Raw genomic sequence first — 72,089 nt, 5'->3', positions numbered from 1 at the left:
CGCTCGGCTGCAGGCACGAGGATTGTGTTCCACTGCATGCTTGCTTCGCGTCGCTCGTTGAACCAAGTCATCAGCTGGCGACGGATGCATTCCATCATCTGAACTATAGGAAGGCCAGAGGCATCCAGTATCCAGGAATTCAGCGACTCCGCGATGTTTGCTGTTAGATGACCGTACCTTGTCCCCTCAAAGTAAGCCGTGGCCCAAAGACGTGAAGGTAGGTGCCTTATCCAAACAACAGCTTCTGGTGAAGCGTCCTCTATCTCTAGCAGCTTAGTTTCAAACTCAATCACAGTCAGCGCATGAGCAGCTTCCCAGAGAAGGTTGGCAAGCACAGGATTGTTGAACTCCTTTTTGAAGGCTTCACTAACATGGCGCATGCAGTACCCGTGGAATGCAGTTGGGAAGTTGAATTCAACTCCATCAGTAATGCCCTTCCGTCTATCGGACAAGATGGTCAGCCTTGGCATGTTCTCTGTGTTCTTCTCCAGCAACTCATGCAGCTCAGACAAGAACCATACCCAGTTCTCGTCAGTTTCCTCATCAACCACGCCAAATGCCAGAGGAAAGAGAGCACCATCCCCATCAAAACCAGTGGCAAGAAACAAGGTGCCAAGATACTTGTTTTTCAGAAGGGTCCTATCAAGCCCAATAAGTGGACGGCATGCATTGACAAAGCCAAATATTGATGCACTGAATGATATGAAGAGTCGCCGAAAGCAATTGTCATCTGGGTTTCCATACACTCGAGCTATACTTCCTGGATTTGTTCTTTCCACCTGCCTACAGTACTCAGGCAGGAGACGGTATCCTTCCTCAAAAGACCCTCGAACCGCAGCCATGATCCGCTCCTTACCTCTCCAAGCTTGCTTGTAGGATAGGGTGATGCCATGGGCCTTGTGGATTTCTTCCAAAATTTCCTTAGGCTTGTATTCTGGGTTCTCACGTAGCCTCTCTTCGACAGTGTTCGCAACCCACTGAACAGATGCCTGCTGATGGCCAAGATGGTTGATCCCGACACAGCTGTGGTTGTCATGTATGGTTCTAATGGAGAAGGTGGGCACACCGGGGAGCTTTGCTGCATGTATGCGCCACGGGCAGCTCTCGGCAGCACACTTAGCGGTGAAGCGGGACTTGTCAGACTTCACCGTCTGTATCTCAAAGTGGCAGGCGATGGCAGTGTTGCGGATGGCCCTGCGGCAGCTGACAACATCGGGAAACTGCTGTCCCACTGCGAGCTGAAACTCAGGGCTCACAACCATGGTCCGTGACTGGACAACAGGAGCGACTGCAAGAGGAGCCTGGGAGAGATCATGCGGCTGCAGCGCGAGCTCATGAGCCTGCTCCAGCGAGAGCTGATCGAAATTCTGATCAACGCCCAGGTGGTGTGTCTCGGCAAGCGTCAGCTCGTGGCTCTCCGACAAGTCAAGCTCGTCATGGTGGTGGCCCTGCACTTCCAGAGTCTCAGAGTCCCCATCGTGGCCCTGCCTCAGAACTAGCTCACCGGCGTGGTGAACATGGTGGTGGTGGTGGTCGTCGTGCCCGAGAACCAGCTGGTGATCGTCATCGTGGTGGTGCCCGAGGACGAGCTGGTGGTCGTGCTCGTGCGACTGGCCCAGCACGAGCTCGTGGTCGTGTGCGTGGCCGCCGAGGCCGAGGTCGTGGCTGTGTCCGAGACCCAGCCCGTGGTCTTGGCCGAAGTCGTGGTGGTTCGGCCCCAGCGCCAGCTCCGCATCCTGCCCGTGTCCAAGGACTAGCTCGTGGTTCGCCATCGCCGCCCTATCACAAGAAACAGAGTGCCTGACAGAGGATCAACCAAATGAATCAAATCGAAAGGAATCAGCGATGAAACCCATGGGCAAGCAGTCAATCACACGGACAAGACCAAGGAACAAAGGCAGGAGCATCGCAAAAGCTCACCGGATAGGAAATCGCCGCGGCGCCGGCGGCTATCAGTCCCGACAGACACGCCGCTCCGGGCTTCGGGAAGCTCGCCAGATCCAATTCTGTCGCCGACAGACCCAATCCAACCTTCACGCAGCCGGCGCACCGGGACAAGCTACAGCCATCACCAAGCAAGCAATTGGAAACTCGGAATCGGCACGAGAGCACCACCTGCCGGGACTGACGGGCCAATCAGTCCCGCACGAGATCCAAGAAGCTGGACCCACCCGGCGCCCGGCGCTCCGGAGCTGCGCGCCAAGGAGAGGGCGGGGAAACAGCGGGATGATTTGAAGGCCGCGCAGGGGCAGGGGGCTCGAGGGCAAAGAGAGGAAGAGGCGTGGAAAGAAATTGGGGGAAGTCGAGGCGAGGGGCAATGGTGGAAGACGGGGGCGGCGGGGAAGGAGGAGAGGAGAGAGATGGGACGGAACGGGGGAGGGGCATTTAGGTCAAAGCCAGGGCCTCCGGAAAGCGGATCGCTGGGTCATTTCCCGATTTGCCATCGACGGAGTTGGGCTTTTTGGGTATCCAACCAGTGTTAGCCTGTTAGAGCAACTCCAGTAGTTCTCTAAAATACTTCCTAAATCAATAATTTAGCTAGTTAACATAAAAATTATTCTCCAACAGTTCTTTAAATAATCTTTCTAAATTTAACAACTTGTCATCTAACCTCATTTTCTCTCTACATTTGGCAAACATTTAACAACTCCCTAAACAAAAATGTTGACTGCATTATATAGTTTTTGTGACTTATTTTTTATGTGGATAAATACAAAACAAAATTACAACCTATATTTAGAGAACTATTAGAGAATTCACAATTTTTTTACTTCAAAAGTCATTTAGCAACTTCTTAAATCTATGATTTAGAGAGCTAAAATTTACATAACTATTGGAGTTGCTCTTAGGTAACTCGCTAACTCCGTGCAGGTACCAAATTCTGGTTATCGCCTCAAAAGAAATATTTGGTTGGTTTTTACTTTAAAAAACAGAATCATCAAATTCTCTTTCTCGGATCAAAAGTCATAATTAATATTTGATTGATTTTGCTCTTTAAAAAATGAACCATTCCAAAATATATATATATGACATTGACTAAAACTATTATTTTTATGACATGTGTGAAGATCATACACTACTCTAGAGTGGTTTGGTGGTTTGGACTTTATGGATATTTTCTAAATTTAAATTTCAAAGCCCAGGTGGAATTTTGACTAGAACTATAGGCGGCATATGGTGTCATTACGAAGCTTGCGTTAAGACGAAACAAAGTCATGGACTCTAGAGTCCATGGACGTTAGATGCACTATCTTAGTTTGGACCATTTTTCCATTGGGGTTAAGTGGTTTAATCTAAATATCTAAGGGCAAATTATAGATATGCAATAGGCTCTATAAAAAAAGAATGGTTGGCCTTAACCAATAACCTCTCTAAGATTTGAGTTTTCCTCAATTAGGCCCAGTTTCGATCCTTGTAATTGAATTTCATTCTAATAATCGTAATTTAGATATAGATTAATTAAGCTAAATATAGTTTTACATAAAATATATTTGTATACTATTATTGGTCATATGAGGAAGATATTTATGTTCTACATTTCTACTATAAAAAAGCAAGTGGTGGAATGTCAAATTCCAAGCCAACTAACTTACTATATTAAGTAAATTCCTTCAAGATTAAGATAGTGTTTGGTTCCAGGGCCTATTTGGACGGAATGGTTCCATTCCATATTCTGAGTATGGAATGGCTCTATTCTGTGTTTGGCAATCAGAACAGAGCCACTCTGTTTCTCTATTTGGTTCTAGAGTGAAGTAGAACAAATCGAATCTATTCTACGTTTAGCATATTCATACAGCCATTATATATATATATATATATATCAAATATAATTATATTAAATACAACCATATATATTATGTTTGGCACCGTGCGTCCTTGTCAAATATTAATTATATATATATTGGCATCGTGTGTCCTTGTCATATATATATATATATATATATATATATATATATATATATATATATATATATATATATATATATATTGATAGTAATGGGAGCTCTGGTCTTTCGATAGGTGCGGGGGAGCCCCATCCAGGTTGTGTAAACGAGCCGGATCGGAATGGACCGAGCCGGACGCCCTGAATAGTGGGGTGCTTTTATGCATGTATAAATTTTGAATAAATATTGCGTAACAGAGTGTGGGCCATCATTCTGAACGTGGGCCGGTGATGTGTCACCCGCGTATTATGGAAGTGGATCGAAACCGTGTTTACGATAGCATACGACCTACGTCGAACTTGCATAAATTGTTGTTACGCCCACGATCCTATAATGTAGCAGATACACACGCGAACTCGCTGTGAATATCGCGCCCACGATGATGGATATGTGCATGGGAAAAGGAAAGAATCCCACGTTTCCAGAAAAGTTAGACAGCAAGAATCGTGTGTTAGGGTGCGACTGGCAGAAGGAAGTAACCGGAGCTGGAAGATGGCGGCGCCATAGGGTAAAGAGCCGATCAAAGAGTACACAACGCCGACATCAGTTCATTGTCAAATCCATGCTTGGAGATCGTATCAATGGTGCAGGAAGATCAACCAGGAGGAAACCAGTTTGGTGAAAGGGAATTAGGCTTACACCTAGTTCCTAATTGATTTTGGTGGTTGAATTGCCCAACACAAATAATTGGACTAACTAGTTTTGCTCTAGTGTATAAGTTATACAGGTGCCAAAGGTTCACACTTAGCCAATAAAAAGACCAAGAATTGGGTTCAACAAAGAAAGCAAGGGATAACCGAAGGCAGCCCTGGTCTGGCACACCGGACTGTCCGGTGTGCCACCGGACAGTGTCCGGTGCACCAGGAGACTTCAAGTCAAACTCTTCACCTTTGGGAAAACTCAGAGTCGCTCCGCTATAATTCACCGGACTATCCGGTGTACACCGGACAGTGTTCGGTGCTCTAGGAATGAAGCAACTCTGAACTCGCCAGCTTCGGGAATCCGCTCCGCTATAATTCACCGGACATATCCGGTGTATACCGGACTGTCCGGTGAGCCAGCAGAGCAACGACTACTTCGCGCCAACGGTCACCTGCAGAAGCATTTATGCGCGCCAGAGCGCGCAGAAGTCAGGCACGCGCGAAGTGGCGCACCGGACACTCTACAGTACATGTCCGGTGTGCCACCGGACATCCAGGTGGGCCCAGCAGTTAGAGCTCCAACGGTCGGAACCCAACGGCCTGGTGACGTGGCTGGCGCACCGGACACTGTCCGGTGTGCACCGGACTGTCCGGTGCACCATGCGACAGAAAGCCTCCACCAAACGGCTAGTTTGGTGGTTGGGGTTATAAATACCCCCATCCACCCCACATTCAAGTGATCCAAGTTTTCCAACTTCCAACCACTTACAAGAGCTAGGCATTCAATACAAGACACACCCAAGTGATCAAATCCTCTCCCAACTCCACAAAAGCTTTAGTGTTAAGTGAGAGTGATTTGTCGTGTTCTTTTGAGCTCTTGCGCTTGGATCGCTTTCTTCTTTCTCATTCTTTCTTGTGATCAATACTCAATTGTAACCAAGGCAAGAGACACCAATTGTGTGGTGGTCCTTGCGGGGAAGTTTTGTTCCCGGTTGATTTGAGAAGAGAAAGCTCACTCGGTCCGAGGGACCGTTTGAGAGAGGGAAGGGGTTGAAAAAGACCCGGCCTTTGTGGCCTCCTCAACGGGGAGTAGGTTTGCGAGAACCGAACCTCGGTAAAACAAATCCGCGTGTCACACTCTTTATTCGCTTGCGATTTGTTTTGCACCCTCTCTCGCGGACTCGATTATATTTCTAACGCTAACTCGGCTTGTAGTTGTGATTAACTTTGTAAATTTCAGTTTCGCCCTATTCACCCCCCCCCCTCTCTAGGCGACTTTCAATTGGTATCAAAGCCCGGTGCTTCATTAGAGCCTAACCGCTCGAAGTGATGTCGGGAGATCACGCCAAGAAGGAAATGGAGACCGGCGAAAAGCCCACTACAAGCCACGGGAAGGCTTCATCGGAAGAGTCCCGCAAAAAGGGAAAGGGGAAGGAGAAGAAAGCTTCTTCCCACAAGTCGCATCGGAGTGGCGACAAGATAAAGAAGATGAGGAAGGTGGTCTACTACGAGACCGACACTTCATCACCTTCCACCTCCGGCTCCGACGCGCCCTCCGTAACTTCTAAGCGCCATGAGCGCAAGAAGTTTAGCAAGATTCCCTTACACTATCCTCGCACTCCTAGACATACACCTTTACTTTCCGTCCCATTAGGCAAACCACCAACATTTGATGGTGAAGATTATGCTAGGTGGAGTGATTTAATGCGATTTCATCTAACCTCACTCCACAAAAGTATATGGGATGTCGTTGAGTTTGGTGTACAGGTACCATCCGTAGGGGATGAGGATTATGATGAGGACGAGGCGGCTCAAATCGAGCACTTCAACTCACAAGCGACAACTATACTCCTCGCCTCTCTAAGTCGAGAGGAGTATAACAAGGTGCAAGGACTTAAGAGCGCCAAGGAAGTTTGGGACGTCCTCAAGACCGCGCACGAGGGAGATGAGCTAACCAAGATCACCAAGCAGGAGACGATCGAGGGGGAGCTCGGTCGCTTCCGACTTCGCAAAGGAGAAGAGCCACAAGATATGTACAACCGGCTCAAAACCTTGGTGAACCAAGTGCGCAACCTCGGGAGCAAAAAGTGGGATGACCACGAGATGGTTAAGGTTATTCTTAGATCACTCATTTTCCTTAACCCTACTCAAGTTCAATTAATTCGTGGTAATCCTAGATATACACTAATGACTCCCGAGGAAGTAATCGGGAATTTTGTGAGCTTTGAGTACATGATCAAGGGCTCAAAGAAAATCAACGAGCTAGATGATCCCTCCACGTCCGAAACACAACCGGTCGCATTCATGGCGACGGAGGAGAAGAAGGAGGAGTCTACACCGAGTAGACAACCAATTGACGCCTCAAAGCTCGACAACGAGGAAATGACGCTCGTCATCAAGAGCTTCCGCCAAATCCTCAAGCAAAGGAGGGGGAAAGATTACAAGCCCCGCTCCAAGAAGGTTTGCTACAAGTGTGGTAAGCCCGGTCACTTTATAGCAAAATGTCCTATCTCTAGTGACAGTGACAGGGGCGATGACAAGAAGGGGAGAAGAAGGGAAAAGAAGAAATACTACAAGAAGAAGGGTGGTGACGCCCATGTATGCCGCGAGTGGGACTCGGACGAGAGCTCCTCCAACTCCTCCTCCGACGAGGACGCCGCCAACATCGCCATCAACAAAGGCCTTCTCTTCCCCAACATCGGCCACAAGTGCCTCATGGCAAAGGATGGCAAAAAGAAGAAGGTGAAATCCAAATCCTCCACTAGATATGAGTCTTCTAGCGATGATAATGCTAGTGATGAGGAAGATAATTTGCGTACTCTTTTTGCTAACCTCAACATGCAACAAAAGGAGAAATTAAATGAATTGATTAGTGCTATCCATGAAAAGGATGATCTCTTGGACTCTCAAGAGGACTTTCTTATTAAAGAAAACAAGAAGCATGTTAAGGTTAAAAATGCTTATGCTCTAGAAGTTGAAAAGTGCGAAAAATTATCTAGTGAGCTAAGCACTTGCCATGAGACCATTGACAACCTTAGAAATGAAAATGTTAATTTGTTAGCTAAGGTTGATTCAAATATTTGTAATGTTTCAATTCCAAATGATAATGTTGAGTTGCTTGCTAAAATAGAAGAATTGAACATTTCTCTTGCTAGCCTTAGGATTGAAAATGAGAAATTGATTGCTAAGGCTAAAGATTTTGATGTTTGCAATGCTACTATTTCTGACCTTAGAAGTAGAAATGATATATTACATGCTAAGGTTGTAGAATTAAAATCTTGCAAACCCTCTACATCTACCGTTGAGCACACGTCTATTTGTACTAGATGTAGAGATGTTGATATTGATGCTATTCATGATCATATGGTATTAATTAAGCAACAAAATGATCATATAGCAAAATTAGATGCTAAAATTGCTGAGCATGAACTTGAAAATGAAAATTTTAAATTTGCTCGTAGTATGCTTTATAGTGGGAGACGCTCTGGCATTAAGGATGGCATTGGCTTCCAAAAGGGGGGACAATGTCAAACTTAATGCCCCTCCTAAGAAATTGCCCAACTTTGTTAAGGGCAAGGCTCCCATGCCTCAGGATAACGAGGGTTACATTTTGTACCCTGCCGGTTATCCTGAGAGCAAAATTAGGAGAATTCACTCTAAGAAGTCTCACTCTGGCCCTAACCATGCTTTTATGTATAAGGGTGAGACATCTAGTTCTAGGCAACCAACCCGTGCTAAGTTGCCTAAAAAGAAAACTCCTAGTGCATCAAATGATCATGACATTTCTTTTAAAACTTTTGATGCATCTTATGTGTTAACTAACAAATCCGGCAAGGTAGTTGCCAAATATGTTGGGGGCAAGCACAAGGGGTCAAAGACTTGTGTTTGGGTACCCAAAGTTCTTGTGTCTAATGCCAAAGGACCCAAAACCATTTGGGTACCTAAAGTCAAGAACTAAAATTGTTTTGTAGGTTTATGCATCCGGGGGCTTGTCACACCTGGTTTTAGAAGGCAAACCGAATGCGAACCATGTACGTCCCAGGATCAGTTATTCACGTACACAGCAGTTACATAACATGGACATCATCACACAGTGCTCAAAATGGTATTAAAAAGGGAAATAATAGTCGATTACATCATACGTCTAAGACGTCCATATAGTCCTTACAATAAATCAAAGTGCGAAAACGAAACGTAGATAATCGCGGCCTTCACAGGCAGCCGACTGGGGGTTGCCGCTAACCCACGCCTAGAACTCGTCGTAGTCTTGGAACTCCTGGAAGTCTCCTTCCATAGCTTCATCTTCGCCTGAGCAGTGGTTGCAATGCTGACAACCTGGGGATGGGGGGGTTTGGTGTGTAGAGCAAGGGTGAGTACACATCAACATACTCAGCAAGTATCCTGTTTGGCTGTAGTGGACTAGCTTTATGTGGGGATAAGTCAAGCAGTTGCTTTTAGTTGGTCAGATTATTATTTACTAATAGAAAGCCAGGTTTTAGCATTAACCCAAGTTATTAGCCCGATGTACCCTTTCCAAACGGAAAGAATACCACTTACCAGCACCATAGTCATAACCCGAACCATCAATCTCATTGCCACCTGTAAACCAAAATGTCTCTGATCAAGTACCACTAATCACTGGAGCTCCCTTGGCCGCTCATAACCGCGAGCACGGCTGATATATCAGTTTTCAAACACTCTGCAGAGGTTGTACACTTTACCCACAAGCCGTGATTCCCTTTCTGCCCGAAGATCATGACTCTCCATTGATCACTACCAAGGTGACCCAGCAGGGCATCACTACGTAGCCTTTACAAAGATTCACCGGGGCTGTAGCCACCCGTTAGGTTTCCTAAACGTACCGCACTCCTCCCCAAGGGGCGAACCCAAACTTGGCAGAGCGAGCCGCATACACCGAGCCCCATTGACGGCACAACGGCTAAGCGAACTACACCTCGGATCCTCTAATTATTCAGCTAAGGGCACCCCATTCCACCCTCATGGTTGCACTGTTTTCCCGGGCGATCATCCATAGAACAGGTCCTTACGGAGAGGCACTCGAGAAACCGCTCGAGCCCCCTTAAAGGCCACAAGTACAACATCATAATAAGAGAAGGGAAAACAGCGTATCATAGATAATCTCATCATGTTCATTGATTAGAGTTTGAGCAATAGCATAAAGCTAAACGATAATAATCCAACCCAAATAGGTAAACAAGGATATGGATAACAAAGCTAGTCAATCCTTAAGTATACATGTATAATGCGGGAGGTGAATTAAAGAATGTATAGGACAGAGATAGGTCAAGAGACACTTGCCTCCACCAACCGACTGCTGCTCAGGGGCTTCTCCTGCGAGTTCTTTGGGTTCTCCGACCGGATCGTTCTCTATGCGAGCGCAAACACACATACATCCACATATTTAATACAAAAGAACAGTACACCATACAATAGAATGCAGTAAGTAAACAGACGTTCCACACGGGCTCGCAATTACGGTTAAGAGAGAAAGAGAACAAGACAGTCGAGAAACGGTCACGTTACATGATTATAAATTAACCACTCGCTTAATAGAAGGAAATTAATGTAGACACTATGTTTAGCGTAAAGTAAAGTCATGTTTCATGTCTAATCATTATAAGCGGATGAAGATAAATAAAAAGAATTGTCGCGCGGCGAGACGCGCGACATTGCACTCTAAAACGAATTAAGAAATTAACGACTCGTCCCGTGACCGAACACGCAACGAGACACTTCGCATTAATTATAAAGAGACGTTAAGCGTCGCGCGACGAAACGCATGACGGCATACGTCGACTAAATTGAGTCTAAAGTGGAACGTCGCGTGAATACACGCGCGACGTTACACCTTAAACAACCTGAAATTAAAATGGATCGTCGCGCGACGAAGCGCACGACGCAACACATAAATAGAATCTGAAATTAGACAAATCCGTCGCGCGGCGAAGCGCGCGACGCAACACGCTAACTAATGGAGTTTGACATTAACTACCAACCAAAAATAATCACCGCGAGCGCGGGTTGCGCACGCGGGAACGCGCTAGCGGTAAACGGGGAAGCGCGAGGCCACGCCAAGGGCCAGAACGACGCGCGCAGGGGCCGAGGCCGCGCCGGGGGCCGCGCCGGGGGCCGGAGGCCGCGCGCCGCCGCGGGCAGGGGGGCGGGCGAGGGAGCCGCCGCGCGCCGGCGAGCAGGGGACGGGGCGGGGCCGCCGCGCGCAAGCAGGGGACGGGGCGGGGCCGCCGCGCGAGCAGGGGGTGGGCGGGGCCGCGCCACCGCGGGCCGGGGGAGGGGGCGGGGGGCGCCGTCGCGGGCCGGGGAGGGGGCGGGGGCCGCGCGCCGGCGAGCAGGGGGAGGGGGCGGGGTCGCCGCCGGCGAGCAGGGGGAGGGGCGGGGCCGCCGCGGGCAGGGGGCGGGCGGGATCGCCGCCGCGGGCAGGGGGCGGGCGGGGTCGCGCGCGAGCAGGGGAAAGGGAGGGCGCGCGCGGGGGAGGAAGAAGAGGAGGGAGAGGGAGAGAGAGAGGAGGAGGGGAGGGGAGCTCATCTCGGGGTCCAAATTCCGGTGATCGCCGTCTCCAATACCTAGGGCACCACGGGGAGAGAGAGAGGTGGAAGAAGGAGAGGGGAGGTTGTTGCGCGGGAGATCCAAATGAGAGAGAGAGAGAAGGGGGCGCATGGGGGAGGGTGTGGGCGCGAGGGGCGCGCAGGGCCGAGCCAGGCTGGGCTGGGCTGGGCTGGGCTGAGCCGCTTCGCGGATCGAAAACCCACGACGCGCACGACCCAATCTGAGACGCACGACACGGGCTCCAATCGCGAACCGAAAACCGAGACAGAACAAAACGAACACGCAATATCAGACAAAGAAATGTGCATCGGCATGATGCAACACCCATGACACTTAGGTTTTGGTTTATACATGACACGGACACCTGTCGCTATACTGGTTTGAAATTGGGAAGAAGGAGCAAAACAGGAAAGAGAAAAGAGAGTAACGCCCGAATTTGGTGAGAGAAAAGGAAAAAAAATTCTACCCCCAAATTCAGGGCGTTACAAACCTATCCCCCTTAAAAGAATCTCGCCCTCGAGATTCAGGGTTGGCTAGCAAAGAGCTCAGGGTATTTAGCCATCAGATCATCTACACGCTCCCAGGTTGCTTCTTCCTCAGAGTGGTGATTCCATTTGACCTTGCACATTCTGATGGTCTTCCTTCGAGCGACTCTGTGTGCAACCTCAAGGATTTGCACTGGCTTCTCAACGTAGGTCAAGTCCTCCTGGACTTCAAGACCTTCCACTGGCAATTGCTCCTCTGGCACACGCAAGCACTTCTTCAACTGAGACACATGAAAGACATCATGCACAGCGGACAGATTCTCTGGTAGGCTGAGCTGATAGGCCACTTCTCCACGCCTTGAGAGAATTTGGTACGGACCAATGTAGCGGGGTGCTAGCTTGCCTTTGACTCCGAACCTTCTGACTCCTCTGATCGGTGACACTTTCAGATAGACAAAGTCTCCGACTTCAAAACTCAGCTCTCTTCTTCTTGTGTCTGCATAGCTTCGCTGCCTTGATTGCGCTATCCTCAGATTCTCTCGAACCATCTTGATGTTCTCTTCGGCTTCAAGCAGAATGTCTGCCCCGAATACTTGCTTTTCTCCAGGCTGATCCCATTGCAACGGAGTCCTACAACTCCTTCCATAGAGCGCTTGAAATGGTGACATCCTCAAACTGGCCTGGTAACTGTTGTTATAGGAAAACTCTGCATAAGGCAATCTCTTGTCCCATCCGGACTGATCTTGCAACGCACAGGCTCTCAACATGTCTTCAAGAATTTGATTGGTTCTTTCGGTCTGACCAACTGTCTGCGGATGATAAGCTGAACTGAAATTCAAATGTGTGCCCAAGGCTTCGTGCAACTGCTGCCAGAAATGAGAGGTGAACTGTGTTCCTCTGTCTGACACTATCTTCTTTGGCACACCATGAAGACAAACGATCCGAGACATATACAACTCTGCCAATACTGCACTGCTGTAGTTGGTCTTGACTGGTATGAAGTGGGCTGACTTGGTCAAGCGGTCCACTACTACCCAAATGGAATCGTAGCCGGCTCGAGTGCGAGGCAATCCGACTATGAAATCCATACCGATTTCATCCCATTTCCATTGAGGGATTTGCAACGGTTGCAACAATCTAGCTGGTCTCTGGTGCTCTGCCTTGAGCCGTCGACAACTATCACACATAGCCACATGCTCTGCGATTTCCCTCTTCATTCCGTACTACCAGAATTTCTTCTTCAGATCCTGATACATCTTCTCACTGCCAGGGTGAATCGAATAGGCTGTCTCATGAGCTTCCTTGAGGATCAACTTTCGAATGGATTGGACATTGGGAACACACAAGCGGTCTTTGAACCATATCACACCCTCTGCATCTTCTCGAAAATCTTTGCTTCTGCCATCTAGAATCAGTCGCCGGATCTCACTGATCTTCTCATCATTCTTCTGTGCTTCTTTGATTTCCCGTTCCAAGGTAGGTTCCAACTCAACTGTGACTCCTCGCGAATTGTTCAGAAATCCGAGGATCAACCTGTCAAACTCTTTGGCCAACTCGTAAGGCATCGGACGAGCGACCATCAGATTGACTTGACTCTTCCTGCTCAAAGCATCTGCCACTATGTTTGCTTTGCCTGGATGGTAGTGAATCTCCAACTCATAGTCTTTGATCAACTCTAACCATCTTCGCTGCCTCATATTCAACTCTGACTGAGTGAATATGTACTTCAGACTCTTGTGGTCTGTGTAAACATCACATTTTTGTCCATACAAGTAGTGCCTCCATGTCTTCAGTGCGTGAACCACTGCTGCCAACTCTAGATCATGGATTGGGTAGTTCTTCTCATGAACCTTCAGCTGTCGGGACGAGTAAGCCACAACTCTTCCCTCTTGCATCAACACACATCCCAAACCTGTGTAACAAGCATCACAATACACCGAGAAGGGCTTGTGCACATCAGGTAAGACTAAGACAGGCGCTGTAGTCAACTTCTCTTTCAGCGCTTCAAAGGCCTCTTGACATTTTTGGGTCCACTTGAACTCAACCTTGTTGCCTAGCAACGCTGTCATTGGTTTCGCAATCTTCGAAAACCCTTCAATGAATCGCCGATAATATCCGGCCATTCTAATGAAACTCTTGATTCCTCGGGCATCTGTTGGCGCTTTCCAGTTCAGAATGTCTGCCACTTTCTTCGGATCCATAGCCAATCCTTCTTTGTTGATCATGTGACCCAAGAACATGACTTCATTGATCCAGAATTCACATTTACTCAACTTTGCATACAACTGGTGCTCTCGCAATCTCCGCAATACCATCCTCAAATGATCTGCATGTTCTTCTTCGCTTTGAGAATAAATCAGAATGTCGTCAATGAATACCACCACAAACTTGTCAAGATAATCCATGAATACACTATTCATCAGATTCATGAAAAAGGCTGGCGCATTGGTCAAACCAAAAGACATCACTATGAACTCATACAACCCATACTTGGAAATGAATGTCGTCTTCGGAATGTCCGAAGGTCGGATCCTGAGCTGATGATAACCTGACCTCAGATCAATCTTGGAGAACACACTGGCTCCTCTCAACTGGTCAAACAGATCTTCTATTCTGGGCAAGGGATACTTGTTCTTGATCGTGACTTCATTCAGAGCTCGGTAATCGATACACATCCTTTTGGTGCCATCTTTCTTCTCCACAAATAGGACAGGGGCGGCCCAAGGTGAGGTGCTTGGCCGAATGTAACCTTTCTCTGACAGCTCATCAATCTGCTTCTTAAGCTCAACCAACTCTGGTCCAGATATTCTGTAAGCCCTCTTAAAGATAGGGGCGGTTCCAGGAAGAAGCTCTATAGCAAACTCAACTTTCCGCTCTGGTGGCATACCCGGTAAGTCCTTTGGAAACACACCTGGGAACTCGGACACAACCTTGATGCTCTCAATTGGGTCTGCTTCACTGCTATCAACGGCCATCTGATAACAACTTCCTTTCTTCGGCTCAGGCGGGACTAACTCGGTCACCACTTCCTCTCCTAGTGGGGACATCAATTTGATTGTCCTTTTATCACAACTGATAACTGACTGATACTTATCTAGCCAATTCATCCCTAGGATGACATCTATTCCCTGAGTACCCATCACTATGTGGTTGGCGGGAAACGATATCCCCCTTATTTCCACACTTATATTCAAACAAATGCTATCGGCTCGAATTCTACCACCGGCTGAGTCAATTTGAATGGGGGTTGACATGGTAGTAATTGGAAGATTATGTGCTTCTACCCATGCTGCAGTAACGAAAGAATGCGTTGCTCCAGTATCAAATAACACTTCTGCAATATGGGAGTCGACTGGGAACATACCTACTATCATGTCGGGGGTCTCCTGAACTGCTTCAGCCTCCAAGTGGTTCAGTCTTCCATGATTGTAGTGCGGCTGAGAGCGGTTGCCTGCACCAGGCTGAGACACATTCTGCTTTGCTGGGGCGTTGGGGCCTGACTGCTGCTGGGCTGCCTTCTTCGGACATTGCATCACCCAGTGACCTTGCTCTCCACAGTGGAAACATGCTCTGTTTCCAACCTGAGCTGGTGCTGCCTGACTGTTCTGCTGGTTTGCTGGGGCAGGAAGACGAGGTGCCTGCTGATTCTGCCTCTGAAACTGACCTCCTGACTGATTGCTTTGACGGTTCTGATACTAGTGCTGAGGATACTGCCTTTGGAACTGCTGATGCTGCTGAGGTGGATGTTGGTTCTGCCTGAACTGCTGAGGTTGATTGCCTGAGAAACGAGGACGATTGCTGCTTCCAGGCTGGGGTCCACTGATCTTGCGCTCACAATCCTCCATCTCCTTACGCTTTCTCTCTGTCATGATTGCCCTGTCAATCAGGTGCTGGAATGTCGGGAATGTGTGATTCATCAGTTGGTACTGAAGAGGGTCAACCAAGCCTCTCAGGAAACGGTACTATCGCTTGGCATCGGTGTTGACATCTTCAGAAGCATAGCGGGACAACTGCAGAAACCTGTCTCGGTACTCACTGACAGACGATGACCCTTGCTTGAGGGCCAGGAACTCCTTCTTCACTGTCATCAGACCTGCAGGCACATGGTACTGACGAAAGCTACCTCTGAACTCTTCCCAAGTGATGGTGTCGGGTGGGCATGGGTGGCGAGGTAAGACTCCCACCATGACTAAGCTGCTCCGACCATACAGGACTTTCTCCCTATCATCGCACTGAGCGGTATGCAACTCCCGCTCCACAGTGCGCAGCCAGTCTTCAGCATCCATGGGGTCAGAAGAATGAGCAAACGTTGGTGGATGACCTCTCATGAATTCAGCACGCTTGTCTCTGGGCATCTGAGGCATCTGAGGCTAAGGTGGGGCCTGCTGCTGCTGCTGCTGTTGAATGGCGGCCAGAGTCTGACCGATGGCTTGAACTGCCTGAGTCTGCATCAGAAACATCTGCTCGATCGACATCGGGGGCGGGGGCGGCAGGTGCTGTTGCTGGGGCACCTCATCCTGCTGAGCGGCTCGCTCCTGCTGAGCACGCCTTCCTCCTCTGCGCCTGTTCTCTGACATCTGCAGAATGCAACCACACATCAGAACTGATCTGGCAAATCTTGCAGCATAAGAAAAGAGTATAGAATTCTTCAACAGCACTGAACAGATGAGCATCTTTACTGATCTCCAACACAGACCACACAGCTTCTCAGATAAAGAGGAAAGTGGAATAAAAGGTTTCCCAACTATATAGCTAACTCCTTTAACATATAACAGGTAAACCAAAATGCAGGGGATACCCACACTCTGGTGACAGTCATTACAAAGATCCAAACCAAACATAGTTCATCATGACAAACATAAATGCACAGGATATAGCAAACTACTCTGTCTAACTAAGACTAGCTAAGACCGAGACTAACGCTAAGACTGTAGCTTCTACGTATATATTTTGTATTAATTACAAGATCCAACTCTAACGATCTATGGTTCTAGATTTATCTTGGTCTTGCAGTCGGGATTGCCATAAGGCTGGCGTCCACGCCGAGGTGAGCGGTACGGGTGCTGAGTCCCGACGGGAGCGGGGGAACCGTCATCCAGGTGACGACGTTCCGCGCGCTCAGCCCGCAGCAAGGCGATCTCAGCACGAGCCCTACTCAGCTCGTCTAATGTATGGTCCAGCTCCGTGTTTAGCACGGCGGCTAGGTTGACTGTGCTGCTCAACCTAGGATTGTCCTCACCGACAGGTGAGACAATCACGCCTCCTGTGCTACCAGATGGACGGCGGGGGTAATACTTCAGGTTGAGACCGTCAGCTACCCCACCGAGAACCGAGCAGTAGTGCGAAAGCGCACGCCGTGCAGCATCTTGCATGGCCGCCTCAGCTGAGTCCCGCTCAGAGATAGAATAGTGCTCTGAGTAGACCTCAGCACCCTGGAGACTGTTCTCCGGACGGCGCACCAAGCAGGTCGCCTCCCAGCGGTCCGGGTAGACCCCGCGACTATGCTGGTAGACCACACAGCGATACTCGATGGACCAAGTACGTCGGTTAAGTGCCCGACGTAGCAGGGTGTCGAGCGCATCGTGGAAGTGACACCCGCGAGCAGCGTCGCGAGTGATGGGTCGAGCAACCCATCCTTCCGGCTCCTGGTCAGCAGAGAAGTCGGTGTCGTGGCTCGAGCTGTCGTCGCCACCTCCGTCGTCTGGGTCTCCTCCAGCAGCTACTCCAGAGGCTGGGGCGCCCAGTGGTGGTGCAGGGGGCGCCTCCAGAGGAAGCACGGGGGAGCAGCTCCTCACGGACTCTATCTCCTATTGGAGCGAGAAAGAAGAGCCCTGCTGCTCCTGTCGTCGACGCTCCTGCTCCTCATGCAGGCGGTGGTGCAGCCTCTCCAAGTGGTTGGACTGTCCGACCACGGGACGGCGAAGCGGACGCTCAGCAAGGCGGGAGGGTAAGAAGGGGATGACGGTCTTTCGTGCAGTGTGTCTAAGACGAGCCATCTACAAAAGACACCACAAGCAAAAGAGTGAGAACAGAATTAATATGACCAGCAAGTAATGAACCATAAATAAATGAAGGATTAGAATAAAACACAATTTTCAGCAAGGTATAATATACAGTAGAACATAGTTTTTGGTCGATTTGACCAACTTTTGAAGGGATATCAAAGTCAAGGCAGGGACAAAGGTCTATAGTCCTTAGAACGACCATTCTACTCTAGGTTAGCGGTCCTACAGTCAGCACGGCTTTGATACCACTTATGTCACACCCGGTTTTAGAAGGCAAACCGAATGCGAACCATGTACGTGCCAGGATCAGTTATTCACGTACACAGCAGTTACACAACATGGACATCATCACACAGTGCTCAAAATGGTATTAAAAAGGGAAATAATAGTCAATTACATCATACGTCTGAGACGTCCATATAGTCCTTACAATAAATCAAAGTGCGAAAACGAAACGTAGATAACCGCGGCCTTCACAGGCAGCCGACTGGGGGTTGCCGCTAACCCACGCCTAGAACTCGTCGTAGACTTGGAACTCCTGGAAGTCTCCTTCCACAGCTTCATCTTCGCCTGAGCAGTGGTTGCAATGCTGACAACCTGGGGATGGGGGGTTTGGTGTGTAGAGCAAGGGTGAGTACACATCAACATACTCAGCAAGTATCCTGTTTGGCTGTAGTGGACTAGCTTTATGTGGGGATAAGTCAAGCAGTTGCTTTTAGTTGGTCAGATTATTATTTACTAATAGAAAGTCAGGTTTTAGCATTAACCCAAGTTATTAGCCCGATGTACCCTTTCCAAACGGAAAGAATACCACTTACCAGCACCATAGTCATAACCCGAACCATCAATCTCATTGCCACCTGTAAACCAAAATGTCTCTGATCAAGTACCACTAATCACTGGAGCTCCCTTGGCCGCTCATAACCGCGAGCACGGCTGATATATCAGTTTTCAAACACTCTGCAGAGGTTGTGCACTTTACCCACAAGTCGCGATTCCCTTTCTGCCCGGAGATCATGACTCTCCATTGATCACTACCAAGGTGACCCAGCAGGGCATCACTACGTAGCCTTTACAAAGATTCACCGGGGCTGTAGCCACCCGTTAGGTTTCCTAAACGTACCGCACTCCTCCCCAAGGGGCGAACCCAAACTTGGCAGAGCGAGCCGCATACACCGAGCCCCATTGACGGCACAACGGCTAAGCGAACTACACCCCGGATCCTCTAATTATTCAGCTAAGGGCACCCCATTCCACCCTCATGGTTGCAATGTTTTCCCGGGCGGTCATCCATAGAACAGGTCCTTACGGAGAGGCACTCGAGAAACCGCTCGAGCCCCCTTAAAGGCCACAAGTACAACATCATAATAAGAGAAGGGAAAACAGCGTATCATAGATAATCTCATCATGTTCATTGATTAGAGTTTGAGCAATAGCATAAAGCTAAACGATAATAATCCAACCCAAATAGGTAAACAAGGATATGGATAACAAAGCTAGTCAATCCTTAAGTATACATGTATAATGCGGGAGGTGAATTAAAGAATATATAGGACAGAGATAGGTCAAGGGACACTTGCCTCCACCAACCGACTGCTGCTCAGGGGCTTCTCCTGCGAGTTCTTTGGGTTCTCCGACCGGATCGTTCTCTATGTGAGCGCAAACACACATACATCCACATATTTAATATAAAAGAACAGTACACCATACAATAGAATGCAGTAAGTAAACAGACGTTCCACGCGGGCTCGCAATTACGGTTAAGAGAGAAAGAGAACAAGACAGTCGAGAAACGGTCACGTTACATGATTATAAATTAACCACTCGCTTAATAGAAGGAAATTAATGTAGACACTATGTTTAGCGTAAAGTAAAGTCATGTTTCATGTCTAATCATTATAAGCGGATGAAGATAAATAAAAAGAATTGTCGCGCGGCGAGACGCGCGACATAGCACTCTAAAACAAATTAAGAAAATAACGACTCGTCCCGCGACCGAACACGCAACGAGACACTTCGCATTAATTATAAAGAGACGTTAAGCGTCGCGCGACGAAACGCACGACGGCATACGTCGACTAAATTGAGTCTAAAGTGGAACGTCGCGTGAATACACGTGCGACGTTACACCTTAAACAACATGAAATTAAAATGGATCGTCGCGCGACGAAGCGCACGACGCAACACATAAATAGAATATGAAATTAGACAAATCCGTCGCGCGGCAAAGCGTGCGACGCAGCACGCTAACTAACGGAGTTTGACATTAACTACCAACCAAAAATAATCACTGCGAGCGCGGGTTGCGCACGCGGGAACGCACTAGCGGTAAACGGGGAAGCGCGAGACCACGCCAAGGCCACGCGAACCACGCCAAGGGCCAGAACGACGCGCGCGAGGGCTGAGGCCGCGCCGGGGCCGAGCCGCCGGGGCCGAGCCACCGGGGGCCGCGCCGGGCGAGCAGGGGGCGGGGGGCGCCGTCGCGGGCAGGGGGGCGGGCGGGGCCGCGCCGCCGCGGGCCGGCGAGGGGGCGGGGGCCGCACGTCGGTGAGCAGGGGGAGGGGCGGGGGCCGCCGCGGGCAGAGGGCGGGCGGGGGCCGCCGCGGGCAGGGGAAAGGGAGGGCGCGCGGGGGAGGAAGAAGAGGAGGGAGAGGGAGAGGGAGAGGAGGAGGGGAGGGGAGCTCACCTCGGGGTCCAAATTCCGGTGATCGTCGTCTCCAATTCCTAGGGCACCACGGGGAGAGAGAGGTGGAAGCAGGAGAGGGGAGGTTGTTGCGCGGGAGATCCAAATGAGAGAGAGAGAAGGGGGCGCATGGGGAGGGTGTGGGCGACAGGGGCGCGCAGGGCCGGGCCGGGCTGGGCTGGGCTGGGCTGAGCCGCTTCGCGGATCGAAAACCCACGACGCGCACGACCCAATCCGAGACGCACGACACGGGCTCCAATCACGAACCGAAAACCGAGACAGAACGAAACGAACACGCAATATCAGACAAAGAAATGTGCGTCGGCATGATGCAACACCCATGACACTTAGGTTTTGGTTTATACATGACACGGACACCTGTCGCTATACTGGTTTGAAATTGGGAAGAAGGAGCGAAACAGGAAAGAGAAAAGAGAGTAACGCCCGAATTTGGTGAGAGAAAAGGAAAAAAATTCTACCCCCAAATTCAGGGCGTTACAGGGCTCAAGTTGGATCATCGACAGCGGGTGCACAAACCACATGACAGGGGAGAAGAAAATGTTCTCCTCCTATGAGAAAAACCAAGATCCCCAACGAGCTATCACATTCGGGGATGGAAACCAAGGTTTGGTCAAAGGATTGGGTAAAATCGCTATATCTCCTGACCATTCAATTTCTAATGTTTTTCTTGTAGATTCCTTAGATTACAATTTGCTTTCCGTTTCTCAATAATGTCAAATGGGTTACAACTGTCTTTTTACTGATGTAGGTGTCACTGTCTTTAGAAGAAGTGATGATTCAATAGCATTTAAGGGAGTGTTAGAGGGTCAGCTATAGTTGGTAGATTTTGATAAAGCTGAACTCGACACTTGCTTAATTGCTAAGACTAACATGGGTTGGCTCTGGCACCGCTGACTAGCCCATGTTGGGATGAAGAATCTCCATAAGCTTCTAAAGGGAGAACACATTTTAGGATTAACAAATGTTCATTTTGAGAAAGACAGGATTTGTAGCGCATGTCAAGCCGGAAAGCAAGTTGGTGCTCACCATCCACACAAGAACATCATGACGACTGACAGGCCACTAGAGCTCCTACACATGGATCTATTCGGCCCGATAGCTTATATAAGCATCGGTGGGAGTAAGTACTGTCTAGTTATTGTGGATGATTATTCTCGCTTCACTTGGGTATTCTTTTTACAGGAAAAATCTCACACCCAAGAGACCTTAAAGGGATTCTTAAGACGGGCTCAAAATGAGTTCGGCTTAAGGATCAAGAAAATTAGAAGCGACAACGGGACGGAGTTCAAGAACTCTCAAATTGAAGGCTTCCTTGAGGAGGAGGGCATCAAGCATGAGTTCTCCTCTCCCTACACGCCACAACAAAATGGTGTAGTGGAGAGGAAGAATCAAACTCTATTGGACATGGCAAGAACCATGCTTGATGAGTACAAGACTTCGGATCGGTTTTGGGCCGAGGCGGTCAACACCGCCTGCTATGCCATCAACCGGTTGTATCTACACCGAATCCTCAAGAAGACATCATATGAACTCCTAACCGGTAAAAAGCCCAATATTTCATATTTTAGAGTCTTTGGTAGCAAATGCTTTATTCTTGTTAAAAGAGGTAGAAAATATAAATTTGCTCCTAAGACTGTAGAAGGCTTTTTACTAGGATATGATTCAAACACAAGGGCATATAGAGTCTTTAACAAGTCCTCTGGACAAGTTGAAGTTTCTTGTGACGTTGTGTTTGATGAGACTAACGTCTCTCAAGTAGAGCAAGTTGATCTTGATGAGATAGGTGATGAAGAGGCTCCATGCATCACGCTAAGGAACATGTCCATTGGGGATGTGTGTCCTAAGGAATCCGAAGAGCCTTCAAATGCACAAGATCAACCATCCTCCTCCACGCAAGCATCCCCACCAACTCAAAATGAGGATGAGGCTCAAGTTGATGAAGGAGAAGATCAAGCAAATGAGCCGCCTCAAGATTACGGCAATGATCAAGGGGGAGATGCACATGATCAAGACAAGGAGGATGAAGAACAAAGGCCGCCACACCCAAGAGTCCACCAAGCAATCCAACGAGATCACCCCGTCGACACCATCCTCGGCGACATTCATAAGGGGGTAACCACTAGATCTCGTGTTGCACATTTTTGTGAACATTACTCTTTTGTTTCCTCTATTGAGCCACACAGGGTAGAGGAAGCACTCCAAGATTCGGATTGGGTGGTGGCGATGCAAGAGGAGCTCAACAACTTCACTAGGAATGAGGTATGGCATTTGGTTCCACGTCCTAATCAAAATGTTGTAGGAACCAAGTGGGTCTTCCGCAACAAGCAAGATGAGCATGGTGTGGTGACAAGGAACAAAGCTCGACTTGTGGCCAAGGGATACTCCCAAGTCAAAGGTTTGGATTTTGGTGAACCTATGCACCCGTAGCTAGGCTTGAGTCAATTCGTATATTATTAGCCTATGCTACTTACCATGGCTTCAAGCTTTATCAAATGGACGTGAAGAGTGCCTTCCTCAATGGACCTATCAAGGAAGAGGTCTATGTTGAGCAACCTCCCGGCTTTGAAGATAGTGAGTACCCTAACCATGTTTATAAACTCTCTAAGGCGCTTTATGGGCTCAAGCAAGCCCCAAGAGCATGGTATGAATGCCTTAGAGATTTCCTTATAGATAATGGCTTCAAAGTCGGAAAGGCCGATCCTACTTTATTCACTAAAACTCTTGAGAATGACTTGTTTGTATGCCAAATTTATGTTGATGATATTATATTTGGGTCTACTGACGAGTCTACATGTGAAGAATTTAGTAGGATCATGACACAAAAATTCGAGATGTCTATGATGGGGGAGTTGAAGTATTTCTTAGGATTTCAAGTGAAGCAACTCCAAGAGGGCACCTTCATTAGCCAAACGAAGTATACCCAAGACATTCTAAACAAGTTTGGGATGAAGGATGCCAAGCCCATCAAGACACCCATGGGAACCAATGGGCATCTCGACCTCGACACGGAAGGTAAGTCCGTGGATCAAAAGGTATATCGGTCGATGATAGGTTCTTTACTCTATTTATGTGCATCTCGACCGGATATTATGCTTTCCGTATGTACGTGTGCAAGATTACAAGCCGACCCTAAGGAAGCTCACCTTACGGCCGTAAAACGAATCTTGAGATATTTAGTTTATACTCCTAAGTTTGGGCTTTGGTATCCTAGGGGATCCACATTCGATTTGATTGGTTATTCGGATGCCGATTGGGCGGGGTGTAAAATCAATAGAAAGAGCACATCGGGGACTTGCCAGTTCTTGAGAAGATCCTTGGTGTCTTGGGCTTCAAAGAAGCAAAATTCCGTCGCTCTTTCTACCGTCGAAGCCGAGTACATTGCCGCAGGCCATTGTTGCGCGCAACTACTTTGGATGAGGCAAACCCTTAGGGACTATGGTTACAAACTAACCAAAGTTCCTCTTCTATGTGATAATGAGAGTGCAATCCGCATGGCGGATAATCCCGTTGAGCATAGCCGCACTAAGCACATAGCCATTCGGTATCATTTTCTAAGGGATCACCAACAAAAGGGAGATATCGAGATTGCATACATTAATACTAAAGATCAATTAGCCGATATCTTTACCAAGCCTCTTGACGAACAAACCTTTAACAAACTTAGGCATGAGCTAAATATTCTTGATTCTAGGAACTTCTTTTGTTAAATTGCACACATAGCTCATTCATATACCTTTGATCATGTCTCTTTCATATGCTATGACTAATGTGTTTTCAAGTCAATTTCAAACCAAGTCATAGGTGTATTGAAAGGGAATTGGAGTCTTCGGCGAAGACAAAGGCTTCCACTCCGTAACTCATCCTTCGTCGTCGCTCCGAGCCACTCTCCATCTTTGGGGGAGAGAGCATCAGTCCAAAGCAAAAGGACTTCGGCTTTGGTATAATCTTCACTCATATCTTATTTGCCAAAGGGTAGAAAGTAGTTAGGAAAGGGCTTATATTTCACTCAAAATATCCGTTTTTGGTGATTCATGCCAAAGAGGGAGAAAGTATTAGCCCAAAGCAAAAGGATCGCACCACCAAACTACTAATTTTAAAAAGGAGTTTTTCAATTGGTAAATTTCAAATGATATGATTTTCAATTGGTATCTCCTTATGTTCAAAAGGGGAGAGAGCAGTATTTTCAAAATCAATATCTTAAAACCCTCTTGAACACTAAGAGGAGAATTTATCAAGGGGAGTTTTGTTTATGTCAAAGGAAAAGCATTTGAAACAGGGGGAGAAAATTTCAAATCTTGAAAATGCTTCGCAAAAATCTTATTCATTTACCTTTGACTATTTGCAAAAGGACTTTGAAAAGAATTTACAAAAGAATTTGCAAAAACAAAACATGTGGTGCAAGCGTGGTCCAAAATGTTAAAAATGAAGAAAACAATCCATGCGTATCTTATAAGTATTTATATTGGCTCAATTCCAAACAACCTTTGCACTTACATTATGCAAGCTAGTTCAATTATGCACTTCCACATTTGCTTTGGTTTGTGTTGGCATCAATCACCAAAAAGGGGGAGATTGAAAGGGAATTAGGCTTACACCTAGTTCCTAATTGATTTTGGTGGTTGAATTGCCCAACACAAATAATTGGACTAACTAGTTTTGCTCTAGTGTATAAGTTATACAGGTGCCAAAGGTTCACACTTAGCCAATAAAAAGACCAAGAATTGGGTTCAACAAAGAGAGCAAGGGATAACCGAAGGCAGCCCTGGTCTGGCACACCGGACTGTCCGGTGTGCCACTGGACAGTGTCCGGTGCACCACCGGACAGTGTCCGGTGCACCAGGAGACTTCAAGACAAACTCTTCACCTTCGGAAAAACTCAGAGCCGCTCCGCTATAATTCACCGGACTGTCCGGTGTACACCGGACAGTGTCCGGTGCTCCAGGAATGAAGCAACTCTGAACTCTCCAGCTTCGGGAATCCGCTCCGCTATAATTCACCGGACATGTCCGATGTACACCGGACTGTCCGGTGAGCCAGCGGGGCAACGACTATTTCGCGCCAACGATCACCTGCAAAAGCATTTAATGCGCGCCAGAGCGCGCAGAAGTCAGGCACGCGCGAAGTGGCGCACCGGACACTCTACAGTACATGTCCGGTGTGCCACCGGACATCCAGGCGGGCCCAGCAGTCAGAGCTCCAACGGTCGGAACCCAACGGCCTCGTGACGTGGCTGGCGCACCGGACTGTCCGGTGCACCATGCGACAGACAGCCTCCACCAAACGGCTAGTTTGGTGGTTGGGGTTATAAATACCCCCATCCACCCCACATTCAAGTGATCCAAGTTTTCCAACTTCCAACCACTTACAAGAGCTAGGCATTCAATACAAGACACACCCAAGTGATCAAATCCTCTCCCAACTCCACAAAAGCTTTAGTGTTAAGTGAGAGTGATTTGTCATGTTCTTTTGAGCTCTTGCGCTTGGATCGCTTTCTTCTTTCTCATTCTTTCTTGTGATCAATACTCAATTGTAACCAAGGCAAGAGACACCAATTGTGTGGTGGTCCTTGCGGGGAAGTTTTGTTCCCGGTTGATTTGAGAAGAGAAAGCTCACTCGGTCCGAGGGACCGTTTGAGAGAGGGAAGGGGTTGAAAAAGACCCGGCCTTTGTGGCCTCCTCAACGGGGAGTAGGTTTGCGAGAACCGAACCTCGGTAAAACAAATCCGCGTGTCACACTCTTTATTCACTTGCGATTTGTTTTGCACCCTCTCTCGCGGACTCGATTATATTTCTAACGCTAACCCGGCTTGTAGTTGTGATTAACTTTGTAAATTTCAGTTTCGCCCTATTCACCCCCCCCCCCCTCTAGGCGACTTTCATTTGGCTCGGATGCAGATGCACATGGGCAAACAGAAACTACCGGAGGGGCAATTACTCCACCAGCAGCATTGAGGGTGCCGGGGGTTGATGATCACAACACATCAGAAGCGTCGAGGATGGCCATAAATCAAGGAGGACACCAGCTGAGTACTATGCAAACTATTGGTGAGCATGAACAGGACACACTAGTGATTCTGCAGAGACACGTAAGTACTTTATAACTGTTTTGGATTTTCATTAGTGTATATTAGATTGCATATGATAGAAAAATTGAATCGAGGGTAATATTATGCAGCTAGATGGTATGACATGTTATATTGTGCATACGATGGAAAATTAGGTCGGAAACCATACAGCGTACATGTTATTGTTATTTGTACATACATATATATTTTATTTATTTGCACAGGAAGTTACAATTGATCCCAGGTTGGTACCTAAAGTTGGTATGACATTCAGTGGTGTGGATGAAGCATATCAATTTTATAGTAGGTATGCATATGAAGTTGGCTTCCCATTGAAAAGTATAGGGAACGGAAAAATTATAAGTGGTTAAATTGCTCGGTGGAAGGAAAGAGTGTGGTAAGGGAAATATCAAACCCAAAGGTACGTAATACCAGCTCAAAGCGGACGCAATGCAAGACCGGTATGAAAGTTCAAAAAATTATGATGATGCCAAAGAGATAGTTATATCAGTGTGTATTGATCTGTTGCACTTGGATCATAATCATGAATTTTTTAAGAAGGATACAGAAAAGAATCAATTACAATGCAACAAGACGCATGATCCTGAATACATGGAGTTCATAAGTTCAATGCAGGAGAGTTGAATCCCGCAACATTGTATTATGGATTATGTTTCAGAAATGCACGGTGGTCTTGAGAGCATGCCTGTAACAGCATAGGACATGTATAACAGGTAAGTTTATAATATTTTTAGATTCTAATTCAGAATTGAAATTTGCATATATGTTGATTTCACCCAATGCTAAATATTGACAATAATTACAGGAAAAAGGCAAAGCAACGAGAGAGAAATACAAATGATGTGGCTAAGCTACTATCTTTTTTGCATTATGCAAAAAGGATAATCCACAATTTTTCTCTAACTTCCTATTGGATAAAGATGGGAAGATTTTGAGCATATTTTGGTCACATGCAAGCCAGCAAGGGGACTACATGGATTTTGGTGATGCAGACACATTTGACACAACACATAAGACTAATTTGTATGAAAAACCACTAGGTATGTTTGTTGGTTCAAACCACCACCTCCAGTGCACCATATTTGCCTTCGCATTATTGGGGGATGAAACTGTTGATACATTTGAATGGGTATTCAATGCCTTCAAAACATGCATGGGAACCGAAGGGCCACGAGTGATGCTGACAGGTACGACTGATAATAATGCAGGAAATGTATATACATAAAATATGTTTTAAATTTGATTTTATTTTCTTTATAACATGGAATAAGGTTCATACACTTTTGACATCTATGAATGCAGATCAAGTTCCTGCAATGCCAGTAGCACTCGAGAGGGTTTTCCCACACACAATACATCGGTTGTGTCTATGGCATGTGCAAAATAGGTATATGCCTTTTCTAAACGAGTTGTATGCAAGGATTGAGGAAATAGACTTTAAGACAAGGTTCCAATCTATAATACATCATCCTTTGACTGAGTTGGAGTTCGAGACTGCATGGTCAATGCTACTTGAAGATTTCCATCTGCACGATAACATTACTCTCAACAAGATGTATGGAATACGTAAGGATTGGGTGTCTGCCTTTTTCAAAAATGATTATTGTGGGCTAATGTTGTCTACACAGCGTAGCGAAAGCATGAACAATCTTGTGAAAAGTGCACATGTCGATGCAAACACACCGCTACATCAATTTGCCAAGCAAATGATGAAGCTTCTACACAGTAGGAAGATGAAAGAGTCAAAAGAAGCAGTGGGAAGCATGGTGAGTACAAAATGTTATGAAGTATATTTATATTTTAATATAAGTGTCATCTAATCTGAATTATATACGACACAGGGTCAAAAGGAAACAAACACGCTATATATCTTTGAGATAAGGGTTGCAAGAGCATACACAAGGGTTGTGATGAATAAATTCTAGGAGTATTTGAAATATGCAATTGCGTTCAATATAATGCATGATCAAGAAGGGGGTGCAAATGATTGGGTAGTGCAACATACTACAAGATCGAAGAAAATGTGTGGGGACAACACCAATTCAAAGTGACAGCTGATGAAGAATCTGTAAAGTATACGTGTGAATGCAAACATTGGGAACATACAGGTATGGAGTACGAAATAGTAATTATATACATTTATATGAAAAACATATATAAAAATTCTTATGATCGTTATTGTTTTTATAGGACTATTCTGTGTACATGTATTACGCACGTTTATGCATCTTTAGATCAAACGGATACCTAAGGAATACATTTTACAACGATACACCTACTCAGCAAGGCAAGATGTTCTGTTTTCAAGAGATGATAGGAATTTGAAGGGAAAGGATGGAGAAACAAAATCATATAGACAGAAGATGTTGCTAAAAAAAGCAATGAAAGTAGTGCATCATGCTAGTTTATCAAAGGCAGGTAATGATAGAGCCCTAGCAGTAATGGATGAGCTTCTCGAGGTACTTTCGCGTTTGGAGACAGATATAGGAGTTGAGGAGACTTGTGGATAAGGGTGGTAATGGATTGTGATCCATATGGTTCTTCACAAAATGTCAAGGCCCTAAATAAATTATAGTTCAAAAATGACTAGAAATAAAGCCCGATCTTAATCCGACTTGATCCTTAAATATTATAGTGCAAAATTTACAGCCCATTGTCACCCCTACTTGTGGAACTAGTGGGGGAGATGGTATACAGGTATGTGATGTTTTACTATCAATATTGTTAACATAGTATTCATCCTAATACATTGATGACGTATAAAACAATAAAATATCAGGACGATGATGAAGACAATAGAGACATTGAAAGAGATGGTGAATTGGGTGAAAGGAATGGCAACGTATTGACAGTAAAATATGATGCATATTGATTATATTGTTGTGTATGTTGAATTGTAACTGATGTATAATGAGCTTTGAACCAATTTTTCAGGAAATTCAAGAAGTATCTAATATACTTGAAGGGGGTGTGGACAATGTTCAAATCCCTATACCGTACGTTCCTTTGATGAGGTAATAACTTTAACAACTATATTGATTTGTGGTTGTACATACAAATGATTTATTGGTTTGTGTTATTGGCTTATGTTTGAGCTTAAAATGTGTTGGCGGGTACAGGTTAATTTGCAGGATCACACGGATATGAATGAGAGTGGTGGCCATGAATAAAATGATCATGCCATAAAGGTAATAATGGTATTAGAGTGAATGTGGGACTGCAAAATATTATGTGCTGAAAAAACTATACTTTTGAATTGCAGAAACTGGATTTTGCAGTCGATGGGATAAGCTTGGCAAGACCAAATAACTCAAAACCCAAGGGAAGAACAATCAAGGGGAGTGAACAAAAGGTTATTACATTGGGCACAAAAGGTACAAAGAAAATGAACAGGAAATGCCAGAAGTGTGGTATTGCCGATGGTCACAACAGTAGGACATGTTTGTCATTGGAGGAGAATAGAGTAAGGTTGGCTAGCCTTGCTGGACGTAAGAGAGGACGACCTCCTGGATCTAGGAACAAGGTTGGAAGTAACGCTCCTCATTGGAATGAGACAACAACATCAAAAAAACACGCAATTGATATCGACAACGGTGAGTCACCCAGTGATTAGTATGTTGTATGTGATACGAACATTTTTTTCAATAAACGTTGCATGTGTCACAAATGATTTATATACAGTTGATTGTTGAAGTCTATAAAATGTAGCGTATATTATGTACTAATGTTGCATATTTGGTACTAATAAAACATCGTATACAACCTGATATGATAATTGTATAATGGATAAACTATATGACCAGAAATGTGATGAATAAGCAATATGCATCATGAATAACAAATAACAGATAGTGTGAAAATGGTCGGCATACCAATAAGTATATAGATAGATTAACCAAAAGTATAACATTAAATGAATTGGTCATAATAATAAGAAATGTGGTATGCATAAATCATGTATGCAAATTAACAAAAGAAGAACGTCATAACATCTAAAAGATCATATTTAAGCCCACTAAAGTATCGGAACATCTGATGTTCACAAACAGAAAAGCATCATCGTAGCCTAACCAAAAGTATCCGACCAACTGATGTTCACAAAAGTATTTGCATAACATCCTAAGACAAAGTAGCATAACAATTGTTCTAAACATCCCATGTAAGGAAGCTTCCTAACATTGTTAACTAAGATGCTTGAACAAAATACCACAGTACGATACATGGCCCGCTCCATGACCTAGTTCTGACACATAGTTAACTACTTGCGCGCAAACATAAATCTCTGGATCTCTATTGGAAGCGGCAGCGCCTTGTTCATGCGATGAAATGTGAGATAATATAGTGCATGAGCACGTAGGTCTCGAGAATTGTCCTGCAATAAAAGCATAGCATTAATTATACACGTATATAGCTAACATGTACAACGATGGCAACATGAAAATAAATCATTAGCATAGTCACTTACTGGTTGAGTGTAAGAAGTGATAGCACCTGCATTGTGATCATAATACTTCATGTAACTCATTACATAAAAGCCACAGTCGTTTGACCCTGTTCTCATTGTTGGACAATTTGGTGGCATATCCATTGGAAAGTTACCAAATTTGGGGAAGGATGCATTGGGGCAAACATGTTGTAAAGCTTTGCTCAACTTACTCATTATAACCCTAGCCCATGGGAATTTCCTTCCACCTAAATAGATTGGGTCATAATGGTAGTCCTTCCATGTAGTGCCACAGAGTTCTATACCATACGGATTCGAATCTAAAATGTGTATACACCAATTCTGTAGGTTGATTACATACAGTGACCAATGTCCCCTACTAAGCATAGGTACCAATATCTGTTGATGAAAAAATGTAAATAAGTTACATGTTGCTGTTACACTGCCATGATGAGTAAAAAGTATAGTTAATAAGAATATGTGTTTGCAAAGGAAAGATACTAATGAATCTGTGAAAAAAGAATACTGAGGCATACCAATTTGCATTTATCCAGATTTACCAACGAAGTCAGTGTGTTATGTAAGCAATTATGTAACACATTTTGGTCAAACGACTGAGGGTTCTTACTATGACGTTCCTGCTCTTCAAAATTTAGCAGAGCCTAGAAACAATATAGAGAGTGTGTCAGTATATTCAGTGAATAATTACAATAATTGTGAAGAAGAACATACCCCAACATTGACATCAAGTATTAATCTGTTAGAAGACATAGTTCGACGATGATTTTTGAAATCATCGCGAACACACTCAATGAAACACTGCATGAACACGTTCTCAAGACACTTCCCCTCTGAGAAAGATTCATAAATATCGAGACAGTTTCTATTGTATTCACCGTAATCTATGACAACCCTGTATGAAGAATATCGTTATATATTCATATTACATATGTCAAACAAACTAATAAATATGGTCTTCATAATTTGTGTAACATGTACCTGCTTTGGTCAATGTCCTTGGAACAGAGTAGATCCCACAGAGAACGAACGCAGTCAAGCTCTGTAAGGAGTGGAGCAGTTCCAGAAAGTGTTGTCCCTTTTGAGTGTATCATCCTGAGATGCAACCTAGTAATAAGTGTTTGAACATTAGAATAATTTGTTTAATGGCATAAAGTGCATTATCGAAGATGTATGTTATTATACTGACATGAGGAGTTGGGGTCTGATCAAAGACTGGTCCACTGTCATTGTGTTCCATGTCATCTGTTGCCATTTCACCTCTCTACTCAAAGGTATATGCTTAGTAGATTATGTAATATTTATTGTACTAATGTAATTGTAAAATGGAAGTATAACATGAGACAGAGACTGCTAAACAAACATTTTTTTGCGGTGTCACGTCAAATATCGGCAAACGGGTCGACATATTTGATCTCGTAAAGGTGCAAGCTGATGTGGGTTGAGGTGTGGTATTTGTGTTCCTCAACATGTTGTTTCGAACATCAAAGCAGAAATCCTGTTGACAAATATTGTGGTTCGTGTCCAGCTAAAAGAGAAATATGCAAACAATGTACGTATGATGCGTAAAAATCTCATGGGAATGTATATATTACCCGATGTCCTGTATCAACGTCCGCTTCGTCAGGGCAAGTCTCCAATACTCTCCGAATATGCTGTTGTCTTTCATGAATTTCCTCAACCTGGGTACCACCCAGCTAGGTCTCAAGCTGCGATGCTTGGGATGACAGATCCGGTGTGGGTTGGGTGGCATGGACAGTGTGTCCTTATACAAAAATATATTATAAATAATGTATGTCAAAACTTGCATTATAGAGTAAATGTTGCTGCATATACTAAAAATAACAACCTGTCTGTACTTGTGCATAATGGCATTATCATATCCATTATACTTTACTACATATAAGCAAGATGCATTGATTTAAATAAACCAGAAAAGTAGTAATTGTTAATTCTATTTACTGTGCATATAAAAAAACCATATGCACATGTAGTCTGTGTAATGTTCTGAATGTATGAAAAAAGTGATAATTATATGACTGACCTACTGAATCATCCGAATTTCGCGATTGATGTGGCTCATCTGTCTCATTTCCTAAATTATTAGACTCAGCACGTAGTACCTCGTCGATCAGCTCTATAAAGTTGTCTGCTATATCATATTGCTTCTCAACAATTTTGTTAAGGCTGTCTTTTATGGCTAAGCATGCCTTGTCAACCTCCAAGTCATATCCAGCAAGTTTCTCTGTGAATTTAGTATGCTGACAGGGTGGGAGCTGGTTGATCTTACTTGACATCATATCCTTGATCGATGGAAGTTGGATGTTAATGGTGGGCCGAGGAGTAGGGACGGGGCGCGGTGCATCAAAAATGTTGGTCCTGCACTTCGGCTGGTTATTCAGAAAAAATAGTAAGAATCCATCACCACACTCCTAATCCATTTGTTTCATAAATCTTAAAAAAGATGTATATAATACAGCAAAAACTTGCCTTGGATTGGCGATCGAGCTGAGGTACAACTGAATAGCATGTCTCGGTCGAGCTTCGAAACTAAAAAAATGTAACTGAAAGTTGAACTAGACCATGAGTTTGTATTGCAAACAATGGTACTCAAAACTAAGCACATATATTTGACATAAAATTTGTCATAAAATACACTTGTTTAAATATGAATAACTTACTTCACAATATCCGAAAGGTTCGGCCCCATGGCGTGCCTTCCTCTTGTCAGCTTTAGTCAATGCTTTTATGATATTCTTATCAAAGAATTTTATGCGAGATGTACCATGTTTATTTTGAGGGGCAGCGGCTGCATGCAGGTGATCCAGGTAATACAACTACAGAAAAAATTTCAATGTGCGAGGGTTGTGTAAGTAAACATAACAAACATCATAAAATATGATATATCATGCCCCACAAAAAACAATGAGCAAAAAAATTGCAATATATGTACATAAGACAAACTCTATACTTACAAGGACAACAATTGAGCATTCGTATATCATCGTGGAGACGTTTGTGGTGCTTCGGTTATGCCACTTCTTCGCCGCTTCACAAAGGTCATTAAATATACGCTGCCACCAATCGGTCTCGTGGAAACGGTGCATTTCTTCTGTCAGAAGCACTTCATGGTTTGTTATGCCACAACTAGCAGTTGGAAACAACAGACGGTTGAATAAGATAAGGAAGAAACATCTGATGGTAAGGTCATCATCCACCCCTTTCTTTAAACGATCATGTAGCAATGTCACATTGAACTCGTCTTTAGCCAAACCAAGCTCTGGCCTCAAGTTACTTGTTGCAACTGCTTCATCAATCGCTAATGGTTTTCCACCGCCATGATTTGGTACACCAAGGATAAGATGCACAGTGTCCTTTGTGATTTTTAATTCCTTTCCTGGACCAGGACGAATTGTCATGTCCTTGTGGTCAAGCTTATCCATCAACCAGCGAATGTGGGATCTACTACACAGCGCATCTACTGTCATATCAAGAATGTTAGAGAACCCTTTACGTCTTATGGCCTGACGTTGTCTATCATTCAATATGTGAATGCTTGCAATTACATCCTGTGGGTTGCACCTGACATTGAGCCTCTGTTATAAAATATAGAGCCAAAAACAATTGTGTTATTATCAAAAAATATATTCAGAATCTTACGAATAGGATATTGTTTGTTGAGTATGCATAAAACTAACCTGTCGGGGAAGATCCTCCGCTTTTATCCTCTTTGTCACAACTTTTCTGAGAACTCTTGTATGGCTTCCAGAAACATTACGCTTCTTAAAAGCTGACATAAAGTCATCGTCATCAGAATCCAGCTCTACTGTTTCATTGATCAAAGTTTGACTGTCAACATTTGGAGGATTTCCCACAATTTGACTTGGATTTGACTGTTCTGCGCACGGAATGTCAACGCTGAAACACTCCTGGCTTGATTGAATTGTTATACGTTTGGGATTATTCGAAGGACGTTCCACGTGCTTCATGTTTTTTAGTCAAAACTGCATGCATAATACACAAAACTATAAACATTAATTTGTTGGATATGCAGATGTATTGATTGTGTGGTATGATTGAATCAATTCAGTTCATGCATTCTTAAATTAACCTAATTGTTTTCAATAGCAAGCATAAAGCAATCTGGAATTTTTGCATGATACATATAATAGTGGTAATAAACCTCATTAAACATTTCATCTAGTTACACTTGCATACATATTATGTCCTGTTTTATAATCATAAAAATCTGAATATGTTTCAATAAAACAAAACTTGTTGTAAACAGTAATGTATTAACTATAAACTACTGGAATAAATAAATGTATGCATATCACTAAACATATATGCAATTTTGAATAAATCATATACTCTACCAAAAACAACTAATTGACTGCTCCTTTACCAAAAACACTTGCATACATGTTATGTCCTGTTTTATAATCATAAAAATCTGAATATGCTTGAATAAAACAAAACTGTTTTATAATCATAAAAATCTGAATATGTTTCAATAAAACAAAACTTGTTGTAAACAGTAATGTATTAACTATAAACTACTAGAATAAATAAATGAATGCATATCACTAAACATATATGAAATTTTGAATAAATCATATACTCTACCAAAAACAACTAATTGACTTCTCCTTTACAAAAAACACTTGCATACATGTTCTATCATGTTTTATAATCATAAAAATCTGAATATATTTGAATAAAACAAAACTTGTTGTAAACAATAATGTATTAACTATAAACTAATGGAATAAATAATGTCTTGTTTTATAATCATAAAAATATGAATATGTTTTGATTAAAACAAAACTTGCTGTAAACAATAATGTATTAACTATAAACTAATGGAATAAATAAATGTATGCAGTCACTAAGCATATATGAAATTTTGAATAAATCATATACTCTACCAAAAACAACTACTTGACTGCTCCTTTACCACTCGAACATCATCTATGTAAAAAACTATAACTGAGATGCATAAAAATATATTCTAATTTGCATAACCATCTATGTAAATGTGCGTAAATGTATTAATGCAACTGCGTAAATATTTGTAAATGGCCGTAATCCTTAGAATGCAGTATGAACAAAAAAACAGCACATGTGTACATGAGGTGATCGATTTACCTTTTTAGGGTTTGCTACCTTGGTTCACGGTCGACGACGATCCCGGGTAATACGGCTCGCTAGGGTTCGGAAGAACCTCGAGGAGCTTGGTTGGCGGACGTCGATGATGAAACCACCATAGATGGTTGGGGGAGGGCTACCGTCGGACTGGAGCTGGAGCGACACCCGTTGACGGCGGGTTGGACTAGGCTTCTGCCTCAGAAATGTGGAACGATGGCGGAGAATGGGGAAGTAGTCGCGTCGGCGGAGAAACTGGGGTTTTCTCCGGTCTGGAGTCATGTCTCCTGTTGCAGCAGCGATGATAGTGGAGCGCAGATTGGGGTCAACAAGGGGGCGCCGCTCTAGTGCCGATTGCGACTGGATCGACAGCGAGCGGCGGATGGAGAGGAGTCGTCGGGGAGGGCGGAGTCGGCGGAGAGTCTCGGAGTCACGCGGAGAGGGTTGGGGTTTTGCGGTGGTGTAGGCGGTTATGGAAACTGAGACCGGGAGAAGAAAGAGGAGCTAATGACGGCTGCACATTATTATATATGGAATGTGAAAAGTCCGGTCGGCTGTCAGTCCACGTGCGTTCAGATTTAGCTGGGCCTTCTTGTAGCTAAATAGAGCTCAGGGCTATATATATATATATATATATATATATATATATATATATATATATATTAAGAGCCCTAGGCTTCCAATAATAGAGGAAGCCCAGGCTAGTCAATATGCACATTTGGTTGAACCAGACCTGGTCAGCAATTACACTGTCACGGCGTCGTTATCCCTGTTTCTCCGTCAGCCTAGCCCACGTCTCCCCCGTTTCTCGGTTTCCAAAACCGTCTTCGCGCAATCAATAGAGAGAAACCTGCGCGAGTCCGGGATTACAGCTTCTGCATCTGCCGAATAGGAAGGAAACCCCATAACCCCTGCGGTCGAGGCGACTTCCCCTGGAAACCCCGTAACCCCTGCGGCCGAGGCGACTTCCCCTGCGACCAAGGCGACTTGCCAGTCGATTTCCGCCGCTCCAATCCAGCTGCGCTCCTTCAATCTCCGAACATTGGAGCCTGATTGAAGAGCCATTGCTTTCCCGAGAAGTTCCAAGTAATCCATCCAACTTGAAATACATCGAGGTTTTCGTCGATTCTTGAAGCTTTTTGTCGATTTGAAGTCGGTTTGATTGTTTCCCTTAGTTTTTAGTTGTGTGTGATTTGTATCCGATTATACATTTCTCTAATCTGCTCATTGCATCGCTCATTGCATCTCTCTTTGGTTCAGGAGCCCCGATTTTAGAGCATCTACATTTCTTATAGATCCGCTGTATCGCTCGGTATTCAAAGACCTAGGCAAAGGCTCCGGTTCAGGTATTTATTCATGAGTTTGCAGAGAGTAATTTTTACACAATATTAGTAACACGTATATGCTTATTGGTATTGATATATATGCACATCGTCAATACTGTTTATGCACATTTGTACAGATGTTTATGAACATTGGTCAAGATATTATGCACAATTGTATTGTTCTATCTACTTGAATCATTAGTTTACACATTTGTTGTATTATATATAAATACATACAGATACTATTATTTATGCAATAGTTATTTAAACATTCATGTTTGCATATCAGCTAAATGTGTATATTATTATGAACCAGTTATTAAAATATGTTGTATAGTTAGTTGATGCAAAATAGGCACTTATTTTATCATGCACCAGTTACAATTATATGAAATATTAAATTAATCTTTATGTTTGTATATAACCATGTTTCATTAAATGTTGTTATATAAATGGAAAAGGTAGTTTAAGTTATGTAACTCCATTTAGTATTATGTAGTATGCATTGTAGATAGTTATAGACAACATTCGATTTTTTTGCATATATTCATGCATAAATCATTGTATTTAAAAACAATATTTTTTTCAACAGATATATTTTGTGTTTAACCATGAGATCTGTTGATCGCCCTCCAACTAATGCAAAAAGGTTAACGATTGAGTCAAGTCAGAAGATTTTTTCTGTTGACATTTCAAGACGAACTCGATCTAGCAGCTCAGCACATCATGCTGATAATCTCCATATCCAGCAGCAGATTGATCCAAAACCAGCACTAGTTCATTGTGTCCGTAGAAAGGCACTAGCTTGTCGTGTAAAAGAAAATCCTCCTTCAGCTCCATCCACATTGTCCGATGATGATTTCATGGATGCTTCAACTTTGAAGCGCCAATTCAGATCAGTTGCACCTTCCCCTTCAGAAAAACCCGTGCAAAGAAGATAAAAGTGCCTTCCCCACAAGTTCCGATTGTGACAAGCAGATCAAAGTTTGATATAGATGTCAAGTTAAATATCATTACAAAAACAAGCTCTCCTAAACAGAGGACACCTAGAAAATCCCGGGTACTATGTATATATTTCTAATTGTTTATGTGTTAATTTTGGTGCACAATCAATGTTGTATTACCGCAATGTTACATTTTTATATATTATTTTTTTGGTATGCTGTTTATTTTGTTAGTGTTTTAGACTTTAGTTATTTCCAAACATTTAATAAATATCACTTGTATGTATATATAGTATCCTGAGTTATAACAATATATATACATTATGTATTAATGCATATTCATTTATGCTTTCAGAAATTGAATATTCGTTGCATTCGTTATGATGTCATTGTCTCAACTTAGATAATGAGCGATCGACAGCGGGATGTTGTTGCTAGGTTGAGATTTTCCAGTATATTTGATTTACGTACAGCAACAGGCACGAAAGTTGTGACACGCGTCGGGCTCTTGCCGAGCGCTCAGGTCCTGTTGTTTTTTTGGAGCCCAGAGATCCAGCATCTTGAGAGAATATTCCTATAATAGAGCGGCTCCGTTCCATTTTGATTCAAACCAAACAGACTCAGTACTAAAACAGAACAGTTACATTCTACTATACTCTAGAACCAAACGCTACCTAAGGGATCCAAACAGCCCTTAGGTTTTTCCTTCCAGTAATCATGTTATTTGTGTACTTTGGCAAAGTATCTAACCTTAGTGATTGTTTTTTCTGCCCCAACACGCAGTTGATCCTGTCGCATTTTACTTTATAGCTTATATATCCATCAATGGAATAAAACATACCCCAAAGGTCCAGAGTGTGCATCAAATAATTAGTTTATGTCCATGGGCTATATCCAGAATTTACTCTGAAATATACAAAGAGAACATGAGACGATCAATAACACGTCGTCACTCGTCAGAGGGAGAAACAAAGAATACTCCCAGTTTAATGTAGTATCAGCTGAAGCACTGGCATGGCTTAAAAACACCCTACCATTTGCTTGCATCATACACATTTCACAACACGATTAGCCAGATCATTTTAGCCGACTTAGATTTATTACCACTGGGCAAAACTGAACTAGAGAAAAGAGGGAGGAGGGGGGTCATATAACTATTGATTGAACAAGGAAACTGAGGAACAATTCTTTATATCACTGCTATGGGGAACTATTACAATTACACTCAGCTCAGAAGCGAACATCATGGACTTAACCACACATTATTGTCAATGCAATCATTAAAACTCTCAATGCCCATTGGCAGGGCGATACGATGGGTACCTGCTTGATCCATTCGCGAGATCCCACACCTGATAGGGGTAGCCACTTGTGTCTGACCCAAAACTAGGCATGGAGATGTCAGTGCGGCTGTATGGCCACTGACTCATCATCAGATCATCAAACTGGCTGCTGCTGGAGTGTGATGGGAGATCAAAGTGCGAATAGCTCAGGTCCCTCAACCTCCGAGGAGCACTGCTCAATGGACTATAAAACCTTGGAGGCTCCTCATCGAAGTATTGCTCGGACTGGTCAAACAAGTATGGCTCACCATAATCAGGTGTGCTGGCACCATGAGGCATATAGGACTGTTGAACAAAATCAGGTTGAAGAACCCTTCTTCTGTCACTCTGCTCCTCATCCAGCAAGTCGTTGATGATGTCTAGGTGTGGGAACTCATCAGCGACCAAGCCTTGTGGCTGATAGGGAGTAAATCTGGTCGAAATTTCTGACAACAGTTGCTTGCTTCGTGGTCTTCCGCTCAAATTCAGCTTCTCGATCTCGCTTCTGATGTTTGAACTCGATGGCGCACAATCACTGCTGTTGCTGCTCGCTTGCTGTGAGTTCTCTTCTCTGCCCTGATATGGGTTCAGTGACTCGGGCTTCACAGTTCCAAATGTAAACCCAGATCTCAATAATGTTTCCTCTTTCCAAGACAAGGTCTCTGATGGCCGAATGAAAGGTTGCGATGTAAACATCGATTGCCATGGTGCAACTGCTTGCTCCGATGAACCTTGCTGATGTGTGAAACAGCTTCCACCACCAGAACTTTTCTCCATCATGGCATTGCGATATGTTCGTGAACGGGGAACGAAACTAGGAGCATTGGCAGATGGTTCATTCCCCAACCGCCCAACAGCACTCATTGAACGAGAAAGAAAAGGTGCATTCTGAGCTGTTGAAGTGACTGGTGCACTTTGTTTTGCTGCAGGGACTTGTGGGGCAGTCAAGGGCCTTGATACTGAAACGGCCTCGGTAGTTGCACTGCCAGTTAGGGAAGCCTGCTTCTGCACTTCAGATTTGGATGGTACAAGCACCTGCAGAGGTAGTGGCTTCTCATTCTGGGTTGCAGCACTGGATACAGGTCCTTTATTCAAAACTAACTGAGTGGCCGGGGTTGAAGAGGCACCCGCTGTTGTAGTGGAAGTCACAGTGCCAGAAGCTTCGCTTCCACGGTGATTCAAACTATTGGTGCTTTCTAGCAAAAAATTTGGTTGAGGTTGCTTCTTAATAGAGCTCACAGAAGAAAATGAAGACTCTGCCATTCTTGACTTGGAGGAGCTAATGATATCAATGTTCCATTGTGCATGTTGCTTCCTCTGCAAGACAACTTTATCATCCTGCAAGGAATTAATTTTTATGCTTATTGAACCAAATTGAACACAAATAGATGATAAAAAAAGAAACTGGCAAAAGACTTTTCTACAACACAAGTTTATCTTAAGAAATAGGGGAAAAAGATTGCTTCATGGCACATTTTTAAATCCTCAATGAATAGCAAGCATTATCTGAGATATCCAAGAGATGTATACCTCAGGTTCGTGTCTTTCCTTTGAGTGGCCAGAGGCATTGCTGCCAGAGCCTATAAAACCATTATGCGATGAACATGATCCACCTTGTGCAAATCCTGCCCGTGCTTCAGTATCCTTATTCCTCCTGTTGTTTCCCCTGAATCACAGTACAGCATGATCAATACTACAGCATGATCAATACCAACCTATAGAGGAGCTCACAAAGATATACCTATTGGATGAGGATCTGACGCTTGTCCAGGCACCTCCTTTATATGATCCATTCACAGTAACTGAAGGCACTGAGTCAGATGAACAAGACGATGAGCTATCATCCACAGTAGAGGTCCTCTTTCCTGCATGGTCATTTTGCACCTCACTACTTCCAGGAATAGTAGTTTGAGTTTCTGAAGCATCTATCTCCCAATTAACAGGGCTAGATTCACGGTCTTCAATATCAACATGAAGCATGTCTGAATTATCGTCTCTACTGTCAGATATATCAGAAACTTCTTCAGGGTTGTCAGCATTTAAGGGCATCTCTTCAATTTGTCCACAAAAATCATCCAATATTCTATCATCTGAATGACTGTGGTCCATAATTATTTCCTTATTGATGTTGGACTTGCCACTTTTCCCCTTATTACCTTTTCGACTATTTTTCTTCTGTTTTGCCTAGAGAGATATACAGAACATTATAAAACTCCTCAACAAATACAAAAAGGATACTAAAGATAACAATGAGGACTAGGAACAGCGTGGTCAATAATTTCACACGCAAAATAAATGAAACATGGGATAGAAAAAGAGTAGTATTAGTAGGATGGGGATGACATGCTTGCACCAGAAATTAAATGTTAACCTGTTTTTTCTTGGCACGTTTTTCCTTTTCAGCGGCACTACGCTTTGCCTTGAGTTCAATTTCAGCTAGCCCAGCTTCTTCTTCTTCACGAATAAGTTCCTCTTGGCGCTTCAAAGCCACAGCCTCTTGATGTGCCACTTGTATTCGGCTGTTTCAAGACTTCATAAAGTAAGATGAGCATGCATAACCATAACTGGAGTGGGATTTGAATTCACAAATTTCATCAAGACTCATGTGTACCCAAGAAATAATTTTAAACATACTATCATAACCTGACACAGCAATTTGCTTTACACAAACAGGAGATGGAACTTCTGCAGCTATGTGCTAACATATAAAACAAGTAAGAAGTAACATCAGTGTTGGAACCTGCCCTCCAAGACAGGTCGATCCAACGGGAAAGTAGGGAGAGAGTTTGCAAGGCTTAACACGGTATACCAAAAGCTTCGTTAATCTGCATGTGCCTGGGCACAGTACGGGGGTATTTATAGGTGCTCGAGAGGCCGCTTGCCCCTGTCAAAGACATTTAGACCCTCGAGTACCTGGTTTATCCCTAAAATATTCCCACGAGGGGAGGTTACAGACAGTCATTACGGTAAACTTTATTACAGACACGGCCCTAATCACATATGTCCACGCGGGGCCCAACTCTATGGGCCAAATCGCACATGGGCCTCCCTCGGTGGTGAGGGAGCGTGTGGTCCCGTAGACTTCGGCAAGGCCTTCGTCTTGTCTCGTGTGAGCAAAGGGGGTCAAACAGGCCTCTGTCCGGTTAGCGCCCTTGGCCTGTTCTGGCGGGTTGTGGATTCAGCCTTCGCCTGCGCAAGGCGAGGATGAAGTCGACGAGCGATGGGTGGCGTGTTCGCCTTCGCCCCAACATTTGCCCTCCGAGGGACTAGTTCGACTAAGTCAGCTGGTGCCGAAGACCACCATGAGATGGTGAAGACGCTGCCCTCGCTCGAAGTGGTCTCGCGGGGGTTTTTGAAATGTGACCGTTGATGGACGTGTTACTGTTGGACTGCATGTTTCCCAAGGCGTCGCGCCTATAAAAAGCCCACAGCGGTCGAGCCCGTTTCCGGCTTGCATCTGCGCAGTAGAAACCCTAGCTTTTTAAAACTGCTCGTCTGCCCTCCTTGCTCGCTCTGCTTCGGAAATCTGGCCCGTATCAAGCAGACCGCGCGCCGCCGTCGACGGTACGTTGCAATGTCTTCTTCTTCGTCTGCTGCGAGCGCATCGCCGGCCGTGCCGTCGTCCGAGGAGACCTTGAGTGATTTGGCGGTGATGGAGTTGCAGCCTAGCCATACCGTGGAGTTTGGTACTTCGAGGATTTCCTCGGTCCGCGTGCTAGAGATGCAGCGGCTTGGTTACTTTGGTAACGGTGTCGGGCGGGCCCCGGGTGCAGAGGAGGTCCCCGAGCCTGAAGGCAAGTTAGTGGTTTTTGAGGCCTTTTTTGTTGCTGGTCTTCGCCTCCCGACACATCGATTCGTGGTGGAGGTGCTGCGAAGGTTTGAAATGCAGGTCCACCAGTTGACGCCGAACGTCGTGGTGGCACTGGCGAAGTATGTTTGGGCAGTTACTTCCTACGGCGGGCAGCCGTCTGTGGAGGTCTTCGCGAAAAACTATTGCTTGCATTGGCAGAAGAGGAAAATAGGAAATAAGATAGCACAATTCGGATCGTGCACCTTCACGCCGAGGACTGGGAAGACTTCGGCTGAGGTTGTGGAGATAGTCCCCTGTGCTAGGAATAAATGGGGCAACTAGTGGGACTTTTGGTTCTATGTGGCTCCTGGTGACGTCGAAGACCTGCCGAGCCTGCCTCCGGCCATTCTATGCTCACATTGCTACGTGGTGTTTCCTCGATTCGAAGTGGCGGAGGAAGACGAAGACGAAGGGGCCCTTCGTCGTGCTGCCCGCCTGAGTAGCGGGCGTGACTTGGTTGAGGAGTTTATTGCGTATGGAGTGTGGCCCTTGGGGCACGGCTGGGTGTTGGGCGAAGTGACCCCCCGTCGGATGCCAACCCTGGGCGACCAGCTGGTGCGAAGTCCTGCCTTTGTAGTGGACTTACACGGTCGCAACCCGGACGCGTTTGTGCGTGAAGTGGAGGCCGAGGCCGCGAAGATTGTAGGAAAATATGTGCCGAAGACGAAACTCTGAGGAGTTGGGATATCCGCGGTTCAAATGTTAGGTTGAACCGTGTGTTTGAGTTAAACCATTTGCCGTATGTCGGCTACCCGGGGGACGACTATGCCGATGTTGATGTCCGCCGGGGGAAAAAGGCGATGACCACAGCCGACGAGGGCCCTTCACGTGGAACAGCGCCGGGCGCGGCCGTCAAGAAGAGGAAACTAGGTACAGCAGCTGAGGGGTCGAGGGCTTCCGATCGTTTTGCTGCGGATTTACTAGAGACCTGCGCGACTCCCGGGGAGACGATGTCTTCGCCCGAGCTCCGGGAATCTTCCGCGCGAATGCTGAAGGTTACCGGGGGTCGCTGACCTAGGAATGTTCCGATTCCCCGGGCGGCCGGCGAGGACATGTTTACATCTCAATTAGCTCGTGAGATGAAAATTTTCCCTTACGGACAGAATGTTGTTGTTGTTGTATCGGCAGTGATGGAGAAGGATCGCCAAGACGCGCCACGGAAACGTCGGGCGTTCGCCAGGGTGGGGGACCCGAGGCTTGAGGCGAAAATGGTGCGGGCGAGCGCGAAGCCTGCCGCCCCCGGCGCCAGTATGCCTCCACCTGCCGCGCCCACACATGAGCGCAGGCCTCCCTCGCCACCGCGCGCTGCTGGGGCAGTGGTGGCGGGCGCCGAAGGCTCCATGGATATTTTCGTGGACGACTACCTTGTGGGCGGAGTCCCAATATTCGACGCCCACACGGGACTAGGTCTTGCTGGTGAGTTTTTTCTATTATTTTTTTTCGCGAAGTCTGCGTTTCTGACGTGACCATGATGTAGGAGCGGGGTCCGGGCAACTAGTTGTTGTCCCGGCGCCGGTGGCGGTTGGTCCGGGCAACGTGCCAGCCGTGGCGAAGGGGTCCTCGCAGGACCCGTGGTCCAAGTTCTGCGCCGACGGCGAAATTGCCTCGGCCGCCGCTGCGAAGGACGTGGTCGCCTCAGTTGCGCAGCAGCTGAGACACGTGAGTAACCGGAGTTCGTTTTTCTTCCATGGCTCCGATTTTTTGACAGTCTTTTGTGCCACGCGGCCGCCTTCGCCGAGGACATTGTGTCGGGGGCGCTGACCTTGGAGTTTTCTGCCGAAAGGCGGCGACTCGAGGGGAGGATTGAGCGCCTCCGAACGCAGCATACGGAGGTTGTGCGAGACAAGTCGGCGGCGGAAAACAAGAGCCGCAATCTGCTGGAAAAGCTGTCGGCGGCGGAGGCTGAGAAAGAGGACCTCGGCCGTCGGCTTGCGGCGGAAAGGGAGGACGCGGAAAAAGCCCGCGCCGAGGCCCAGGCTGCCCGTGTCGAGGCCAGCCTCGCCCTCAAGCGCGCCACCGACGCGGAGTCGGGGCAGAGGAGTCTGCGCGGCTATGTGGACAAAGCAGAGGCCTCCACCCCCGCACTGGGGTCGACCGAGCACACGCGTTGCTCGTGGACGCGTACTGTCAGCTTGGTGCGCGAACCGCCCCCTTCGACACATTCGGCGAAGAGGTGGGCCTCCGCTTCCTCGGGTGGCTGCAGGAGGAGTTGGAGTTGCTCTCGTCCATCGTGACCGGTCTCATGTCCTTTGCCTCGCTCATTACCTGTGAGGGGGCTGCGAATGCTTTGTCCCGTGAGGGATGCAGGCATTTCGAAGTCTTTGACCCGGCAAACGAGGACTTCGACCGTGGAGTCTTCCAGGTCGAAGACGAGGTGCTAAAGCGGTCCCCTGGGGCGCTTTACGACAGGATGTGGGGCCCTCACGGCCGCGATACTGTATGGGAGAGGTCCGACCGAGCGTTGGAGCAGGTGTGTGACGTTTTTTTATGTTTTTGCTATTTCTGTACATGATGAACGATGAAGAAGTCGACGACTTCGGTGGCCTGGAAAGCTCGGTGACCCGGGCAGAAGATGCGAGGACGGGGGTTAAAGAGCAACCGGCGCCACAAGCCGGCCCTGGCGGAGACCCTGCAGCGGCGGCTGTGCCGGCTGGCGAAGACCCTACAGCGGCAGCAGCGCCGGCTGGCGAAGACCCTGCAGCGGCGGCTGCTCCTTCGCAGGTGGCGGGGTCGTGTTAGGGGCGTTGGGTTTAGGGTTTTATTTTTGTGATACTGAAAGTCGGTTGCTGCGCAAGTTCCGACTTCCAGGCCTGCGCAAGCAACCCCTACTGATGTTGATATTAATTTTGTGGCGGCTACGAATGCAGTGCCTGTTAGTGGAAATTTGTCTGGTTCTGAAACTGAGTCTTGGTCATCAAACGGGGGTGATTTTGGGAGCCCGTTTTCGTGGATTAAGGAGTCTCCGGATGAAGATTTAGATTATTTTGCTGCATTGGATGTGGCCGCGGCGAAGTCTTTGCCGCAGCCTGAAGTGCGTGAAGTGTCTGCTCCCCTGGCTGGGGCGATGGCCGAAGAGCACCGCCGGCGAAAGGTGGTGTCGAAGCACAATGTTGGCGAGATGTCGTGAAGTGGGAGGCGTCGACGGATGGGGATGGAATGATCCCGTCTTCGGCTAGATCGAGGTGGCCAACGAGATTTGTTGTCCTCGACGTCCAGGACTTCTATTGGGGAGGGGAATCTGTGGAATCTTTTTGAGGGCAAGGAGTTGAAGATGATGTTGTTTAACTTTCGTGAGGCAGGCCTTATTCCGAAGACTGAGCCGATGTAGCATGTTTGTTGCACTCGCTCTCGTGTTGCGGTAGTGAGTAAAAACGCTGCCCTCCCCCGGCTCGCAATAGAGAGGGAGGGCAACAAGATGCGATTTGTATTATTTGTGCAATGTGGCCGGCGGCCCTTCGCTGTGTGTATGTAAACTATGATGACATCGCGTGCTGTGCTTGTTGTGAGGTTGTCCCGATTTGTAATCGTGGTGGTGTGGCACGTGAAATGGGATGGGGACCTCGCTTTCCACGGCGATGTTGGACGCTTATGACGCGTACCTGGTTGCATCCTCAGGTGGTTTTTGTTCGACCGTGCCGGATAATACAGACTTCGCTAGTACAAACTTTGCACCTTTGAGGGGATCGTAGTAGACTTTGCGCCATTAGGGTGATGTCGCATATTTATGTATGTCCGGCTGCACCCTTAGGCGGCTTTTGCTCGGATGTCTTATAGTAAAGACTTCGCACCCTTAGTGTGATGTCGCGCACTTGATGTGCATATCCGGCTGCACCCTGAGGCGGCTTTTGCTCGGATTTGTCTATAGTAAAGACTTTGTGTCGCGCACTTGTTGTGCTCATCCGGCTGCACCCTTTAGGTGGCTTTTGCTCGGATTTGTCTTATAGTAAAGACTTCGTGTCGCGCACTTGTTGTGCTCATCCGGCGGCACCCTTTAGGCGGCTTTTGCTCGGATTTGTCTTATAGTAAAGACTTCGTGTCGCGCACTTGTGCACATCCGGCTGCACCTTTTAGGCGGCTTTTGCTTGGATTTGTCGCACGCGAGGGTAGTCTAGGCTACCTCTTGCGGTGACTATTTATACGTCGAATGTCGAAGACCGTCGATGCGGTCTTTTTCGACACACTCATGGTAATGATGCTTGCTGGAGTTTTTGCGGGGGCTTTTTGGCGGTATGGCTCCGCCTCGTTAAAAACCTCACCCCGGGAGGAAAAGAGTGTGGGACTGAATGACATTGTTTGAAGAATTACAAAGGCGCTTGGGCCTTGGATCTTAAATAAAAAAAATTCGGAGATTATCGATGTTCCATGAGTGTTCTAAGTCTTCGCCAGATGAAGTTGTTAGCCTGTAAGCACTTGGGGATGCCTTCATCTTGACTATGTACAGCCCTTCCCACTTCGGCTCTAGCTTGCCCCGGGACTCTGTCCTGGTGGTCCTCACGAGTACTAGGTCCCCTTCGTTGAATTCTCTTGGGACGACAGTGTTGTCACGCCATGCCTTGGTCTGGACCTGATACTTGTTTAGGGCCTGCAGGGCGAGGACGCGGTCTCCGTCGATGAGATCTCTGGAGGTCGGTTCGTCGACGTCGGGGACGGCTGATTTGTTTGTTCGGGGGGACCGGTGCTTTAACTCTTGCGGTGTCATTGCTTCGGATCCATACATCAGGCGAAAGGGTGTGAACCCGGTTGCTCGGCACTATGTCGTATTCAGCGCCCATATGACTTCGGATAATTGGTCCGCCCATTTGCCCTTTTTGTCGTCAAGGAGCATTTTCTTAATGGCGCTGAAAATCTTGTCGTTGGCGCGTTCGACGACGCAGTTGGATTGTGGGTGGTAACAGAGGCGAAGACTGGCTTTGTGCCGATGGAGCTGCAGAATTCTCGGAAGTCTTGGTTGTCGAACTGTTTGTCGTTGTCGACTGTTAGCTCGAACGGGACTCCGAAGCGGCAGACAATGTTTTGCCAGAAAAATGTTTGGGCGGTCTTCGCTGTTATCGTGGACACTGCTCTGGCCTCAATCCACTTGGTAAAATATTCGACGGCAGTGGCCTGACGATGTCCAGCCCCCAACGCTGAAGCGGCCATGTGTGGGCGATGAGCTTGGTGAATTGTGAAGGGTTGCCTGAACGAGGAGAGAACTTTTGGCATGCTTCGCATGACCTGGTGACTCGGTTGGCCGTGCAAATTATCGCGGGCCAGTAAAATCCCTGACGAATCACCTTGGCTGCGAGGGCCCTGGGTCCTGAGTGTGAGCCGCAGGTTCCGCCGTGGACTTCGCGGAGGATTTCTAGGCCTTCGGTTTCAGTTATGCATTTCAACATAGGCTGGCTGATGCCCTTTTTGTACATCTGACCCTCGACTGTTGCGAAATCCCTGCTCCTGTGTTTCAGTCGTTTGGCCTCATTGCGATCAGTTGGATGGTAGTGGCCCTGGAGGTATAGTGTTATTGGGGCCCGCCAGTCTTCGGCCATTATGAGGTTGACGATTCGGTGGCCTTCGGCGTCTTGAGTTATTTGCAAGCCTTCGGGGTTACGAACGGCTGGTGTGCCGATGACGTGGTAGAACACGTCAGAGGGCAGGGCCTCGCCCTTGGTTGCTGCCTTGGCCAACGCATCGGCCTCTTCGTTCTTGTTGCGGTCGACATGCTGCAGGGTGAAACCCTTGAATTGTTTTTCGAGGCTGCGGATGGCGGTGAGGTATTGCATGAGCACAGGTTCCTTTGTTGAATAATCCTTTTCGATCTGGCCAGCGACGACCTTGGAGTCTGTTCTGATGATGCATGTGGTAACGCCGAGGGCCCATAGTTTGCGAAGTCCCAGGATGACGGGTTCGTATTCTGCTATATTGTTGGTGCACCTGTCGGACTCTAGAGCAAAGCTGAGGCGCACGGCGTATCTGTACTTGAGGCCGACGGGTGATGTGATAATCGTCGCGACGCCTCCCCCTCATGGCACCATGCGCCATCGCAGTGGATGGTCCAGACTTTTTCTGAGTGTTCTTGTTGTGGCCCCACAGGTCCTGTCCAGTCGACGATGAAGTCCGCCAAGACTTGTGACTTGATTGCCGTTCTGGGCTCAAAGATGATGTGGTACCCGGATAGTTCAGCTGCCCATTTTGCAATTCTGGCGGATGCCTCCGGGTTCCTGAACAATTCTCTCAGACCCCTGTCCGAAGTGACCCGTACTTTGAACGCCTTGAAATAGTGTCGTTGCTTGCGCGAAGCCATGACCACTGCGTATGAAATTTTCTCGAGTTCGGTCATGTTGCACTTGGAAGTCGTGAGGACTTCGGAGACGTAGTACACTGGGCATTGCTGACTTTTGCCATCTTTGTCCTGCTCTTGGACTAATGCTGCGCTGACTGCGCAGTGTGAAACCGCAATGTAGAGAAATAGCGGCAGCGAAGGGTCGGGACTTGTCAGAGTTGCTAAGTCAGACAGGTGTTGTTTGAGCGACTCGAAGGCCAAACAATGTCTTTCGCACCACGCAATGTTTTGAGGAAGGGTAGGCTTCGTTCAACGGACTTAAAGATGAATCTGTTCAGGGCCGCCAATCTTCCTGTCAGTCGTTGGACGTCTTTGGTGGACTGCGGAGGTGCCATGTTGATGATCGCTTGGATCTTGGTTGGGTTGGCCTCGATCCCTCGGTGCGATACTAGGTAACCAAGTATTTTTCCCTGGCGAACTCCGAAGACACACTTCTCAGGGTTGAGCCGGAGTCGTGCGTCGCACATGTTGGCGAATGTCTCTGCGAGGTCGGCCAGGTGGTACTCTTTGCTTTTGCTTGCGACGACAATGTCGTCTACGTAAGTGAAGATGTTGCGGCCTACTTGGTTTTCAAGGACCGTCTTGGTGAGACGAGAAAAGGTTGAGCCGGCGTTCTTGAGTCCCTCGGGCATTCGTACGAAACAGTACGTGTCGAATGGTGTAATGAAGCTTGTGCTTGCCTTGTCCTCCTCTTTCATGTAAATCTGGTGGTAGCCCGAGAAGCAATCTAGGAGGGACATGACTTCGCAGCCTGCTGCGCTGTCGACAATTTTGTCGATTCGTGGCAGGGGAAAGTTGTCCTTGGGGCAAGCCTTATTGAGGCTTGTGAAGTCGATGCACATGCGCCATTTGCCACTCTTCTTCTACACCATGACCACGTTGGCGAGCCATGTTGGACTGCCTCAGTTTTCTCATCGGGCATTTCCCACAGTCGCTGCTTTTTCGGACGCACCGAGGGGTCGATGCCCAGGCTGTGCTCGATGATGGAGCGGCTGACCCCGACCAGATCGAGTGCGGACCAGGCGAAGACATCCTTGTTTCGGGAGAGACAAAAGGAGTTTTTCCTCGTCTCGCGATGTCAGGTCTTCGCTGATTACTACCGTTTGCTTCGGCGTTGTTGGGTCGAGGGGTACCGCCTTCGTCCCGTCGTTGCTTTGGAGCTGCGCTTTGACTTTTTCGTCTACGACCGGGCGATTGCTTTCGAAGCCTTCGCGCTTTGCCGTGAGGCAGTGTACGTTTCGCTGCCCTGGAACGAAGTCCCTTTCGATGTTGTGCGTTGTCTGCTGGTCGCCGTAGACGGTGATCACGCCTTGCGGGCCTGGGATTTTCATACAGAGGTAGAGACCATGAATGGCCGCCTCAAATTTGTTGATTGAGCCCCGCCCCATTATGGCATTGTATGGGTAGACCATGTCGACAATGTCGAATGTGACCTGCTCACTTCGCGCATTGGGTACTACACCAAATGACAGAGGGAGCTCTATCTTGCCGACGGGGAAAGTGCCCTTGCCGTCGAAACCGTAGAGGGGATTATCTGCAAGCTTGAGGAGGCTATGGCTGATTCCCATGCGATCAAAGGCGTGCAGAAAAATGATATCAGCCTGACTGTCGTTGTCGACCAGCACTTTGTGTAGATCCCAGCCTGCTACCCTGCAGTTGATCACCATGGCGTCTGCGTGTGGAGCGCTGCGCAAGTCAACGTCCCTGGCATCGAAAGTGAGAGGTACATGGGACCACTTTGTTTGCACCACTGGGCCAGTAAGAGCGACATGGTTCACACTTCGATAGTGGTCCCTTTTCTGCCGCTTTGTGTCGAAATCCACGCTTGATCCCCCAGTGATCATGTGGATGACTCCACGATATGGTGGCTCAGCGAAGTCTTCTTGTTTGGGTGCTTGCGGTGGGTGGTTGTGGTGCGGAGGATTTGGATGGTGCGGAGGCGGTGGTGGTAGAACCTGCACCTCTTGATGGTGCTGGTAAGCATGGTTGGATGGGTGCTGGATTTGTTCGTTGTGGTAGGGTTGTTGGTGATGGTAAGTGTGCGCGACGACCCTCTAGTTGTCGGCTGGTTGTGTTCTAGACATTCTGTCCCTGGTGGCCTTGGTCTCAGGATAGTCCCTTGTTGCGTGCGCGCAGTCTTCGCCGTGAAACAAGCAATAGAATCTGCGCAGCTGATGTGTCCGTACGCGGCCTCTTCCTCTTGCGCCGTTGTCGCGGCCTTGGGGGTATTCCTGACGATGGATGGGCTCTCCAACTGGGTGCTGATTGGCTATGGTGTGCACCTGCTGATGATTGCGATTGTCCCGACCGAAGTCTGGCTGCGCCGGCCTGGTCCAGGTTCTGCTGGACTGCGGAGGGTCCTTGGGCTTCCTCTGAGATTCAACCTTGCGTTGATGGAGCTCCTCAGACCTGGCATACTTCTCAAATAGTTGGTATAGCTCCTGTAGATTCTTGGGTGGGTCCCTGATGCAATGACTATACAGGACGCCTGCCCAGAGACCACTGATGGCGTAGTGGATCGCTATGTGGTCGTCAACTGATGGCAGTTGCGATTTGAGCGTCAGGAATTTTCTGTAGTACTCGCGAAGGGTTTCCTTTTCCTGCTGCTTGCAGAGGGATAACTCGGCCAGGGCGTCTGTATCGGGTCGGTACCCTTGAAAGTTGAGCAGGAACTTGTCGCGAAGCCCTTTCTAGGACTCGATGGACAGTGGCGGTAACCTGGTGTACCAAGTCAAGGCCAGGCCTTCGAGTGCGATGATGAAGGACTTGGCCATAGTGGCATCGTCCCCTCCGGACGATGCGATGGCTACCTAGTAGCTCATGATGTACTGAGCTGGGTCGGTGCTGCCGTTGTATTTGGGGTAGGTGTCGGCCCTGAAGTTGGCGGGCCAGGGCGATGCCTGGAGTTGCGGAGCCAGGGGACTTCGCTCGTCGAGATAGTTGATCCCCTGGAAAGCGGCGGCTGGTGGAATGAAGGAATCGCACTGTGGTTGGAATGGGTCTCCGGCTTGGATGTACTGCTGGAGAGGCGCTGGCGGTGCGAGGGGTCCGCGCTGCAAGTTGTATTGGCCTTCGCCTTGTATGAGCGCGATCTCTTGCTCTAGCTCTCGAGCTCTCTGCTCCTCATCTTGTATCATCTGACGCACCTTGACTTGCATGGTGACTCGTTGGCGCTTGGCTTCGATCGCCCTCTGGCGGAGCGAAGCCTGGTGGCGGTGCTTGTGGTGCACCCTCGGAACTGCATGTGCGTACAGTGCCGTCGGGGGTGGGATGGTCCTGGCGTTGTCTCGTTGTTGACAGCGTCATCTTCGAAGGCCTCTTGGGGGGTGGTGTCCGCGAGGGCCTTGCCCTTCTTCTCCGCCAGTAGTGCTGCCTTCGCCGCGTCCTTAATGGATACGGCAGCCTTCGAAGTTGTTCTCTTGGGGGCCATCGCGGGTTGTTTTTTCGTCGCACGAATGGTGGGCGCCAAATGTTGGAACCTACCCTCCAAGACAGATCGATCCAAGTATCCAACGGGAAAGTAGGGAGAGAGTTTGCAAGGCTTAACACAGTATACCAAAAGCTTCGTTAATCTGCCTGTGCCTGGGCACAGTACGGGGGTATTTATAGGTACTCGAGAGGCCGCTTGCCCCTGTCAAAGATATTTAGACCCTCGAGTACCTGGTTTATCCCCAGAATATTCTCACGAGGGGAGGTTACTGACAGTCATTACAGTAAACTTTATTACAGACACGGCCCTAATCACATATGTCCACACAGGGCCCAACTCTATGGGCCGAATCGCACATGGGCCTCCCTCGGTGTGAGGGCGTGTGGTCCCGTAGACTTCGGCAGGGCCTTCGTCTTGTCTCGTGTGAGCGAAGGGGGTCAAACAGGCCTCTGTCCGGTTAGCGCCCTTGGCCTGTTCTAGCGGGTTGTGGATTCAGCCTTCGCCTGCGCATGGCGAGGACGAAGTCGACGAGCGATGGGTGCCGTGTTCGCCTTCGCCCCAACAATCAGAAAAAAGGCATCTCAAACAAATCATGCATCGCTAAGAATCAACAATTTATATTGTTGACATTAATTTATGACCTGAGTATGTATTTGTGGACCAAATATTGGAACAATCATCTAGAAAATTTCGATCACCTGAATATATGAGCTAAGGAAAAAAGCTCCAATGTCTTCCAGCCTAGCTCTATAAGTCGTCTATCATCACGCTCAATAGAATCTTTGCTGAACTCCTGACCTGAGTTGCCATCCTATAACAAGAGCATCTGTTAGGGCTCCATGTCAGTAGGATAAAATTCATGGAGAGATAAATTGGATAAGGAAATGGAGATTACGTGTACTCTTCTTTTTCAGTTCATAACTCGTTAAGATACAAATCATAGACGATTTCCCAAGTCATGGCCCCATTTCAGAGCAATACTGCATAGTAGTGTTTTTTTCCTTGAATAGGCAGAAGAAAACACCAATACAAAAAGAAAGCAGGAAAACACACACAACAACAGCAGCAGTAACTCGATCAGTAAACGCAGATACATGCCAGGGCTGAAAGGTGTGGGAATGTTAAGTTCATTTTTTTGAAAGTAAATTTCAATTTAATTTGAACAACATCTGAAAAACTGTGGGCCTTTGCAGTCTGCACAACATAAAATGCACACCGTGATAAAAATGCTTTCAATTTTGATATTGAACATGTAAAAGGGTACATCAGTAAATAGCTGTTCTAGTCCACCGCTTACAAGTTGGAAACACCTAGGATGGCCATTAACCTTAATACCTTATAAACCAATGTGTAAGGGGTCAAGGAAACGTGCCTACCTTTGTGCGGTTTTGCGAACTTTTATCATCTTTTGTGGGCAAATGTTGGTGTGGCAGTGTGTCCAATGCAGCTCTTTCAAGCAGAAATATTACATCATCAGCCAAAACAAACATGTCCTGATCAATAAGTACCATTGGAGTGCTCCGAGCATCTGTCTCTGTTAGTTTAGGTATCGCCTTTTTGTTCTTGCTCTGGTATTCAAGTGCCTTAAGTCCACTATATAGAGAGTCAATTACCAAGGTTGATGTAACTTCTTTCTCTATAAAGAATTGTTTCACTATAACTTTCAATATAGTTTCAGTCTTTTCCCTTGTCATGTGTCGACGCACACTTGGATCCATTGCTAGCCAGAATCCACTGAAACTGCAATACGCCAAAAAACACAAATAAAAAAAGGCTTGGAAATGAGACTGGTCATAAAACACTAACATGCCGTTCAGAAGTTTATCTAACCTGGACCACCCCAGTTTATCCTCAATCAACCTGCTAAGCTTGCTTCTTCTTTCATCAATAAAGCGCCGGCAAACTTGTTCAACATTTGATAGATACACCCTAATTAGTTCCCTTCGGTAATGGCCATCAAGGCAACGAAATGGACGGTCTGTCTTCTCCCTCAAATATTAGAATGCAGAAGCAGCATGGTTATGCAAAGTAAACAAATACTTGCTACTTGAAAATAATTGGTGCTCATGTTGAATGTAAGACGCAAAGAAAACAGATACCTGATAACTTGAACTTGGGCTTTGATGGTAAGAACATCCTCAACAATAAAGCCATCATGTAATTTTGACAGTTCCATAAACTTTTTCCACCCCCAATCATGCTCTTTCTTCCAAAACCGATGCAGTGTATCTGAAATGCTATCCATAAACTACAGTTGCAGGAGGCAAGCAAAAGCTTACTTTTTTAACTCTAGGCACTAGGAAGCAAGATAGTTCGTTGAACTCACCAGAATACTTAGATTTCTTAGGGTCTCTATTAATTACAGCTATTGTAAATTGCGCAAAGTGACTCCATCCTGAATAAAAGTAAATCATATTGAAGATATATAGAGGAATCACAAACTGAAGTGAGTCAAATACAATGCATCAAATTATGCGTCTACCTGGGAGTAGCTTATCATGGTTGGCAACACAAAGAAAGAGTGAGAGGTGATTGCATACATCACATCCTTGTGGGTAAATTAAGATATACCTGAAAACACCTGATAGATCTCAAAATATGATGAATAAACTATATAAGCATAAAAACTTAAAGCAAATTAAAATACCAAATTTAAAAAGAGGTAAGAAACAAAAAAAATAACAACAAAAGTATATGCATAACTGCTCATGTCCCCGATTGGCTTATTCCATGCGTACTTAAATATAAAAGTAGGACAAAGAACAGTACTTTTTCCTTTTTGTTCTTCAGTATGCAAGAACTAAGGCAATATGAAAAAGAACTTTGTAAACAGAAACTGAAAAGGAAACAGAATACAGTATGCTCAAGACTCCAAGAAAAATAACTTTGGCTTCGGTAAACCAAAAAAAATATTCACATAGGAAACATGTCAACAGAAATGGATACCAGTAGGGGAAATGCTACTTTTATTATTATAATGGTATTTCTCCATGACTATAAATGGTAAAATTACAATTTGATGGCAAAATGCATATCATGATGACGTCAATGAGCAGGCAGAACACCAATTACAGCTTAATTGACCAACTGCCAGTGAGTTCAACTGTTGACAGATGCAGTTTGTGTCTTTGTGATATACCAAATGAGACTATTCAACAATCCAGCAACTCACAAGGTTACCTGTGCTCAGGACTAGTTCCTTTTCAACATAAGCTGTTCAATCACTTCTCAAATGGATAGTCAACCTTCAGAATTTGTAGTTCAAAGAAAACATGCGAACAGCGGAACCTTTGTGAAACTTAACCAAACTGGTCATGTTCACACACCTTCTCTAGTTAACAGCTATATCCTTGCAGAGAAACTAAAAACTATTCCTTTCATCCCTAAAGTCATTCTATCTTGTCCTAAACCAAATCATGTTGAGTTTGACCAAATTTACACAACAGAAAACTGTTGGAGGACTGAATTGGGAAACCCTAGCTACAGTAACGGGTACAAATATGGAACCCTAATGGGCCAGCAAACATACGGCCCATAATAGCCACTGCAGATGTTGAGATTGGACCGAAACTCCGCAAACACGGTCATCGGAAGCCCCTTGGTGAAGACGTCGGCGAACTGGGAGGCGTTCGGGACGTGGAGGACGCGAACATCTCCACAGGCGACCCTCTCGCAGACAAAGTGAAGATCGATCTCGACATGCTTCGTGCGCTGGTGTTGGACGGGGTTGGTGGAGAGGTAGACGGCGCTGACGTTGTCGCAGAAGACGAGGGTGCTCCGTGCTAGCGGACTGTGGAGCTCTTGGAGCAGCTGACGGAGCCAGGCCGCCTCAGCCACGCCGTTTGCCACGGCGCGGTACTCGGCCTCGGCGCTGGAGCGGGAGACGACCGGCTGGCGCTTCAATGACCAGGAGACGAGGTTGTCCCCTAGGAAGACGCCATAGTCCGAGGTGGACCGGCGCGTGTCTGGACAGCCCGCCCAGTCAGCATCGGTGTAGACGCGAAGCTCCGTGGTCGAGGATCGGTGGAGAAGGAGCCCGAAGTCGATGGTGCCACACAAGTACCGCAGGACGCGCTTCATCGCGGTGAGGTGCGGCTCCCGAGGGTCGTGCATGTGAAGGCACACTTGCTGGACGGAGTAAGCGATGTCGAGCAGGGTGAAGATGAGGTACTGCAGGGCCCCAGCAAGGCTGTGGTAGCCGGTCGGATCGGCGACGGGGGGGCCTGCGGCACAGACCTTGCCCTGTGTGTCCACTGGGGTCGCGCAGGGCTTGCACTCGGCCATGCCAGCGCGCTCGAGGAGGTCGACGGTGTACTGACGTTGGTGAAGGAACATGCCCTAGGGCCTGCGCTCGACGGTGACCCCCAGGAAGTGGTGGAGGGCCCCAAGGTCCTTCATCGCAAACTCCTGCTGGAGGCAGGAGATGATGCGACGCAGGAGCCCAGGGGAGGAGGCGGTGAGCACGATATCGTCGACGTAGAGGAGGTACGCAGTATCCGGACCGCGACGGAGGATGAACAGAGACGTGTCCGACTTGGCCTCGATGAAACCCTGCGAACACAAGGTGGCGAAGCGACTGTACCAAGCCCGGGGGGCCTGCTTGAGGCCGTAGAGGGACTTGTTGAGCTTGCAGACCATGTCGGGGTGCAGGGTCGACAAACCCAACGGGCTGAGTGCAGTAGACCGTCTCCGTCAGGGTGCCGTGGAGGAAGGCGTTCTTCACGTCGAGTTGGTGGACCGACAAGTCCCTGGACAGAGCCAGAGCCAGAACAGTCCGAACGGTGGCAGGCTTGACCACCGGACTGAAGGTCTCGTCGTAGTCGACCCCGAGGCGCTGGGTGAAGCCCCGGAGCCGCACGGGGCTGTGCGGGAGACGGCGGGGCCACACGAGGCGACGGAGGGGACAGCCAAGGCCGCACGTGGCTGTGCGAGGGAGGGCGGCGCCGGTGGGGCCACGCAGGGCGACTCAGGAGGCGTCGAGGCCGCACGTGGTTGTGCGGGGGAGGGCGTCGCAAGCGGGACGCGCGCGAGGCGGAGCAGACGGACCTGCAAGGAAGGGGGGCACGACTGTGGGGGACACAGAGTCGAGGTCGAGGAACACGTCGAGCTCAGTGAGAGAGGCAGCGGAAGAGGAGGAAAAGGGGAAATCCGACTCGTCGAAAACGACGTGACGAGACATGAGGACTCTGTGGGAGGTGAGGTCGAGACATCGATACCCCTTATGCTTGGGGGAGTATCCGAGGAAGACACAACGAGTGGAGCGGGGGGCTAGCTTATGAGGAGCAGTGGAGGCGAGATTAGGGTAGCAAGCGCACCCGAAAACAGAAGATGGTTATAGGAGGGGTGGATGCCGAAAAGAGCGAAGTAAGGAGTGGGGTGGGCAACCGCCTTGGTGGGAAGACGGTTGAGGAGGTAGGTGGCAGTGGCGAGGGCCTCAGCCCAGTAGTGAGCAGGAAGGGAAGCCTGAAAGAGTAGAGAGCGCACGACATCGTTCGTCGTGCGAATCATACGTTCAACCCTACCGTTTTAAGGAGACGTGTAGGGGCATGACATGCGGAGGTGGATGCCGCGAGAGAGGAAGAAGTCACGAGACGCATTGTTATAGAACTCGCGCCCGTTGTCACACTGGATGCTCCGGATGGTGCGACCGAACTGAGTAGAGACCCAGGCGAAGAAGTGAGACAGGGTGGGAAAAGTGTCCGACTTCTGACGTAAAGGAAAAGTCCACAAATAATGCGAGAAGTCATCGAGAATGAGTAAATAATACTTATAGCCAGAAATACTGATTACAGGGGATGTCCATACATCACAGTGTATCAGATCAAAAATGTCTGTTGCTCTAGAGGAGGTGGGGAATGGGAGCCTAACATGGCGACCTAACTGACAAGCATGACAGAGGTGCTCAAAAGATCCCCTACAACCAGAAACAGAAGTACTACTGGAGAGCTTGGACATCACATCACACCCGGGGTGGCCGAGACGACGATGCCAAATCGCAGAAGAGGCGACCGCTGCAAGAACATGTGGGGCAGAGGTCGAAGTAGTGGGAGCAGGCAGGCGAAGCGTGTAGAGGGGCCCGAGGCTGTCACACCGAGCGAGAAGGGTCCTGGTGGCAAGATCCTTCACAGAAAGACCAAACGGGTCAAACTCCATGGAACAAGAGTTGTTAGTAGTGAACTGACGGACGGAAAGAAGATTTTGAATGATGTGGGGGGCAACAAGGACGTTGGTTAAACGGAAAGGACCGGGAAGGACCGCGTCACCTACTGAGGTGACGGGAAGGGCGGACCCGTTTCCGACAATGATGGAAGAGGGAAGAGAGGGGTGGGTGGGGGAGGTGGAAGACAGAATACATGCGTCCGGGGTGGTGTGGTAGGAGGCACTGGAATCCGCCACCCAATCAGAGACCGAGGTGGGCGGGGCCAACGTCATCGTGGAGAAGGAGCTGGCGAGGGACTGCGTGTCCCACCCGTTAGTCCAGGGCCCCACATGGGCTGGGCCGGAGACCCCAGGAGTGGTAGTAGACCTTGCTGAGGCTGGGGAGGAGCCGAGGGTGCCGCCGGGGGTGCAGCAGCAAAGAAGACCTGCTGAGAGGCGGTGGGGTGAGGGGCCGAGGCACCCGCGGACGGCTCGGGCCACATGTGAATGGTGCCAGTCCACGATTTGTAGAAGGATGGCCACTGAGAGCCACCACGGCCGCCCGACGGTCCACCGCCAATGCGTCCGCCCTTGCGACCGCGAGCCCCCCGAAGCTAGCAGTCTGTCGCAGAGCTCCAGAGGGCAGCGGAGCCGGAGTGCGGTGAGGAGGAACCCCCCCCCCCCGGAGGGGGCAGCCCGAGGTGCGCTGTAGAGTGTCGTGGTGGGAGCGGTGGTTGCAGCGGCGGAGAGGCGAAGCTCCTCGAGAAGCAGATCGTTCTTGGCCTCCGCAAAGGTGGGAAACGGATTCATGCGGGTGAGGATGGGCGCCATGCGATCGAAGCGAGGACTCAGACCACGGAGGAGGTTGAGCACGAGGCTCTCATCGGTCATGGGGGCCCCGAGGGTGCGGAGAGTGTCCGCCATCGTCTTCATCTGACGGTAGTACTCGTCCACAGAGAGATCGCCCTAAACAAGCTGGCGGAAGGCGGTCTCTAGGTACAGAATCCGAGTCTGGCGGTTGCCGAGGAACTGAGCCTCAAGTGCACCCCAGATACGGTGAGCAGTATCGTCCGGCACTCGAACGATGTTTTCAAGCTCGGCCGTGAGGGTGCCATGGATCCAAGAGAGCACCACTTCATCCATCAGGAGCCAATCCTCCGTTGGTGCAGCGACCGCGGGTAGGACGTGGTCGGCGAGGGCGTAGCGGCGGAGGGTCTGTAGGACCTGGTCGCGCCACCGAGGGTACTGAGTGGAGTCCGGCGCGAGAATGTTGGTGACGGTTGCCCGGATGCTGGTGAGGGCCGCCACCTGGGCGTGAAGAGACATGCAAAGGGTCGAGGCTGGGACAGGTGCGGGCTCGAAAGTGTCGGCGTCGTGACGAGCGGACATGGGAGAACCATCCGACACGCCCTTGCCAGCGAGACGACGGTAGGTCTCGGCGTACTGGCGCTCGATGGCGTCGACAACCGCTTGTTCCTGCTCAAGGGCACGGGCGGCGTCCTAGGCCCGCTGGCGAGCCGCCGCAACGGCAGCCCGGGTGGCAGCGAGGATGGCTGCAGCGTCATCCGAAGGGGAAGGAGCACGCAGTGTAGAGGTGAGAGCGGACGGCTGGCTGTAGACAGTCGTGCCAATGGCGCCACGCGAGCCGGGCGCCGGCGGGGTCGGAGTCGGCAGAGGCGTGGGGTTCCCGGCCATAAGGGCTAGCCCCGCAGATAAGTTTGGCGCGGCCGACGCGGGCCGGGCGCCGGTGGGGCCGGATCCGGCGGAGGTTGGCGGCGGCGCGGGGTTCCCGACCATGAGGGCCATCCCCGGGGTCGCGCCACGCGCGGGAGTAGGGGACACAGCCAACGCAGCCCTGTAGGAGAGAGGGAGAGGAGGGAAGAGCTCACCGGAGGAGGGGAGAGGGGGTCGGCCAGCCATGGGGGCGGCGGCGGCTGGGGGAAGGAGAGGAGAAAAAACAGGATCTAAGGCTCTGGTACCATGTTGGAAGACTGAATTGGGAAACCCTAGCTACAGTAACGGGTACAAATATGGAACCCTAATGGGCCAGCAAACATACGGCCCATAATACTATAACAAAAACATCAATGTTTATGGTACCAAATAACTATTATTGGATATCTAATGAAATATATTTTCATGGTATGCCTATTTGGTGTCATAAATGTCAGCACACTCCTCTAGACACTTGGTCAATAGGATATTTGCTTAAGACAATCTAGAATGGCTTTCTTTTAGGTACAGTGGGAGTAATAGCCAAATCACAAATAGCAGGCAAGTAAGCACGCAGATACAACACAGTAGAAACATGTCAGTGGTACAAAAAAAATCTAAGGAAACGGTCCAATTAATGACGATACGACCATACCACTTAAATCCACCAACATCAAAGGAATTACTTCTTAGCTCTCTCTTGTTGATTTGGGAGAAATTATCAATTCTCCATGTAAACTTCCCATAAAGATCAGAAGGCCTAGGTCCTATACAAGACAAATAGACAATGAAATTACTAGGTCAAGCACCAACTGATGCCAAAATCTTTAATATGCAAATGGTTGAAATGCACAGACCACAAAAATCAGCTAATCAGAAACATGTAATCCAGTAGAATGAAAACTAGAGTCCTCATCTCATAATTGCAAGCCAATTTTAAGAAAAAAACATGTCCAACTCAGTTATGTTCACACAAAACACAAGAAGCTAAATACTCCATCCAGCCATAAATAAGTGGTGCTTTGGGGTGCTCAAGTTAATCATTCCAAACTTTGACTACGAAATACTTTTTCCAGGTTGGATTTGAATGTTTGAAAGCAATATGAGTAGATTTGTTTTGAAAAATACGCATTTCCAATATTTTTTATATGCATTATAACATAAAGTAAAATAATACTCCCTCCGTCCCAAAATAGTAGTTGTTTTAGCTCTTATTTTTTATATCTATATTCAGAAGGATGATGATGAATCTAGACACGTATATAAAACACATACATCAAGTATTATATGAACCTATTAATTATCTAAAACGAATTTTAATTTCGAACGGAGGGAGCACTAACTTTGGAAGAGTTGACTTAGGACAACCCAAAAATGTCACTTATTTGTGACCGTAGAGAGTTGTTATGTAAAGAAACCCTATAGCTTTCTAGTTCAAGCACCTAGATGCCAACCTTTTAGAACAATGAACTACAGTGCTAAATGCATAAATGTTCTTGAGTGCAACTTCTGGTGCTCTAAGGAAGTTACATGTGACAAATTTCAAAGCAGCTTAACTACTTAGGCCCAAATGGGACCTCAAGCTTGAGTGTAGTTGATCCAAATGACTGAATTTTGGGATTGTTGGAAATCTCTTGCACAACTAGCATGGTTATTAAAACGTCGTTTAAACGACGATTAAGCGTCGTTTAAATGCTAAAACATGATTAGGAGTTAAAGCGTCCATACGTTTTACAAAAACTGTGTAGAACGTTCGTTCTGGACGTTTACACGTCGGAACGCGCGTTCTGGACGTTTTTTTCGTTATATGGACGTTCTATGCGTCTATGCGTCCGTGGGCCTTTAACCAGTCAGATCCATCGTGCCCACACGCAGTGCAGTGCTGCAGCCGCCAACTTGCAGCTGCCACCGCGCCCACACGCCACAGCCGCGGTGCCTCCAGCCGCCGTCGGCCGTCCTCCACCGCCCTCCAGGTACGCCGCCGGCCACCCTCCTCCCTCCGCCGCCACCCCCAAAGCCGCCGCCGCCGCCAGCTACTGCCTCTCCCGTACCACCGCCGTCGTCGTACGAGCGGGTCGTAGGGGTGGGTGGTGGCCGTAAGGGAGGAGGATGACGACGAGGGCGTCGGGGCGGTGATACGGGCACACCTGCTCTCCGACTTCAAGGTCGCGATGCGTGCAGGAAAAGTACTGGTGTCCGACCCATCGTCTGGAAGGTCCCCACTCGCATCCTCTTATGATTCTATAGCGAATTTTGGTTGAGAGTTCGGAGTTCTGCACTTCCTACTTGCCCTGCAAGGGTTTAGTGTTGATATTTCATTGGGATAGTTGGTCATTTTTCCATTCTTTCTAGCTGACTTATGTTTGTCCTCATTATTTTTCTGGTTGTATACTTGTATTGACTATTGAGACATGGAGATAAAAGTTACGTAGTGTATAATTTTTTATATCTGCAGCGCTGGTGGTTTGTTTGGTAAATGGGGAATGGACAATACTCTGTTGGTTCCCTGTTAACTGTTAAGTGTTACATTTTCAATGCGGTCATGGAAATGGAATTAGATGTTGCTGTTGTGAAGAGAGATGACCTTGGAAATGCTCATGGTCTTAATCTTGATGAGTTCGATGATGGTTACTAATCATGCATGAAAGTTGTAACTTGTGTTGTGTGGTTGAACTTATGCTAATGATATTTGGTTTGTGAACTCAACTTATGTATGAACTTATTCTATATTTGAAATTCTATGTCAAGTCTGAAAAGACGTTTCAACGTTCGTTTAAACGTTGAAAAGTTGGTTCATAACGTTTTACCGTTTTAATAACCATGACAACTAGACACAACACAACATAGAGACAGAAAGAGAGCTTCATAGCTTTTGGTGCTGCAACTCACAAGGCAGCCTTTTATGTTACACTAGCTTATAGTTATAGTGCAGATGATTAAGTCAGTTTGACAAAGCAACTTGATAGTACAGACCTAACTCTCACAATAGTACAGTGGATTGTACTTAGCCTGCTGCTGTCAATACCTGCTACTGAGTTACAGGGAAAAAATCAACTTGACTTCAAAATCTCCTGCGGGAAGACTATTCGAATAAGAAAAGCATTTAGTGAACAGGATTTCTTAGACCATTCATGACGAGTATCACAGCTATCATTTTTTTGTGCATCTCTAGATCTGTTCTTGTCCATGCAAAACCATTGAATGATCCATTGGTACAAGGCTTCAACAATGGTCCTGATTCCTCAAGACACTAGTTATCCCAAACCTAAAAATTTGACCCAAACAACTGCAGTGACAAACTAAACTTCCTAAAGGCAATACAGGTAGCTTAAGGTATTATCCTATTGCATGGGCACTTAATTAGACATTCAGACTGCAAGAATCGTACCTAAATGGGTTAAGTAGTACCTTAACCAAATTAGTTGAGACCCCACATGGAACAAATTACCTAGGAATAGATAAATCTACCTAGTCCATATAGCATCATAATTTTTTTCTCGAAAGCGCAGGAGAACTGCGCATCATTATATTAAGTAGAAGGAAAAGAAAGTTCAAAATAGACCCCAGTACAAAAAAAACTCCCCTAAGGAGGTTTAAAACAAAGGAAAATAAAACAATCCATAAAAACAAATACAACCTTACAACAGGCAGCTAGGTGCCCCTGATGGTTGCGGCAAGAAAGGAGAGACCCTTAGCTCCTGCCATTTCCCACAACTGTTGTTCCTCCCTTGCCTGACAAGGAGCTATAAAGGATCTAGCTAAAAGCATTTGCAAGGAAGAGATACTGACAAATGTGAGAGGAGTTGGAAAAACATACCACAGTCATCATCATCATTGTCTGAGTATGCTGGTGAAGTGGATGGTGTTCCATTCTCAACTTGCTCACTTGACCTCCACTCAGCTAAAGAATCCCCAGGATGACTCTGTTGGTCACTTGGCATCTCTTCAGATGATGAGGATCTAGCATCACCACCATTGTCCTCGGTCAAAGTGTCAACCATTATCCGATCACTAGCCATTATCCGATCACCTGAACACGTACAGCTTCGTTTCACTTGTCGTTTTCCTTCCTGCAGTTTCAAGAAACTAGAATGGTAAGTCTCTGCTTCACTAGACGACCAGAGATACAAAAAAGATAAATCCAGAAGCGAGGCTACAGAGATAGGTCCCGAAAGTAATAAGCTTTGTAGACAGTACAAACAAATGGTAACTAGCTGGTCTGCATAACTCATTGATGCATGCATCTCAGGCTAATGGCCGCAAAAGCATGCATGCTATCAAGCAGGCATTGCAGACAACGAGACAAAAAACATACATATTCAAGACAACATCGAAGCAAAAGTAACACCCAAAGGAGTGAATTCATGTCTCATGATATCAAGAATGCCTTCTAATCCCCGTAACACAACTCCTGACCGTAAAACCTCCCTGGTTTCAAGAGGATTTCAAGAAGTAATAACCTTATCCGAAAGAAATAATCTAGCGTCAAAAGAACTGAAAGCCTCCAAAAGATCAAACCATACACAAGAACTGAAAGCCTCCACGGAATCAAGCCATACATAATAAATCTTGAATAGGAGCTGGATTACTCTCCAAAAGCGCAAGAATTAGATACTGCAGCTGCCTCCGAAACCATCACCGAATGAACGAACGAATTGACAGGGAGTCTAAAACAGGAGCCGACGAGCCCAATCAAATCCAATCGAAGCCAAGCGCACGCCGAGCCCGTTCTTGCGTGGGAACCCAGCCTACCAGAACGAACGAGCCGCCTCTAGATCGGGAGGAGCCGCGCTGCAATGCTCACCTGGCCGGCAAATCTCCCCGATTCAGCTAGGATCCGACCCCCGACCGGGTAGACCGCCACGCGCGCCGTGCGTGCGTCCCCACGGACCGTGCGGAGATCGAGAGTTGACCCTCTTCCCTTCCGCTCGTCGTCGTCGGCTGCGGAGGGGGGCTGCGGCGTGCGCGTGCGCGTGCGCGAGCGCGAGCGCCCAGTGGAGTCGGGTAGGGGGTGGCGAAATGGAAGTCGGGGGAGGATGCCTGTTGAATAATCGGATCGGGTTTAGGTTTAGCTACTATGCTCTTTTCTGCGTCTCTAGCCTATCGTTTCTTTTGTCTTGCGATATTCCACGTAGGAGTGAAAACGGTCGGAAACGATCGGTAAACATAAAAACTATTTTCGTTTTCATTTTTTTTTCTCGGAAACGAGATCGAAAACGGTAACTTCAGAAACGAAAACGACATCGGTAATTCAAAAACATCGGAAACGAAAGTTCGGTACGAAAATTAGACCGGTTACGATCGAAATCTAAAAATTCGATCGGTAAAAACTGTAACATGTACCCTCAATTGACTTCAAAAATTCATGCAAGTCATACATTTATATAAAATTAGTAATAGTATATAAGGTAGGAGGTCATAATAAATAAATAAAGTAAGAAGTCATATAATAATAAAATCATTATTATGTATTTAAATAAAGTAGAATCAAGATGTGTATAATGATATGTCACTTACATTCTATTTGTACTTCTACTACTCGGTATAGTCAATATAATTAGTGTCCTCTTGGTACTTCTTAAGTTCTCGTGTAAATTATGAATATATGTATCAAGAGTAATAACAGGTAAGAAAACATAAATAAGATTTATAAAAGTTTCAAACGATTACAAACTATATACCATTAGATAGATCTTGATTTTATAAAAATAATAAAATTAGTTTCATATTTTTCTAAGCTAAGACGAATTTATTATGAATTTATAAAGATCAATTCATATTTAATATTTTTTTCTGAAAAATACCGAATTTATTACCGACGGTAAAATACCGAGTAAAAACGGTAATTTCCGGAAATGGTCGGAGGAGATCCAAACCGTTTTTCTTTCCGATTCCGAGTTTTTCTACCGATTCCGTTTCCGTATTTCCGGTAACCGTTTTCGTTTCCGTTTAGACCTAAATTCCGATAAAACTTCGAAAACGATTTCCGGTATCCGAAAATTACCGTTTTCGTTTTCATCCCTGTCGGGGACCATAATTAGGGGTACCCTCAAGACGCCTAATTCTCAGCTGGTAACCCCCATCAGCATAAAGCTGCAAAGGCCTGATGGGTACGATTAAGTCAGGGATCAGTCCACACGAGTGACTCGATCACGCTTCGCCCGAGCCTAGCCTCGGCCAAGGGCAGCCGACCTCGAGAGACTTCCGTCTCGCCCGAGGCCCCCCTTTTTACGGCGGACACACCTCCGGCTCGCCCGAGGCCTTGGCTTCGCTTAGAAGCAACCCTGACTAAATCGCCGCGCCGACTGACCAGGTTGCAGGAGCATTTAACGCAAAGGTGGCCTGACACCTTTATCCTGACACGCGCCCCCCGGCAGAGCCGAAGTGACCGCCGTCACTCCACCGCTCTACTGACCAGTCTGACAGAAGGACAGCGCCGCCTGCGCCACTCCGACTGCAGTGCCACTCGACAGAGTGAGTCTAACAGGCAGTTAGGTCTTGCCAAAGGCGCCATAGGAAACTCCGCTCCGCCTGACCCCAGGGCTCGGACTCGGGCTAAGACCCGGAAGACGGCGAACTCCGCTCCGCCCGACCCCAGGGCTCGGACTCGGGCTAAGACCCGGAAGACGGCGAACTCCGCTCCGCCCGACCCCAGGGCTCGGACTCGGGCTAAGACCCGGAAGACGGCGAACTCCGCTCCGCCCGACCCAGGGCTCGGACTCGGGCTAAGACCCGGAAGACGGCGAACTCCGCTCCGCCCGACCCAGGGCTCGGACTCGGGCTCAGCCCCAGAAGACGACGAAACTCCGCCTCGCCCGACCCCAGGGCTCGGACTCCGCCCTGGCCTCGGCCGAACGATCTCCGCCTCGCCCGACCCGGGGGCTTGGGCTCGGCCTCGGCCACGGAAGACAGACTCGACCTCGGCTTCGGAGGAACCCCCACGTCGCCCGACCTAGGGCACAGGCCCGCCACGTCGACAGGAAGCGCCATCATCATCCTACCCCGAGCCGGCTCGGGTCACGGAGAACAAGACCGGCGTCCCATCTGGCCAGCTTCGCCAGATGGGCAATGATGGCGCCCCGCAAGCTCTGTGACGACGGCGGCTCTCAGCTCTCTTACAGAAGCAGGGCGACATCAGCAAGGACTCGACCGCTCCAACAGCTGTTCCTCCGCCGGGCTCCGTCGCTCCTCCGACAGCCACGACATCACGCCAGCAAGGTGCCAAGACCTCTCCGGCTGCCACATTGGCATGTACCTAGGGCGCTAGCTCTCTCTCCGCTAGACACGTAGCACTCTGCTACACCCCCCATTGTACACCTGGATCCTCTCCTTACGACTATAAAAGGAAGGACCAGGGCCTTCTTAGAAAGGGTTGGCCGCGCGGGGACGAGGACGAGACAGGCGCTCTCTTGGGGCCGCTCGCTTCCCTCACCCGCGTGGACGCTTGTAACCCCCCTACTGCAAGCGCACCCGACCTGGGCACGGGACGAACACGAAGGCCGCGGGATCTCCACCTCTCTCACGCCCGTCTCCGGCCACCTCGCCTCTCCCCCCTTCGCGCTCGCCCACGCGCTCGACCCATCTGGGCTGGGGCACGCAGCACACTCACTCGTCGGCTCGGGGACCCCCGGTCTCGAAAAGTCTATTGTTAATTGTCTACTTCACTCTTCATCTATAAAATCATATATTCTATCTCTCAAAATATTAAAAATTGTCTAAATAATATTCTGATATAGTTTTGAAGCTAAATTTGCTAACGTGTTATTTTTAAAAATCTATATGGGACTAGCTCCATCAAGAGCCTATAAATGCTCCTCTCCTCTAAATATAGGAAAGATTATTCTCCCTATCTCCGTCAGCAATGTCATCTAAAACGTCCTTTTAAGTAGAGTATATTCCTTCATCCTCTATATAGATATAGATATTCTCTCATATTTCCTCTATTCATTTTAATACTTTAAGCAACAAGTTAAGCAAAACAAAAATATGTATGTAATATTTAAGAGTAAGATAAATATGTACGTATAAAAAAATCTAGAGCAAAATATATTTCTAATATAGCAATTTAAATATAGAGGATGCTGGTGGTGAGGAATGAGGTACAAAGGAGAAGAACTTTTAGAGTAGATGGTACAGGAGGGATAGAGATGAGGTCGCCTTTTGAGATGTGTTCCACTGTTTGTAAATGTTTGGTATGTTGTTCATTTGTCATTTTATAAATGTATTGAATGTATGATCGCTTTATTTAGACGACGAGCAGCCCGTGGTTCCTGAGTGTGTTGCCGAAGATCTTCTTGAGCAACAATCTGGTGAAGGCAAGTGTCCTCTGACCTATTATGTCCTACCTACTTTATAATTCATCGTCCCGCATTACATTATTGAAACCTAAGGATTGACTAGTCTATATTTACCTCATCCTTGTTTACCTTTTGGGTTACATGGTTAGCTTTATGCTATTGCTTTACTTTAATCAATGAACATGATGTGAATATTTATGATACGATGATGTTATCTCGATGATGATCTTGTGATATTTTAGGGGACTCAGGCCATTTTCCTGAGTACCTCTCCGTAAGGACCTGTTCGTTGAGTGACCACCCGGGATAACAGTGCAACCATGATGGTGAAATAGGACGCCCTTAGCTAAATAATTAGACGAACCTAGGGGTGTAGTTGGCTTTGCTAGAGGGCCGTCAATGGGGGCCGGGGCGTAGTGCTCGCTCTGCCAAGGGGGGTGCAGAGGTTCATTTGATTTGGCTTTGTTAGTCACCCACCTTGGGAGGTGTACTGCGTTTGCACGAGTAGCGAAACCTAACGAGCAGCTATGCACCAGGTGAGTCTTTATAAAGGCTACGTAGTGAGACCCTGCCAGGTCACCTTGGTAGTGATCAATGGAGAGTCATGATCTCCTGGCAGAATGTGAATCACGACTCGTGGGTAAAGTGTGCAACCTCTGTAGAGTGTTAGAAACTGGTATATCAGCCGAGCTCACGGTTAAGAGCAGCCTTGGGATCCTCTTTGATTAGAAGAACTTTGGATATTCTTATGATAATGTTTAATGATGATGGTTATAATTATGATCTATGGTATTTCCTCTCGGAGGGAGTACTTGGGTAATAACTGGGTTTATTACTAAAACTTGGCTCTACTAATAGTAATAAATATTTGACCAACTAAAAGCAATTGTTTAACCTTAACTCCACATATAGCTAGTCCACTTTAGCCAAACGGGACATTTGCTGAGTACGTTGATGTGTACTCACCCTTCCTTTAAAAATCACCCCACCCCAGGTTGTCCCCACTGTATTCAGTGCTCAGGAGGAGATGTTGGCAACATGGAGGATGTCGGAGAGGAAATTCTCCGGTCGGGTGGCGGAATGCACCCGCCCTAAATCCTAAGATGAGGAGGGGCCTAAGCGTTTTGCCTGTCTGCTAAGCGATAAACGAACACAAGAACACACAAGGGTTTAGAGTGGTTCGGGCTGCCGAAGCTAGGGATGGCAATGGGTACGGGTATGGGTAAATAATTGCGGATAATTATCTATTGGATATGGGTATGGTGTAATTTGATATCTGTGGGTACGGTTATGGATATAATAAGGTATCCGTGGATATATTTTTCGCGGGTATGGATATCCAGTATCCATACCCGTTACCCAATGGATATCTAACATGTGGGCTATCCGGATTTATATATTATCATAAATTCTTAGTTTTCAATTTTTATCCATAACATGTTGTTTGGTGCTGAAATTATCATTTAATGCTATTGGAATGATAATTATTTTAAAATGTAATAAAATTGTTGTTTGGTGTTTAATGCTAAAATTGTAGTGGGCGGGCGGGTAACGGGTATCACTGGATAGCGGATACCCCGCGGGTACGGGTATGGATACAGATCCATACCCACGAACGTTTATGGGTACGGATATGGGTTGAGTTTTGTCTTGCGGGTATGGGTTCGCGAACTATATATCCGTGTACTATCCGCCCGATTGTCATCCCTAGCCGAAGCGTAATACCCTACTCTACTGTGTGATGTATTGAGCTTAAGTGAGCTTTGTTGGGGGCCTTCATCCTCCGAAGGTCCTCAAAAACGTAATTTAACAATATCTTCCAAGTGTGACATATGTACAGGTACCTTCGGACTCGGGTTAAAAGCATATACAATGTGAAAAGCATGATCGTGACAAAGGTTGGAGTTGCTCTGAAGCTATGCGCAGGGGAGCTTCGGCTAAATAGCGGAAAAAGGAACCGACTTAAAGGGGAAAAGGTTATCTAGTCCTCATAGATTTGTCTATAAGTCAACAGTAAATGTAAAGGCCATGAATGTAATTTCTCACAGGCTGCATCCTGTGCCTATAAATAGATGAACAGTACCCTCGTACTGTTCACGCTGATTTGTACTCGCTCGTGCATCACTCTTGTACTATTTTCTTCTGTCAAGCCGAAGATACATATGTAATTCAATATTGTCTCTATTTTCCATATTAATATAATAAGGATAAACTGATAATGTTATGTGATCGTTTATGTTGTCTTTTATGTTTCATATACTTCTTCTCTTATTAACATATACTACGATTATGAAGGTATGTCCTTCATAACCTTCGTCTGAAGATCATTATATCCTAAGGGAGATAATGCTTCGAAAGACGAAGGGCATTAACATTTAACATTATGTGTTGCCTTGTTCTTAATTCATAGCATTTGAGAACAAGTCCCCAACATTGGCGCCCACCTCCGGTGAACTCTTTCGACCACCTTCGACAAGCACTAACCTTCGTCATGCCGCCGAAGAAGGCTTCAACGACAGGGGCTGCTGCACTGCAGCCACTGGACTCAAACCAGGAAACTCTTTCTCTTCGAGAAGCTCGAAGCTAGAAGAGGAAGGGCACCAGTCCAGCACTCCAGGAGGAGGAATTGGACCAAGAAATCAGGGACATGGAAATCATCCATCAACAAGTACAAAGGAAGAAGGAGAAGATGGCG

The 72,089-nt window shown here is 47.0% G+C and overlaps 2 protein-coding genes across 8 annotated transcripts in view; both read right to left on the bottom strand.

The window, feature by feature from the left end:
* The window catches only part of LOC100382497 (uncharacterized), a 3,120-nt gene extending 719 nt beyond the window's left edge, over nt 1-2,401 (bottom strand). Inside the window, exons 1-2 of one of the 2 annotated variants that reach the window (XM_008674918.3) lie at nt 1,921-2,401; nt 1-1,800 (exon numbers count right to left, since the gene is read on the bottom strand). The exon at nt 1-1,800 is cut by the window's left edge and continues 719 nt beyond it. In XM_008674918.3, coding sequence (XP_008673140.1) covers nt 1-1,772 — 1,772 coding nt within the window. In that variant the 5' untranslated portion in view covers nt 1,773-1,800; nt 1,921-2,401. The remainder of the gene's footprint in view (nt 1,801-1,920) is intronic. The other variant, NM_001175234.1, reaches the window with a different exon arrangement.
* Nucleotides 2,402-39,239: 36,838 nt separating this feature from the next.
* Nucleotides 39,240-66,190, bottom strand: LOC100502244 (uncharacterized). Of its 6 annotated transcripts, none has more exons than XM_035966284.1 (14): nt 65,902-66,149; nt 64,915-65,167; nt 64,735-64,840; nt 61,753-61,864; nt 55,729-55,817; nt 55,573-55,641; nt 55,346-55,475; nt 55,077-55,235; nt 54,623-54,986; nt 53,945-54,057; nt 42,019-42,166; nt 41,389-41,831; nt 41,178-41,313; nt 39,240-40,985 (listed from the first exon to the last, which is right to left on the bottom strand). In XM_035966284.1, the coding sequence occupies exons 7-14, from the start codon at nt 55,420-55,422 to the stop codon at nt 39,615-39,617; spliced, it is 2,811 nt and encodes a 936-aa protein (XP_035822177.1). In that variant the 5' UTR covers nt 55,423-55,475; nt 55,573-55,641; nt 55,729-55,817; nt 61,753-61,864; nt 64,735-64,840; nt 64,915-65,167; nt 65,902-66,149; the 3' UTR covers nt 39,240-39,614. The 6 variants fall into 6 exon arrangements, with proteins under 6 accessions (XP_035822177.1, XP_035822175.1, XP_008673354.1 ...); XM_035966282.1 differs by having other exon boundaries at nt 55,346-55,494; nt 64,735-64,829; XM_008675132.3 differs by lacking the exon at nt 64,735-64,840 and having other exon boundaries at nt 65,902-66,190.
* Nucleotides 66,191-72,089: the final 5,899 nt, after the last annotated feature.

Source organism: Zea mays, chromosome 3 (genome assembly GCF_902167145.1).
Source record: "Zea mays cultivar B73 chromosome 3, Zm-B73-REFERENCE-NAM-5.0, whole genome shotgun sequence".
In the NCBI taxonomy this organism is placed as follows: Eukaryota; Viridiplantae; Streptophyta; class Magnoliopsida; order Poales; family Poaceae; genus Zea; species Zea mays.
Note: the sequence above shows the minus strand (reverse complement) of the source record. Positions and strands in the feature narration are given on the sequence as shown.

Excerpts from the sequence above, each read along its gene's own strand:
- LOC100502244 (XM_008675132.3), bottom strand. The coding sequence starts at position 65,116 with ATGGCTAGTGATCGGATAATGGTTGACACTTTGACCGAGGACAATGGT. Across the intron at positions 55,642-55,728 it reads CCATGATAAGCTACTCCCAG|GATGGAGTCACTTTGCGCAA; the intron begins GTAGACGCATAA and ends ACTTTTATTCAG. Across the intron at positions 55,476-55,572 it reads TAAGAAATCTAAGTATTCTG|ATACACTGCATCGGTTTTGG; the intron begins GTGAGTTCAACG and ends ATAGCATTTCAG.